The sequence below is a fragment of the Engystomops pustulosus genome, chromosome 3 (assembly GCF_040894005.1).
Source record: "Engystomops pustulosus chromosome 3, aEngPut4.maternal, whole genome shotgun sequence".
NCBI lineage: Eukaryota > Metazoa > Chordata > Amphibia > Anura > Leptodactylidae > Engystomops > Engystomops pustulosus.
In genome coordinates this window covers 187011905-187083993 of record NC_092413.1, presented here as the reverse complement: position 1 = coordinate 187083993, position 72089 = coordinate 187011905, and the positions used below count along the sequence as shown (strand labels likewise).

Below are 72089 nucleotides of genomic sequence, written 5' to 3'. Positions count from 1 at the left end.
TGAAGTTGGTCACAACCCCTTGAATTTTCTCCTTTACTTTATTATTTCGTTTGCCTAACACCGCAATAAAAACTGATATATACAATATAAAGAATATTTACTGTATACACGCAGTCCGGAAGGTTATGTGCAGGATAGGTTTTTTAGGTTTATTCTTAGGTTGAATTTGTATGTAAGTCTGAACAGGTATATTGTATAAGTGTAACTCCAGACAAAATACGTCTATTGTCCCCGTGACAATTGGATTTTAAAAATTTTGTGTTGTCATAGGAACAAGGATTATCAATAAAGCTTCATTACAGACACCTTACAGCTGATCATTGCAGCCTGGGACTAAAGAGACATACAGAGAGTTTCACCACAGGTCACAGAGTCACAGTGTGCACGGAGGTCTGTCTGTAACTAGGGGTCGTCTGTAAGTCAGGTGTCCTTAAATGGGTAATCCCACAAATACACATTTCTTAAATGTACTCATCATAGCAAAATAACACAGTCAATGTTATTAGCAAAAATACAGCATTTCACAGATATAATACCAACCTGTGTGTCCTGGTGTGCACAATTTTGGATCCCCTGACCCAACCCTGTATCTTGTAACTTTAGGTTTAGGTAGACATCTTGCTCTTCTGTCTAACACCGAGTTGTTCCCTGCTCTCTCCCTCTCGTCCCCACCCTTGCATTCCAGGACATGCTCACACAGACACAAACTAGCTTGCTGCCGGCAGCTCGTGAGGAGAATGAAGGTACAGGTAAGATCTTTATCCAGGGGAGGCACAGCAGATCTGACAGTATGTGGGCGATATACCAGAGCACTGTAATTTATGGCTGCGATAGTAATCATGTGTAATATGCATCTCATGGATCTCATCATCTCTGATCTGTCTCATCTCTTTTTCAATGTATCAGATATTAATAGAATGTTCAGAAGCTAAATGAAAGTGTATATAAACCTGTACCCTAATAATCTAAGCACATTGTCAGCTCATAGCATCTCACAGCACTAGAAGAAACATGAAGCTTAGAGAGTTCCCACCCACACCATGGAATTTTGCACTGAGCAGCCTAGGGAGTGATAGGAGCTAAAACAGTAATAAAACTGAGTAAAATTGTAAAGTACGGGGTTAAAAATTATCTTTATTGTGTAAACATTACTAGGGGATTACAATTTGAGAATTTCATTTCATTGGTAAACCCCTGTAAGTGCAGGACTGCCTGTATATGTGTCACAGAAGATCAATCAATTTCCAAAACAAAAATACAATCTTTTTGTCTTGGTGGAAATATTTGATTTTGTTCACTTCTGTTATTCAAATATAGGATATATTCACACTGCATGCTTTTTATATACCACATTTTGAGACATATTTCATTTTTACAACTACAGCTAGTGACAGGTTCCGATAGAACCCTATTAACTAACTGACACCCTTCTTTTAGCTAAAAATTGTTGCCCTTACATCCACATAAATCATCTTTATAATTTTACCTGATAACCAGGGATATCTATAGCGAGTCAAGTGGGGTGTGGCCTCCTTGGGCTGACATCATAACAGGTCCTTTAACTCCCTAACATTAGCAAACTGTACACCATATATATATCTGATCAATGAAATCACAGCATACCTGCATGGGGCATGGAAAGGAGTAGATGGAGGCATGCTGTTATTTCATGTGATATAATATGCTGTGATTTAATGAGATATATGCATGGTGTACAGTTTGCTAATATTAGGAGGTTAAAGGACCCATTATGATGTCAGCCCAAGCCGACCTGAGATGATGTCACTCATGTCACATGACATTACTGCTGCATGCAGAGAAAGCATAGGGAGGAGCTGCTGGATTCAGCCATAGGAGGCCACGCCCACCTTGACTCACTATACACATCCCTGGATACCAGGTAAAATTATAAAGTTGATTATATTGGGATCTGAGGGAAACAATTTTTAGCTAAATGAAGGGTGTCAGTTAGTTAATGGGGCTCTTTGGGAACCTGTCATTGGCTGTATTTGTGAAAAATGAAAAAACATACCCTTAAAAAAGTAAAACACTTCTCTTGTCATTGTATTAAAAAAACAAAGAACTGCCCCATCTATACATCTTGGCTTTCAACATTTCTGTCCACTACAACACACAGGAGCAAAGCTACAACATCTACATGGAAAGACACTATGGGATGTCCATTACATATCTGGGATACTGCTGTTTCTATTGCTTTTGTCTCTGCTTGAGATGACATGACAGATGAGAACATTTTCCCTTTTCTCCCGTGTACAATCATTTCTATAGGCTGTATAGCCATTCTTCTAATGTACCGAGAAAACAAAAATATATATTAAAAAATGTCCAGAAGCAAGAAGAAATGGAAATCCTGTACCTCACAGATCTACCAGCAAATGATTACAGGCCTCTGGCTCCACCACAGTACATTGTAATATACTTCAAATACACTGTGTAATACGATGTGTTTGCTCCACACAGATACTTCCCAATGACAGAGCGCTCAGAAAATTACTCCCAGCAAGGGACTAGACAAGCTCTGTTTCTAGTCTGTAAATTGTCATAAACTAAAAACTAGAATTTCCCACTGAAATAAAGTACAAATTCTAGAGGATAGTTTTACTAAAAATAGTTGTTTTAAAAAAAATTATGATTATAACTGCTACCCCGATCCATTGCTAGAATAAGATAGGCGGTTTTTAATTTGCTTTATACTTCTGTTGGTAACATCACCGCTGCCTTAATCCAGAATACTAGTGACTGTCTCTCTGCTGTCTCTAACATCATGTCCTCTCTCTTCTTGAAAATTAATCATTCTTAGGCTGCATTCACACTGATGTAAGCCCGCACTGCTACCGCCAGATGTGCATACGGCCTCCTTGATTTTGCCCCTCTCATTTGAAATGCACGGTGTACGGGGCGTAACATGGGAAAAGATAGGACATGTCCTATCTTTTTCCCGTGTGTGGAGTGGCACTGTATCGCTCCGTGCGGCCATTGGTTGCATGAATGTGGGCTAAGAGCTTCTTATTGTTTCATGATCTACTAACCAACCCAACCCTGACCTCTCCACCTCGTTCTGTGGGATCACTATAGCACCGAGGCAGCCGTCTCCTTGTCTTGGGGATGTGCTGGACCTCTTTGGACCATATATTCAATCTCTTGCTCACCCTTGCTGCATGCATCTCAGAAACATCTCCAGAATCCACCCATATTTCACAATTGAAACCTCTAAAATGCTAATTGTCACGCTGAGTCACTCTCGTCTACATTGCGCCATACTTTTTTTTTTGCCACACTCTTACAATTGTAACTCAGACAGAACAGTGCAGGGGGCGCAAGATTAATGTGCCCGGTATAGCCTACTACCCGAGCCGCAAATTTTAGAGCAGGCCCTATTCCTAGCTGTGTTTATGGCAGTTTTTTCTACTGTCATTGTCAGTTGAGCAGAACTTGTACACTGATGACGGCAGCCAGCACTGGGCATACCGAGGTGCCGAGGCCCAAAGCTGATGGGGGGGCCCACATAAGCCTGTATCTAATAAATCCATAGTGGGTGAGGGGGGCTTTATATAAAATAACCATGAGGGGGAAATTTGCTATGATAAACTAGGGAATAATTTTGGAAACAGAGGGCTGTTTTAGTTTCTTAAATTTTAATTCCACCATATGAGTTTACTGCAAAGGGGCCCACTGAGGGTCTGTCACCCAGAGGTCTACTGATACCTGGAGCCGACCCTGAATGATGGTGTTAATTTGTAAATGTGATGTAGATAAATAAATAAATGAGAAGAAATATCTTCTATCAAGTTCTGATCCACACCTGCAATAAAAACCCTAAACATATGAACTCTCAAAAAATTGCTTGCCCTGATCTAAATTGAGAAAGGAATCCTTTCTTTTGCTGTTTAATTACAACCACTTGCAAGTCTCTTGCTCCATTGCTTGTATAAACACTATAATTCAACGCCTCTTCTAACTATCCCTGTAAGTGGCTCCTCTATTCAGAGCCGTCTACAAATGGCACATGTGTTACATTTTCTATAAGTTTAAATTAAAAAAAAAGAGAAAACAGCAAAATATAAAATTTTTAATGTCTGGTTTTTAGGTTTGTAGCCAGTACCATTTTCGTATAGTAAAACTGAGCAATACAGCAGTATATTCTACTACACGTGACAGATGCCACAACAAAGACTACCTGCCATTGTATGGTTTTTGCAGCGACTCTCTGGAAAGACTTGTAGCAGTTCTCTCCAGGTTTATAGCCCTGGGTGTATCAATAAATTACATGACATGATGTTTGCATGGCACATAATAATGCAGGATGTGTAGAAATGCTTTCACAGGCTCTAGGCCATTGTAGTAAAGCGCACATGTATATTTTTGATATTTTGTAACATTTTTCACATGTTAGTCTACATTCACACGCACGCTTCGGCGCTGTGGAGAGGAGGAAGTGGTGAGCCTTGCTCTCCATAGCAATGTATGGCGCACGGCACCGTATTCTGGAGAAAGATAGGGCATGTCCCATCTTTCTCCTGGCTACGGTACAGTGCCACACGTCCATTGCCATCTGTGGGGGATGTATATACAGCGTATACACGTCGTCCGTTCATACTTCCCCCATACGGTCGTATGAATATATCCTTAGAGAAGCAAACTGAAAGCACCGATCTCGGGTGTTAACTCTTTAAATGGCTAAACCACACGAGGCGGCAATAGAGGGCACTCAGCGCTATGGGCATGTTAGTCACCAGTGGTCATTAAACAGTTATTTAAAATCAATTGATCATGCACATCAACCTCTTCTTGTCTTGTTGCAAATTTTCCCTATATATCGAATCCCAGATCATGTACAAACAAATTTCAGTATCATTTTGCTCAAAGTTCACAAAAAATCCTGTATATAATGATTTCACCAATGAAAGGTGAGCTGCAGGAGCCAGAATCTTGTATTTGGACATCGACTTCCTGAAGTTACTAAACTTTGGGGAAGAGTCAGCATAGAGTTGCAGGGGGTTATTTATCATCGGTTTTCCTTATGCCTGTTTTGGCTTAAAAAAGTCTTAAAATAATCACAAGTCTTTGAGACTTTTCACTGCTAAAAAGTCTCATTTATCTGGCCTAAACATATAACTGCAACACCGTGCAAAGCACATTCATGACTTGAGACTTTTGCAAAAAGTCTCATAAAAGTCTTAAACTTACTCCAGTCCCCTGCTGGTCTATGTGATGAGACTTTTTATGCATTTTGACCCCTTGTTGGGACTTTTTTTTTAGAAATCCCAGACAGAAAATACACCATAAGAACATTTACTAAAGAGCCAAAGCCACTTTAATAAATCTGATGAGCAGCAGAGCTCCAAAAATAGACATAAAACTGTCCTAATGAGTCACCAAATGATAAATAACCTCCGCAATGCATATCCCTCCAGTGCATAGAGGGACCCAATGGGGCACATTTACTAACAACAGTGCAAATGTGCAAAAAGAAATTTTTTAGGTATATCAATGCAAAAAAAAATGGGTCAGAACAGGTTGGACCCCTTTATTCTGAAAATGGGGCATCGGTGACTAGAGACCAAGAGAAGGCGGAGATACTTAATAGGTTTTTTAGCTCCATTTATACGATAGAAGAAAGAACTTCTGATGTGGGTGGTGCCAGTGCGGGTCATGGATCCTGTGATATACTAGACTGGCTGAATGTAGACATGATCCAATCTAAGCTCAATAAAATCAATGTGTACAAAGCTCCTGGACCAGATGGGTTACACCCAAGAGTTCCTAAAGAACTCAGTTCTGTTATTGCTGTACCGCTGTCTAACATTTTCAGAGATTCCGTAATGTCTGGTGTGGTGCCAAGTGACTGGCGCAAGGCAAATGTGGTGCCAATATTATAAAAAGGGCTCTAGAACTTCGCCAGGCAATTACAGGCCTGTAAGCTTAACTTCCATTGTGGGGAAAATACTGGAAGGGTTAGTAAAAGACTATATACTGGAGTATGTGACATCAAATAGTATAATAAGTGACAGCCAGCATGGGTTTACTAAGAATAGAAGTTGTCAAACTAACCTTATCTGCTTCTATGAAGAGGTGAGCAGGTGCCTGGATGGAGGAGCAGCTGTGGATATTGTGTTCTTGGACTTTGCAAAGGCATTTGACACTGTCCCTCATAGATGCCCGATGGGTAAAATTAGGGCTATTGGTTTGGCAGAAATCATTTGCAATTGGATTGCAAACTGGCTAAAGGATCGTATCCAGAGAGTTGTGGTCAATGATTCCTACTCGGAATGGTCACCAGTTATGAGTGGTGTACCCCAGGGTTCTGTGCTTGGCCCACTACTATTTAATATATTTATTAATGATATAGAGGTAGGAATTAATAGCACTGTGTCTATTTTTGCAGATGACACCAAACTGTGTAGTGTAATACAGTCTATGGAGGATGTTCACAGGCTGCAGGGTGACTTGGACAAACTGAATGTTTGGTCATCCACTTGGCAAATGAGGTTTAATGTGGATAAATGTAAGGTTATGCACCGGGGGGCCAATAATCCAAAGGCAAAATATGTCCTTGGGGGAGTAAATCTGGGAGAGTCCCTTGTTGAGAAGGACCTGGGGCTACTAGTAGATCATAAATATAATAACAGCATGCAATGTCAATCAGCTGCCTCTAAAGCTAGTAGGATCTTGTCATGTATCAAAAGTGGTATGGACTCTCGTAATAGGGATGTAATATTACCACTATACAAGGCATTGGTTCGGCCTCACCTGAAATATGCTGTCCAGTTCTGGGCACCGGTCCATAAAAAGGATGCCCTGGAGCTGGAGAGGGTTCAACGTAGAGCCACAAAAATGATAAGGGGTATGGAGGGTCTTAGTTATGAGGAAAGATTAAAACAACTAGATTTATTTAGTCTGGAAAAGAGACGACTACGAGGGGACATGATTAATTTATATAAATATATGAATGGTCCATACAAAAAATATGGTGGTAAGTTGTTTCAGATTAAATCAAATCAAAAGACGAGGGGGCACTGTCTCCGTTTGGAGAAATAAAGGTTTAATCACCGGAGGCGACAGGGCTTCTTTACTATGAGAACGGTCAATCTGTGGAATAGCCTGCCTCAGGCGCTGGTCACAGCAGGGACAGTAGAGAGCTTCAAGAAAGGGTCTAGATGCCTTTTTAAACCTAAATAACATTGATGGTTATGTTATATAGAATTGTTTCCCCTAAATCCCTTCCTCATCCAATCCCTTTCCTTCCTTGGTTGAACTTGATGGACAAGTGTCTTTTTTCAACCGTATAAACTATGAAACTATGAAATGCGGTTTACCTGTGTAGTGTGCAGAGGGCGCCAGATTTAGGATTTGTGGCGCACCTTCTTCATGAATCTGGCACCACTTGAACGCCCCCTAATTTTTGTCGCATGTTGCCTTTTGCAGCTGTGCCTCAAAAAGGTCGCTCCCCATGTCTTTTTGTGTGTGCCTTCTTATTTAGATTTAAAATTTTTAAGGTTTCTTTTTTTTTCTGATTGGACAGAACATTGAAGTCGAACGCCCCCTCATAAAAGGATCTTTGATTGTTTGCTTCATTTATATGTACATTATGCATTGTTTATGGGACAATATTACCTTTTACCTTGTTAAAAGTTGAAATATTTTATAAAAACTAAGTTGAAACTAATTCTTCTGCAGTGCCTCCACAGGGAAAATGAAGTATTACATGATAAACACTGGGATAAATAAACGGTCTGCATAATGGCTCGATGTATTAGTCCTCCAGAATGATAGACAATATGGGGGACATTTATCAGGGCTTCTGCGCCACATCACTGAAATAATCGCAATGCTAGCTTAATGCTAGCACTTGTGATTATTCGCCCCAATCCGTAACCTTCATGCCAGGGGGCATAAAAGGGGGACGGAGCTGGCGGGGAGTGTGCATCGTTCCTGTCCGGGCGCCTGCGCACTCACCAATATATTTTCATAGGTGAAAATTTGCCGTTTGCGTTTATTTCTATGCCAAGCAGGGCCCGGTGTGGAGATAGACGCTGCGCAGGAGCCCGCCGGATACATCAAGAGGCCGGAGCCCGTGTATGATAAATAACCCCCAATCTTTCTAATAGTAATAAACAGACGAAAGAGGAGCTATGAAGCTTTTGTGAATTCAGCCAGACACTTTCTAAAAATTCCACCACATTTCATAGGTAATAAACCTGATCACAATCTTTTTTAACACTTGAATCAGACCCGGGAGCTTTCACATTTCTATGATATTCTGCTTATTATTCCCATCACAGACCTTCTGGAATTGACTTGTGTGACAGAAAATGTTAGTAAATCCGAGCACATTCAGCGAGATCATCTGCCGCCGCTCTGATCTGCATTAGATAAGGCTTAGAACAACGTTCGCTCTCTGCCCCACTTTCTGAGAACAAAGACATTAACGTGAGCCTTTAGCGCTCCTTCTAATAGGATCTTGCAGGTTGCTCCTCTGGTCCCCGCTGCCTCAGACGTTATCTCCTCTATATGATTGCTCTAATCTTTCAGATTTGTCACTTCCGTGTAAGCGCTGGATGCTTTCTGGATAAACCTGTATTTATAAATCAAAGCCGACCACTTACAGACAGAAACACGTATTTGACCTTGGTGTTTGGTTTAGTGTTATAGATAAACCAAGAGTGTTAACCTCTTCCATTCTGTGTGCCTTATGGCTGGTGGTTGGAGACATAGCTGTTGTGCATAACAAAAAAATTGGGGCTTATTTACTAAGGGTCCGTGGCCGCACTTTCATCGTTTTTTCTGACGTTTTCGGGATTTGCGCCGTTGTGACAGGTATATAACTGGGGGTTGTGTCACACGTGAACGATTAACTTTCAAATTGTGTCGCAAGATCAAGCAAGGAAAAAAGTATTTGCATAATTCCCAGCATCAATGGCTATAAACCTCCACATCCTTACATGGCAGCCTATTATAAGATACGTATATTACAAAATTTTCTATAATCCCCCATACTACTAAATTATGTCAAATTTGTTGTAAAATGAGTGGCCCTTCAAAAGATGCGTCTTAGGGTATTTGAGGAAAGCATCCTGAGAAGTCAGTGGGGCATATTTACTTACCTGTCCGAGTCGCGATCCTCGAGGTGCGTTCCCCGACCATGATGCACTGTGCCCCGATCCACGTAGATCCTGCACCCGATATATATTAGTAAATAAGCCCCAGTATCTCTGATAACCTGAAGTGAGCACAAGCCCCTTCTGCTTGGTTTTCCTTCTGTAGACGCTGTTCATTTTCATGTTATTACTGCACTTAACTCTTCCACCGGACAGAATGATAAATCTAACAAGTTTCCACAAAACTAGTCAGCACTCAATTGCCGCAAGAGCCCAGCCTCCAGGGTCAACATTTATTAGTTTGTAATTTACTAGCTTAATAAGTGAATTACTCACTGCCATGTTTATTTATTACACCTTGCACTTTATGGCAGGACGGTCATTATTTCTGATTTCGTTAGGTTAAACTGAAGAACAGTGGAAGGATTTGCTTTTGCTGAATGGTGGGTGGTAAAATGGTTTGTGCAGAAGACGACTTCTTCATGTATATTCACTTCTAGCAACGAATATCCTTCCGGGTGGTCTGTGGCTAGTAAATTGTTACATGGATTTCAGTTGGACATAGGCATAATGGGGCAGATTTACTTACCCGGTCCATAAGCGATCCAGCGGCGCGTTCTCTGCGGTGGATTCGGATCTGGCTGGGATTCATTAAGGTAGTTCCTCCGCCGTCCACCAGGTGGCGCTGCTGCGCTGAAGAGCATCGGAACGCACTGGAGTACACCGAGCCGGGCTGAGTGAAGGTAAGTGCAAGCTCCGCAACACATTGTTTTTTTTAAATGCGGCGGTTTTTCCGAATCCGTCGGGTTTTCGTTCGGCCACGTCCCCCGATTTCGCCCCCCCCCCGGCCATGCCAGCGCCAATGCGCCACAATCCGATCACGTGCGCCAAAATTCCGGGGCAATTCAGGGGAAATCGGCGCAAATCGGAAATATTTGGGTAACACGTCGGGAAAACACGAATCGGGCCCCCAATGTGGAAGATTTATCTCTTTTTTTTTTTTCTATATCAGTTTTTAGGCGTAGAAGCACTGAAACAAATGCAATTTCCTGCACACAGCATTATCATTCCAGTTACTACACCATCTCCACACCATGGAGGACGTGAAGGGGGTGTGGAGGGGCACAGCCACCGGCGGAGTGCCCCGTGCCTGTGCAATTTTTAAAAATCACCGAACATTCACCGGGGATTTCCTACTTAATATTCCACCCTTGGTGGTAACAAATAACACAATAATCTAATAATTACCATAAGTACTTTCTATCCTTCTGTGTAGAGCCTGTTTCAAACAGTACAATATACAGGAAGATGTAATGTCTGTGATGTCCGCATAGATAACAGAACCTGAGGTTGCCCACCTTCTTCTCTTATCTTATTCTACAGTCTATTTCAGATGCTTATCTGTGAATTGTAGGCTTTTTTGATGGTGGACTACATGGAAACTTGGATGGTCTGTGGTTGTGCAGCAAATTGTGTTATCCTGAATAATGCAATAGTAAATTATAATATAGGCCGTTTGGGCCAAAGTCTCTTGGGGTGCCATGGCCACCCAAACCACCACCAAAGTTTATACTGAGAAGAGCCGTCGCCCATGAATCCTTGTACATCTGTTTCTGTTATCAATACACATGTACACAAGAGCCATTTTAGGATCTTTGAAGGTACCCCAAAGGTCCAGATACAGCAGATTAAAAGCAGGGAGAAGCAGGGCCGCATCTGCCATGACGCGAGATGAAAATCTCGCCTCAGGCGGCAGAATGCGGGTCCCTGTAAAGGGCGGCGAAATTTGCTGCTCTAAAGTGGGCGATTCGGGCGTCCATTAACGCCCGAATCGCCCACCAGCTATAATAAATCGCGCCTGTCTCTTTAAGACACAGGCGCGATTTATATGCGGAGCGACGCAGCGCCTTTCCGGCAGCTGCGTCGCTCTGTTCTTAGTCATGACGTCACGCGCCTGTGTCACTGTGCGGAGCCGCGGTTCACAGGAGCCGGAGCCGCGCGCCGAGGGAGCAGCTGCCTGCAGGTGAGTATGATTTTCTTATTTTTCATGTACTTTAATTAAATATTTCATGTTATACTGGGAGGGGGGGTACTATATGGGGCTAGAAAACGTTTAATACTGGGGGGGGCGCTATAGATATCATATGGGGCTATAATTATTTTATACTTGGGGGGGGAGGTGCTATATATATTATTTGGGCCCATAATTATTTTATACTAGGGGGGGGATGCTATATGTATTATTTGGGGCCATAATTATTTTATGCTGGGGGGGGGGATGCTATATGTATTATTTGGGGCCATAATTATTTTATACTAGGGGGGGATGCTATATGTTTTATTTGGGGCCATAATTATTTTATACTAGGGGGGGGGGATGCTATATGTATTATTTGGGGCCATAATTATTTTATACTAGGGGGGGGATGCTATATGTATTATTTGGGGCCATAATTATTTTATGCTAGGGGGGGGATGCTATATGTATTATTTGGGCCATAATTATTTTATACTAGGGGGGGGGATGCTATATGTATTATTTGGGGCCATAATTATTTTATACTAGGGGGGGGGATGCTATATGTATTATTTGGGGCCATAATTATTTTATACTAGGGGGGGGTGCTATATGTATTATTTGGGGCCATAATTATTTTATACTAGGGGGGGGATGCTATATATATTATTTGGGGCCATAATTATTTTATACTGGGGGGGGGATGCTATATGTATTATTTGGGGCCATAATTATTTTATACTAGGGGGGGGGTGCCATATATATTATTTGGGGCCATAATTATTTTATACTGGGGGGGATGCTATATGTATTATTTGGGGCCATAATTATTTTATACTGGGGGGGGGGTGCTATATTTTATTTGGGGATTTGGGGCTATAATTATTTTATACTGGGGGGATGCTATATATATTATATGGAGCCATAATTATTTTATACTGGGGGGATGCTATATATTATATATCACTAAGCTGGGGGGAGGTATATGGGATACAGTATATTACTAAGCTGGGGGGCTGTATATGGGATACAGTATATTACTAAGCTGGGGGGATGTATATGGGATACAGTATATTACTAAGCTGGGGGGATGTATATGGGATACAGTATATTACTAAGCTGGGGGCTGTATATGGGGTACAGTATATTACTAAGCTGGGGGGCTGTATATGGGGTACAGAAAATTACTAAGCTGGGGGGCTGTATATGGGGTGCAGTATATTACTAAGCTGGGGGGCTGTATATGGGGTACAGTATATTACTAAGCTGGGGGGATGTATATGGGATACAGTATATTACTAAGCTGGGGGGCTGTATATGGGGTACAGTATATTACTAGGCTGGGGGGCTGTATATGGGGTACAGTATATTACTAGGCTGGGGGGATGTATATGGGATACAGTATATTACTAAGCTGGGGGGATGTATATGGGATACAGTATATTACTAAGCTGGGGGGCTGTATATGGGGTACAGTATATCACTAAGCTGGGGGGCTGTATATGGGGTACAGTATATTACTAAGCTGGAGGGCTGTATATGGGATACAGTATATTACTAAGCTGGGGGGCTGTATATGGGGTACAGTATATCACTAAGCTGGGGGGCTGTATATGGGGTACAGTATATTACTAAGCTGGGGTCTGTATATGGGGTACAGTATATTACTTAGCTGGGAGGCTGTATATGGGGTGCAGTATATTACTAAGCTGGGGGGCTGTATATGGGGTACAGTATAATACTAAGCTGGGGGGCTGTATATGGGGTACAGTATATTACTAGGCTGGGGGCTGTATATGGGGTACATTATATTACTAAGCTGGGGGGCTGTATATGGGATACAGTATATTACTAAGCTGGGAGGCTGTATATGGGGTACAGTATATTACTAAGCTGGGGTCTGTATATGGGGTACAGTATATTACTAAGCTGGGGGATGTATATGGGATACAGTATATTACTAAGCTGGGGGGCTGTATATGGGGTACAGTATAATACTAAGCTGGGGGATGTATATGGGATACAGTATATTACTAAGCTGGGGGGATGTATATGGGATACAGTATATTACTAAGCTGGGGGGGTGTATATGGGGTGCAGTATATTACTAAGCTGGGGGGCTGTATATGGGGTACAGTATATTACTAAGCTGGGGGGATGTATATGGGATACAGTATATTACTAAGCTGGGGGGGTGTATATGGGATACAGTATATTACTAAGCTGGAGTGATGTATATGGGATACAGTATATTACTAAGCTGGAGGGCTGTATATGGGATACAGTATATTACTAAGCTGGGAGGGGACTGTATATGGGGTACGGTATATTACTAAGCTGGGGGGATGTATATGGCATACAGTATATTACTAAGCTGGGGGGTGTATATGGGGTGCAGTATATTACTAAGCTGGGGGGCTGTATATGGGGTACAGTATATTACTAGGCTGGGGGGCTGTATATGGGGTACAGTATATTACTAGGCTGGGGGGATGTATATGGGATACAGTATATTACTAAGCTGGGGGGATGTATATGGGATACAGTATATTACTAAGCTGGAGGGCTGTATATGGGATACAGTATATTACTAAGCTGGGGCTGTATATGGGATACAGTATATTACTAAGCTGGGGGGCTGTATATGGGATACAGTATATTACTAAGCTGGGGGGATGTATATGGGATACAGTATATTACTAAGCTGGGGGGCTGTATATGGGATACAGTATATTACTAAGCTGGGGGGATGTATATGGGATACAGTATATTACTAAGCTGGGGGGCTGTATATGGGATACAGTATATTACTAAGCTGGGGGGCTGTATATGGGATACAGTATATTACTAAGCTGGGGGCTGTATATGGGGTACAGTATATCACTAAGCTGGGGGGCTGTATATGGGGTACAGTATATTACTAAGCTGGGGTCTGTATATGGGGTACAGTATATTACTTAGCTGGGAGGCTGTATATGGGGTGCAGTATATTACTAAGCTGGGGGGCTGTATATGGGGTACAGTATAATACTAAGCTGGGGGGCTGTATATGGGGTACAGTATATTACTAGGCTGGGGGGCTGTATATGGGGTACATTATATTACTAAGCTGGGGGGCTGTATATGGGATACAGTATATTACTAAGCTGGGAGGCTGTATATGGGGTACAGTATATTACTAAGCTGGGTCTGTATATGGGGTACAGTATATTACTAAGCTGGGGGATGTATATGGGATACAGTATATTACTAAGCTGGGGGGCTGTATATGGGGTACAGTATAATACTAAGCTGGGGGATGTATATGGGATACAGTATATTACTAAGCTGGGGGGCTGTATATGGGGTACAGTATATTACTAAGCTGGGGGGATGTATATGGGATACAGTATATTACTAAGCTGGGGGGCTGTATATGGGGTACAGTATATCACTAAGCTGGGGGGATGTATATGGGATACAGTATATTACTAAGCTGGGGGGGTGTATATGGGATACAGTATATTACTAAGCTGGAGTGATGTATATGGGATACAGTATATCACTGAGCTGGGGGGCTGTATATGGGGTACAGTATATTACTAAGCTGGGGGGATGTATATGGGGTACAGTATATTACTAAGCTGGGGGGGATGTATATGGGGTACAGTATATTACTAAGCTGGGGGGATGTATATGGGATACAGTATATTACTAAGCTGGGGGGATGTATATGGGGTACAGTATATTACTAAGCTGGGGGGGATGTATATGGGGTACAGTATATTACTAAGCTTGGGTCTGTATATGGGTACAGTATATTACTAAGCTGGGGGCTGTATATGGGGTACAGTATATTACTAAGCTGGGGGGCTGTATATGGGATACAGTATATTACTAAGCTGGGGGCTGTATATGGGATACAGTATATTACTAAGCTGGGGGGCTGTATATGGGATACAGTATATTACTAAGCTGGAGGGGGCTGTATATGGGATACAGTATATTACTAAGCTGGGAGGGGACTGTATATGGGGTACGGTATATTACTAAGCTGGGGGGATGTATATGGCATACAGTATATTACTAAGCTGGGGGGTGTATATGGGGTGCAGTATATTACTAAGCTGGGGGGCTGTATATGGGGTACAGTATATTACTAAGCTGGGGGGGTGTATATGGGGTGCAGTATATTACTAAGCTGGGGGGCTGTATATGGGATACAGTATATTACTAAGCTGGGGGCTGTATATGGGGTACAGTATATCACTAAGCTGGGGGGCTGTATATGGGGTACAGTATATTACTAAGCTGGGGGGATGTATATGGGGTACAGAATATTACTAAGCTGGGGGGCTGTATATGGGATACAGTATATTACTAAGCTGGGGGGCTGTATATGGGATACAGTATATTACTAAGCTGGGGGGCTGTATATGGGGTACAGTATATTACTAAGCTGGGGGGCTGTATATGGGGTACAGAATATTACTAAGCTGGGGGGCTGTATATGGGATACAGTATATTACTAAGCTGGGGAGCTGTATATGGGATACAGTATATTACTAGGCTGGGGGGCTGTATATGGGGTACAGTATATTACTAAGCTGGGGGATGTATATGGGATACAGTATATTACTAAGCTGGGGGGCTGTATATGGGGTACAGTATATTACTAAGCTGGGGGGATGTATATGGGGTACAGAATATTACTAAGCTGGGGGGGGGCTGTATATGTGGGGCAAGATTTTATTTAAGCTGTAGGGGATCTGTATATAATTTAATTGGGTGGTGAATAACGAGGCCTCATTAGGGGGTGCTATATATTATTATTATTTATAGGATACAGATTACTTTGCATCATGTAAACCAAATGTTGGGGGGGTCTGTAATAATAAATTGGGGGTGTTGTATATTGATTGGTGCTTAGCATGCTATAATTCCAGTAGACTAATGAAGGGGTGTGTTATATGTGGGGAGAGTGCGGTCAGTTGTGTTGTGAGGGGTATATATTATTTAGGAGCACAGTGTTGTTTTCCAGGAGACTTCATACCGTAAGTGACTGTGGTATTTTTAGGGACGCCGGGTGGAGATGCTGCACGGAGCTGAAGATATCAGAATTCAGCAGTGATACGTCATGGATTGGAGAACCCGGAATAAAGTCCTCCTGATGGAAGAGATTGTCATCTATAAGGTACTAGATGCCACTAATGCCTCTCAGATCCTGTAGTCAGTCACACAGTGTCAGGGAGCTGTCTGTAGGGCTGTTAATTGTTAGTAAAGTTTAAGGATTTAACAGGGAGCGGGGGGCAGCATTTTAATATTCGCCTCAGGCAGCAAATATGCTATCGGCCCTGGGAAGAAGGGACACCTCCTACATTCCCCAAGAAGCTTGATTCTATTATCATATGTAGGAAGTGATTCCAGACTTTTAGGGGATATAATATTCATACATCCCAGGGCCCATGGTGGTCTTAATCCACCCCTGATATACTGACCTTATGTAACATCCAGCTGTGATGACTTTTTCATTGATTTGAATTTCAATTGATCTTCTGTGCAATAAGAATTTGCTAAATCTAAAACACAAGTTGTGGTCTAATGCTGGACAATTGCCCTTTCAGCCCTTGACTAGGGGAAGAGAGTGGGGAAAAAATCTACCACTATAAAGTTAATTCCATGACAAAACATTTCCTGATCCTTCATTGCCATGAACTTTGCCATTGAAATCTGAGTTGAGACTTCCTACTACTCACATTCATGTTTGGGTCTGTCTTTTAACATAACTCTTGACCATTGGCTATACAATGGGAGTCATTTACTAAGGGCCCAAATCGCATTTTTATGTCGTTTACCCGAATTTTACCGTTTTGCGGCGATTTTCCCTGAATTGCCCCGGGATTTTGGCGCACGCGATCGGATTGTGGCGCATCGGCGCCGGCATGCATGCGGCGGAAATCGGGGGCGTGGCCATCAGAAAACCCGTCGGATTCAGAGAAACCGCCGTTTTCTTTTTTTTTAATCTGTTGCTTGACACGCACTTACTTGCACCCGGCCTGGCTTCGTGAACTTCAGTGCACCCCAACGAACTTAAGCGCAGCAGCGACACCTGGTGGACGGCGGAGGAACTACCTTAGTGAATCGCCGGAAGACCCAAATCCTCCGCAGAGAACACGCCGCTGGATTGTGAATGGACCGGGTAAGTAAATCTGCCCCATTAAGTCGCTCTGCAATACCAGACACAGCCCACAGACAAGAGTGGTGCCGCAGATGTTTTCTCATCTCACATATAAACTTTACACTATTTTTACTAAATCCCATTCATTCCCTTTAAAATGTAGTACTACAGGCTTCTACAGATATGGGTGCAATTCAGCAGTGGAATATTATGAGGTAGATTTACCAGAATATTACTGCACATTTCTGAGTGTAATATAAAATCTGCTGACAGTAATATATAGTGCAGTGCGCTCCTTATCTACCTTCCTCAAACATCATTTTCCTATAGTCACAGTTTACATAAAAGGAAAATGCTATTTATGTGGAAGATGCATTTCAATAGAATATACCCGGAGGAGAGCTCTATATATAAAGTGGATGTGAGGAATATGCAGCATCGGCTGCTGAACCTGGAAGCTGCTTGATATAAAATAGTCTACTGTAATAGTAAGAACAACCAGCTCTTAACCCCTTCACACTGAGGCCCTTTTTGGTTTTTGCATTTCCATGTTTTGCTCCCTACTTTTAAAAATCCATAACTTGTTTTATTTTTCCATGTCCAGAGCTGTATGAGGGTTTGTTTTCTGTGTAACAAATTGTACTTCCTAGTGACAGTGTTTAAAGGAAACCTACCACTTAAAAGTGGTAGGTTTATACACATATACATGGCACCAGCTCAGGGTGAGCTGGTGCCAGAGCATATTTTTGTTAGGGGAACAAAGCCCCTATCGCAGAATTATAAATTATATTAACTTTTAACTCGGCGCACCACACTTGGGCTCGGCGCACCATGCGCGCGCCCGTGCGTGCGCCGGATTCTGAAGTGCAGGAGAGCCAGTGACGTCACCGAGCTCTCCGGCACACGTGCGCCTGCACAACTTAGCAAGGCCTGTTTCCCCGTGTGTTCCCGCCATGTGATTGGCTGATTAGAAATTAAGTGTTAACGAGCAGTTGGACAGGTGTACCTAATAAAGTGGCCGGTGACTGTATATGTGTATAAACCTACCACTTTTAAGTGGTAGGTTTCCTTTAAAGGAAATCAACCATCAAAATCAAGCATGATAAACCAGGGATACTTACACGGGAGTGGGCCGGCGCGGGGCGTTATTGTCCCCGCGCCTGCGCACTCGCTGCTGCCGGCGGCTTTTCAAATGTGAAAAGTCGCCGGCTGCGTTCTTTTCTACGCCAGGCCCTGCCTGCCGTAGAAAATACCAATTAAATAAAAACAAGAGGAAAGGACAAGGCTTCAATACAACAACATAAAAGGGAAAATCTTTATTTAGTAAACAACAATGGGAATGCATAAAATAGACTGAGAAGCATCTCAGAAAAGATACAAAAAAGCACGCCAGGTAATATGTCCTAAAATACATAAACAAATGTAAAATGTACAATATAAGGGACCCAAACATGTAATGAACAGTAATGAACGACAATGGGTGTAAAGTAATAATGAGGTAGAGCCCTTATATAGCTAGCAGGTATACTGTAATAATAACAGAGGTCACAGACGCCAAATGATAAACATGGATAAACACATACAAATAGTGCAAAATGAGTGGAAGCTAGTGTGACCAAGAGGAGGACATGATATTACCTGGCGTGCACCCCGACGCGCGTTTCAATCGCAGCAGGTCTTTGTCAAGGGATGATCCTGCCTGGCGTAGGATAAACGCTGCGCTGCTGGCAGCCCGATACATCAAGAGGCAGAGGCCTCTTGATGTATCGGGTTGCGAATTTGCAGCCGCGGGGCGATCAGCGTATGATAAATATCCCCCTTTGTCTCTAAAAGGTTCCTGTCAGGGATGCCCCTGCGACCCTTGTAGGGTAGCACTCGTGTACCTCCGACTCTCACCGGGATGCAACGGCATCTCCCACGGCTCCCTGTGCGCCTCCTCTCCACATAGGGCGCGCGCACTGACTCTCCCAGATTTAATGGGCCAGCACGCCAATAATTGGCGCTGGCCAGATGCCCTTCGCTATATATTTCCTTACCCTTCCAGTCTTCCCTTCCGGATCTTTGTACCTTAGAGCCTTATAAAAGGCTCCCTAGGGATTCTCCTGCGTTCCTGTGTCTCCTGCGTTCCTATGTCTCTAGCGTTCCTGCTCCTGAGTTCCTGTGTTCTGTGTCCCATGTGCCTGTGTTACCGTTCCCATCTGCCTGGACCTCCCGTTGCTGACCCTAGATTAAACTTGATGTTGCATCTCTGCTGCCTGCCCTGACCTTGTGCTTGGACCTGACCACGAGACTGTCTTCCGTTAGGATACCTCGACCTCGGCTGCCATCGCGGGCTAGTCGCACCTGTGGAACGACCTGGTGGTATAGTGCCGCAGCAAGTCCAACCCGCTTTGCGGCGGGCTCTGGTGAAAACCAGGTGCCACTTAGACTCCGGTCCCAGGTGTTGGCTAGTACCACCTCCCATGGTGGTCCAGTGGATCCACGCATCCCGATTTGTGATCCAGGTAAAGTAATAGATAGAGATATACTTCAGAACACAAATAGGAATGTGTTTGCAGGGTATGATTTTTGTGACCAATTTGTTCTCTCTACTTTACAGGATTTCCGTAATAGTAACGAGGTTGACAACCAAGTAAAGTTTGTTCTTTATAATCCCGGCTTTTAAACCAGAGTATCAGTTTTAGATGCTTTCCAACATTTAGTTGAGGAAAATACACCGGTTATATAAAAGTCCGGTGTCAGAAACAATAAGAGAGGAGAGAAAAAATAATTTTGACAACTAATTAGAATAAAGTGATCTTTGACATTAGAAGGAATAATACTGTGTAAATACGAAAAGCGGACAAAGCGGGCATGATTACAGATTACACCTAGAAGAGACGTTGTTCTTCCATCACCATAGACAGGGGGCATCCTCTACACCTAGAGGAGAGGTGGTTCTACCATCACCATAGACAGGGGGCATCCTCTACACCTAGAGGAGAGGTGGTTCTACCATCACCATAGACAGGGTGCATCCTCTACACCTAGAGGAGAGGAGGTTCTACCATCACCATAGACAGGGGGCATCCTCTACGCCTAGAGGAGAGGAGGTTCCACCATCACCATAGACAGGGGGCATCCTCTACGCCTAGAGGAGAGGAGGTTCCACCATCACTATAGACAGGGGGCATCCTCTACACCTAGAGGAGCGGTGGTTCTACCATCACTATAGACAGGGGGCATCCTCTACACCTAGAGGAGAGGTGGTTCTACCATCACATAGACAGGGGACATCCTCTACACCTAGAGGAGAGTTGGCTCTACCATCACCATAGACAGGGGACATCCTCTACACCTAGAGGAGAGGTGGTTCTACCATCACCATAGACAGGGGACATCCTCTACACCTAGAGGAGAGGAGGTTCTACCATCACCATAGACAGGGGGCATCCTCCACACCTAGAGGAGAGAAGGTTCTACTATCACCATAGACAGGGGGTATCCTCTACATCTAGAGGAGGGGCGGTTCTATCATCACCATAGACAGGGGGCATCCTCTACACCTAGATGAGAGGCAGTTCTACCATCACCATAGACAGGGGACATCCTCTACACCTAGAGGAGAGGTGGTTCTACCATTACCATAGACAGGGGTTATCCTTTACACCTAGAGGAGAGGCGGTTCTGCCATCACCATAGACAGGGGACATCCTCTACACCTAGAGGAGGGGGGATTCTACCATCACCATAGACAGGGGGCATCCTCTACACCTAGAGGAGAGGAGGTTCTACCATCACCATAGACAGGGGACATCCTCTACACCTAGAGGAGAGGTGGTTCTACCATCACCATAGACAGGGGGCATCCTCTACACCTGGAGAAGAGGTGGTTCTACCATTACCATAGACAGGGGTTATCCTCTACACTTGGAGAAGAGGTGCCATAAGCTTCTTACCTTATTTACTATGATACTGTGGAAATCCTGAAAAGTCACAATGCCCTATTATGGTCCTTTTCCCTCTTTATGTAGTTACACGTCTGCTACAAGTTGCTATTGGACATGAATTTGCCATAGAATCTGGAAAGGTAATACTAATGTATGTTCTTTATACTCACATCTAGAGAGCATTATCCACAGAATATTGGAAACAGTTAACTTGCTAATGTTTAACAGTCTCCATGGTAATGTAATTCTTGGAAGATAATGATACATGTGAAATGAATAAATGATAGAGCTGTCATTGAGGAGGTTCAGTAAGGTGCACAGCTAGTATTCGGAGCGCTCCTCTCCCGATGTGACCCTGGCGCAGCCCCCTTGTAGTGTCTATGACAGAACATCCCTCCTACAGTCTGACTGAATGGAAAGCTTCTCTCACACATCCCACCCAGTGAATAAAATAATTGGGTCATGTTGATTTAATGTGGGTGGAAGAATTTCATGAAATAAAAAATGTATTTATTTGTAACCAGAAATTACTTCTTACACTGTCATCCAGTCTCAGCATTCTCAGACTAGAGTCCTTGGACCCACTAGATAAAATTATTCTGGGCCCCATTATCCAACAACCCCTAGTAAATAGACCTTAAAGGGGTTCGCCTATGAAAGAAAGTTCTCAAATTTTCATCCCCTAGTGATCTTTACGGAATAAAGATAATTTTTAACTCCTTACTTTACATGTTTACTCAGTTTTATTGCTGTTTTATCATTTATAACTCAGTGATGGTCAGTGTAAAATTTCAGAGTGTGAGGACGGGGACTCTCTAAGCAGACACTTCATGATTCCTCTAGTGCTATGAGATGCTGTGTGCTGACAATGTGCTTATATTATCAGGGTACAGGTTTATCTACGCTTTTATTTAGATTCTGATCAGTCCACTAGGATCTGACACAGAAAAAGAGCGATGAGGCAGATCAGAGATGATGAGATCCATGAGAAGGATGTAAAACACAATGGGGGACATTTATCTTAGTTTTTTTTTCCCTTTGGTGTACAATTGAGACATTTGAAAGGCCTTTTTTTGCGCCTCATGTATGATCCTGTCTTTTTTTCTTGTGATATATGTTCAGTTTTTCCTATTTTGACAGGCACAACTTTTGGCTTCCTTTTGAAACTTTTTGTTGCAAATGTCTCAAATCCACATGAACAGGAGCCACGTGAGGGAATTATATACAGGAGTGGACACTACTGTAAATTTTGGATTTGAGGCCTGCATTTTTTTAAGCACTGTAGTCACACCCCAGGGAGATGACATATGAGGCTGCGGTCACAGATGGTGTTAACATGTGCGTTTTCATACGCATGACAACAGCTACGAAGAGGAGACTTTCCAAATTCTATTTCTGTCAACATTGCGTTTACAAAATACATGTGTTAACAAGATATTAACATACACACTAACATAGCGTTAATAAAAGTGTTTGTTAACACAATGTTAACATTTGTGTAGGAATTGGGGCTCATTTACTAAGTGTCCGTCGGACGCATTTTCACCGGGTCTCCCGATCGGATTTTGGCACATCGGCGCTGGCTTGCAGGCAACAGAAATCCGTAGGTGTGGCCGTCGGACAACAACTCGCAGGATTTAACATTTAGAATTGTGTCGTAAGACATGCACTTACAAACACCGGGAAGAAGCAGGTGAACTCGGGCGGACCTCTGCACAGAAGAGACGGATGCAGGAACTCGGGCGCACAATCTTAGTGAATCGTGGCAGACCTGAATCCTCGTCAGATAACGCGCCGCAGGATCGCGACAGGACCGGGTGTTTACACATTCCCCATGGTGTTTACACATACCTTTTGTAAATGGCATGTTAGCAGCAGTCTAATTAGGCAAATCTGCTCTTCTCAACTGTTGTGATGCACTTGAAACCGCAGGTGCAAATGCCACATGTGACCTCACCAATATATACCACATGTGACCAATATAACCAATATATTTAAAAAAAATGTAAATGCAGAAATTAATGAAGGTAAGAAGCGGAAAAAAAAAGTCCAAAAGTTCAATTGCTCAACAGGTGCATGTGCACAATTTTAAACATTTGTAGCATGTGAAATAATTACAATTTACATTTTACAACAGGGTCCATGAAAAAAAAAAATACTTCTTTTGCAGCTTCCTTGGACCAGGTGCAGATATTCACCTAAAAAGTCGCAAAAATAAGCAAAAAAAGTGATACATAAGTGAAAAGTTGTACAGAACATCTGGCAAACAAAGTTACATAAGGCACTGCACAAGGTGCAGACCAAGGAGTACTTGAAAGGGACAGCAAGTCACAGTGAAAAATCGCAAAAATGAGATTATGCACTATCTACATAATGGGAACCCACACCATGGTAATAATGCCAGCCAATTTATTTCACCTGCACAGCAGTAACTTTTAGTTTCTTCCACCCAAGTGAATAACCTTATATTTATTTACATTAAAACTCTTCAGCCATTTGTCAGCTCAGGCCTCCAGTTTCTACAAATCCCTCTGAAATTTAATTCTTTGTATTAGTTACTTTACACAGCTTAGTATCATCTACAAATATTGAAACTTTACTGTGTAAACCCACTATGAGGTCGTTACTAAAAATATTAAAAGCTACTGACCCCCCCCCCCCCTTGTGGACCTCACTGGTAACTACAACCCAATCTGAGAATGTGCCATTAGTGATACCCCTCTTTAGACCACCACTTGACCATTTACTAACCCAAACACAAAGTTTTTTCCCATCTCATTCTATGTACCACCCTTTTATGTGACTCTGTATCAAATGCCTTGGAAAAGTCTATATGCACAACGTCCAAAACTGTTTGAATATTTGTGACATTTTAGTCTCCAACGCCAGCTTTAAAACTTGCATGTGGTTAGCCTATGTAGCCGAGTTTGAAATGAAGAGGGGATTTGACTAATTACATTGTTGTCAACATTATGTTTACAAAATGCACATGTTAACGTGATGTTAACACATGTGTTAACATTTTGTTTCCCAAACATTTGTTATTGCTTGCGTTATGTAAACACAATGTTGACAACAATGTAATTAGGCCAACCTCTTGTCAGCTGTTGTGATGAGTTTGAAAATACATGTGTTAAAAGCAAACAAAACGCAATGGTGAACACAGCCTTAAATCTTAGTTCTCTTCTTCTCCATTTGAGCAGACTGTACATTGGTATGAAGAGGGGGGGGGGGGGTTAGGAAGGTACGCGGAGTTGCGCGCCGAAGATGGTGAGTAGGAGGAGAAAAGAGGCTACCGGGGCGTGGAGTAGCCGCGCCATGTAACCTCAGATGTGGCTACTCCACACCCCAGTAGCCGCATCATAAAATTAGCATAAAAGTCTAATAAAAGTTACTAAAAAAGTGCGGGGACGTGAGGATTAGCCCTTAAAAGGGCTATCCTCACGTCCCATTGATCCACCTACCACCCGATCTACCTTTGTGGTGGTAGGTTCCCTTTAAGGATCTTCTGATAGGGAGTAGTCTTGTGCATAGCAAGCATAAATTCGGACAGATGAGGAGGCTAAAGATTAACTCTTTCCATATCTAGAGCATATTTGATGATTCAGCTCTGTGAGAAGATCAGCCTATCCAGGGACTGTCTGTAAAGATTGAAGTTATTAGACCTTTTATTAAGTTCCTTTATCTCTCAGCTGTCAGTGGAGAACAGGACACAAAGCTGATTTACAAAAACTGCTTAGATAAGGAAGAAAGGAAAAAGGACAGAAGAACAGATTTCTTTAATAAAGTATATTACAAAGTTTACTATTGTCAGCTGCACTAGTGATTTATGTTAATTTTGTTAAAAGTTTAGTTACATTAATTGCCAAATGTAGCAATAAGACTGTTTTCAGCGGACGTTGCGAAGGGAGATGCAGCTGCGAGGATCCAGTATTCTCTTAGGACATGTCTGTATGAGCTACACAAGTGATTGTATTCCATCCTCACCATTACAATCAGAGAAGACAACATTGGATACAGATTTTCTGTTGCCACTTCTCAATGTGTGTAACAGGTATCTAAACTGCCAGCTACCATACAAAGAGGAGAGCTGCTGTATCTAAGCTGCCATGTATTAGGGCAGCATGTGGCCTAGTGGTTATCATTACAGCCTTGCAGCGCTGGGGACCTTGGTTGAAGTCCCAGGGTCAACATCTGCAAAGAGTTTGTAATGTATATACTCAAGAATAAGCCGACTCAAGTATAAGCCGAGGCCCCTAAATTTACCACAAAAACCTGGGAAAACCTATTGACTTGAGTATAAGCCGAAGGAAATGTATTGGTCACAGCCTCCCCAGTATATAGCCTGACGGACCCTGCCCCATAGTATGTAGCAAACACCTGCCCCCCAGTATATAGCCTGCCACCCCATACCCCCCAGTATATAGCCAGCCCCCTGCCCCAGTATACAGCCAGCAGCAGGGGAAGCCGGAGAGGTGAGTTTTGATATCTTTTTTTTACTCCAGTAGAAGCCGAGTTTGGGTTTTCAGCAGATTTTTTGTGCTGAAAAACTAGGCTTATACTCGAGTATGTTCTCTCCGTGTTTGTGTGGGTTTCCTACAACACTCTAAAAACATACTGGCAGGTTGCTCATACTGTGAGCCCCATTGGGGACAGGGACTGCTCTGTGCAGTGCTGTGTAATCTGTGTGCGCTATATAAATAAAGGAATTATTATGTGTCCACCCTGTAATGCACTGGATGGAAAGCTTGTGTACATAGAATTGTATTGGCACAGTCACAGCCATGCCGTGCTTCTATTGCTCACATCATAGGAGATTTGGGAACTGCTCTCTGATGGATTTGGTATCATGCCTCTGTTTGTCTTATTATCTATAGGGTTATAACCACGGCACCAGTGAGTGACCCTCAGCCGCAGATACCAGGGGAAGGGGGGGGGGGGAGTGTGAACTCAGATTTGCTGAAGTTGTGTAATTCTGTCACCATGATAAATAATACCAGAGTAAATGAGATGCGGGAGCCCTGCTGATGTAAATGTCGCCTTTTGTTGTATTCGCTCTCTGCCGCTTCGACACCAACGTATCAGAATATTTGATAACATTGTGTGTGACTTTGGAGCACATATATTTTGGCTCTTTTTAGCATATCTGGAAATTCGCTGTGACATTTCTAGAACATACGGATCGCTGTCACTTTGGATTTTTTCTGGGGGGTTAGAAACAATGTCGCTAGTTCGCAGGCTACAATGATGAACTGTACAATTATCTGTTCCCTTGTAGCCATCTGTAACTCAAATGTAAATCCACTGGATTTAAATCCACGTACAGCACAGATTGCTTCCATTATATTCTGATGTGTTAACCAAACAAGTGCCATTAAAGGGGATGTCTGCATGAAATCCGGAGCTGTGCAAAATGTTTGTCATTCTATCGCCCTCGTGTGGCGGTGTCAAGGTTTGCAAGAGATTATGTTTGAGGTCATCAAATTGAAATATAGTTCTATGCATGCTAATTTGGCATTATTATTATCACATGCGGGTAGAAGAAGAACTATATTAAAACTGTGTTAATGACTTACAGCTTCAGTATGCGCATGGCAACATAACATATGCTAGATTAAAATAAATTGCTATATTATTACCTACAGAATCCAGATATGCTTAGAACATTAACTGTATTAAAGGGAACCTGTCACCAGGAGACCCATTTTTAGCACTCCCCCAGTCCCCACAGAGCATAGTACATACACTGCCAAAGTGCTTTTGTATAAAAAAATTGGTTTTACAGAAAAATGTTATATTGTACCTTTCATTAGCATGTGCTGTGTGACTAGGCAGTTGCCTAATGGGAGGGGCTGGAAAGGAGCAGTCACCCCCCCCCCTTGGGAAAGAGCTACTCCATGTGACCTTTTCAAATATATGAAAACACCCATCACTTGGCTTAGCAACGCCCCCTGCTCCTCTACAGCCAATCCCGAGTGTGGGGAGTTATTCATATATTTGAAAAGGTCACAGGTTTCCCAAGGGTGGGGGGGGCTGCTCCTTTCCAGCCCCTCCCAATTGGCAACTGCCTAGTCACACAGCAGATGCTAATGAAAGGTACAATATAACATATCTTTTTTTCTGTAAAACCTATTTTTTTTATACAAAAACACTTTGGCAGTGTATGTACTATGCTCTGTGGGGACTGGGGAAATGCTAAAAATGGGTCTCCTGGTGACAGGTTCCCTTTTAATAGTATTGCAGGCCCGGTGCCAGTACTGGGCATAACAGGGCAAGTGCTGGGGTCCATAGCTGCGAGGGGGCCCACACAAGGCCAATTATGAAAGGAATCCATTTGGTGTGTGGGGGCTTATATAAAATAACATTGTAATGATTGTTTGGTATCATAAACTAGGGAATTTTCAATGCCGCCACATGAGTTCACTGCAAAGGGGCCCACTGAGGCTCTGTCACTCCGGGGCCTTCTCAAACCAGGAGCTGACCCTGATTAAAAGGGTATTAAAAGAGAGAATTCCAATGGAACATCGATATATAAAGGAGCTTTGAAAAGCATAATAATTGTGAAGGACAGTAGTTTAGAAATAAATAGTCTTCATATGAAAGCATAAAATGATCCAGCTACAGTCTGAACATGTGCTCAGTTTACTATACATTCCTTATGTGATATCGCCGCCTAGTGGATATTAGTAGAAGGTTTTGCTGAAGTTTCTGAACTAGGAGATTTGTGACAAGAGTTGTAACAGATTCCATGTATACAGGGATGAGTAATACAGATACTCTATGTGCACATAGCAGTGGGCTGCACTACTACAGGCACCACATGTACAAGCTGCGAGCAGGACCAAACTCCTAACCAATTGTCAGTTGATGAATGTACGATTAGTGAACAAGGAGCGATCTATGACGAGTACCACATCTTCCACAATCTAATCATACACTCTGGCAGTGTCCATACATAAGCAGTGACTTTTTCTGCAGATTATAGATCTATTCTGCATATTTTAACTGTTATCTCCTAAACCGGTGTATTATCCTTTTACAAAGGCTGCTAATATAGGAACTGTTATTCCTCTGTTACAACAGCGGCTGGGGTTGCCATACTCTGGGTAGAGAGGTTCTCTACGCAGATCCCAAGGAATAAAAAGGCCAAATTTCCCTTCAAAGAGGACGTATCACCTCCCCATGTGGAGATTAGCATTTTACAAAGTGTTTGCATTGTGTTTACGTGGCGTTTGTGTCACATCTGCGTTTATGTGGCATTTGTTTTAACGTGGCATATGCGTCAGGTTTACACTTACACGCCTTTTGCATTTATGTGCAGATTGTGTTTATGTGGTGTTTGCATCATGTTTACGTGTAAGTTTATGTGGCATTTGTGTATACACTGCGTTTACAATTTTGTATCTTTTGCAGAGATTTTGAATTTACGTTGCATTTGCATTTCTTTTTCCATTTTACTTGGAGTTTGCATCGCGTTTACATTGCATTTGCGTTTATGTGACATTTGCGTTGCATTTGCGTTTACGTCTGCATTGCATTTGCATTTAAAGGGAACCTGTCACCAGGAGACCCATTTTTAGCACTCCCCCAGTCCCCACAGAGCATAGTACATACGCTGCCAAAGTGTTTTTGCATTAAAAATTGGTTTTACAGAAAAAAAGATATGTTATATTGTACCTTTCATTAGCATCTGTTGTGTGACTAGGCAGTTGCCAAATGGGAGGGGCTGGAAAGGAGCAGTCCACCCCACCCTTGGGGAACAGCTCCTCCATGTGTCCTTTTCAAATATATGAAAACACCCATCACTTGGCTTAGCGACGCCCCCTGCTCTTCTACAGCCAATCCCGAGTGTGGGGAGTTAATCATTTATTTGAAGAGGTCACATGTTTCCCAAGGGTGGGGGGGAACTGCTCCTTTCCAGCTCCTCCCAAAAGGCAACTGCCTAGTCACACAGCACATGCTAATGAAAGGTACAATATAACATATCTTTTTTCTGTAAAACCAATTTTTTATACAAAAACACTTTGGCAGTGTATGTACTATCCTCTGTGGGGACTGGGGGAGTGCTAAAAATGGGTCTCCTGGTGGCAGGTTCCCTTTAAGTGGTGTATGAATTGGGTTTACATTGCATTTGTATTTATGATACGTTAGCGTATACATGGAATTCACATTTCGTTTACATTACATTTGCGTTTACGTGACTGATAGGGATTTTTATGCAGGGCCCCAACAGCCCTCTTGACTTTTGTAAGGTGAGTCCTAATTAACCCTTTCATGATTGAACATAAAACCTAAGATGACATTTGCGTTTACGTCTGCATGACGTTTGCATTTACGTGGTGTTTGAATTGCGTTTACATGGCGTATTTATATGGCATTACATTGGGTTTGTGTGGCGTTTGCATGTTAGTTTACATTGCAATTACACTGACATTTGCGGCACATTTGCATTTACATTGCATTTGCATTTATGATACGTTACAGTATACATGGCATTTACATTGCGTTTCCATTGCATGTGTGTTTATCTTACACTGCGCTCATGTTTCCACAGCGCTTGCGGTTCTTTTGCGTTTCCATCATGTTTGCAGCACAATTTTTAACATTGCGTTTTTGTAAACATGGGCATGTTGCAGGGAGTGGAAAGAAATCATGTTAATCTCAAGGAATTGCTGTAGCTACTACTATTTTGCCAGTTTCATTGTAATCCATGTAAGGTCCCTGATATAGATCTTTAAAGGGTTGATCCTTATATTCACATTTCACAATGCTTCGTTTATGAGATGAAACAAAATTCAGTACAAACTCTAAAGTCTTCAGAATTATTGTGAAATATGAGATATAAATGTACAATGTGTCACTTTACAGTGACATCGTCCTGGGACCGAATTAATGTTGTTCCACCAATTTGATCTTTAAAGTGGAACTAACTACTAACCACTTTTCCAAATAATCTCTCTGTCCGTGGAATAATGGGGCACATTTACTAAGGACTTTGCGCTATTTTTCTGTTTCTGTATGCATGTTCTTTTAGGTGCAAACTGCTTGCACAGATATTTAAGAAGTGTCTGCACACAAATTAGGGGGCGTCCCGGTGCTCAATCGGACCGTGCGGCAGATTTAACATGCAAAGTCCGACAGAAGTGTGTCGCACACCCTATGTTAAAAGTGAACCAAAAAAATTTGTGCTCTCTGTGCACCAGAAATACTGAATCTGGCGCCCCCTCCGCTATACACAGGCAACTGCACATAGTACACACTGCACTGCTGTTAGTAAATGTGTCCTATAGCTATTTCTGACTGTCATCCCACTTTCTGCCTTAAACAGCCTTAACATTCTAACAGTTCCAGTTTCAGAAAACTGTTGTACAAGCCATGAAAACGTTGCAAATTGTGGTGCAGATTTCTTTATTCTTCATGTATTACTATTATACAACCAACACACAAATCAGTCCGTTATATACATTTTGCAATCTTTACTCAACTGCAAAAATCTAGAACCTAATTGGTTGTTGTGATCTATATTTCTGTACTACTTCTACATCTGTGGATCTTTAAAGGGGTATTTAATTTGTAACAATTTACACCATATTTATAGGACTTGTAAATAATGTATAAGATCAGAGCATACTGACTGCTTTGGGGCTATAATTAGCTCTCTTACTGCACTTTCCCAGGCTTCTTGATTTGGGGTGTATCATTTGGATGTCAGGGGTCATGCCCAGTGCAGACATACTATGAGGCTGCCCAATATCCTACACTATCAGCAATAGAATTCCAAATCCTGCAAAATTTCCATTATTTATTTTTTGGAAATTCCTATCTCAAACTTTTTCCTATTTTCAAGGAAACATTTAGCGATAGTTTGGAGGGAGTCGTATGAAACAAGTGACCACTGTGTAACCCCATGTAACACACAACTTCATTATCCCAACAAATTGTCTTCTTCTGCCACATCCACCGCAGTGACCTGGTGAGCCGTATATCAGTCCTTGCCCCATTGTGCTGCTCAACATGTTAAACTCTTGGCCCAAACACATATCAAAGAATGGCATGCTGTGGCATGGTGCGGAGATATAGGACTAATCTGTGGCCCTGCCTTCTTCACAGTTGCCGAATCCAGACAAAAGGACATCTCTGAGGGGGTTGCTCTGTGTATATGTAGCACAAAGAGTGCACCAGCAGGGGTGAATTCTGCATCATTAAGACTGTATCCAGAGTTACCACTTCTTATGGATTAATAAGGGTTACAGAAAAGCGTATTTATTAACTTTCAGAATTTGGAAAGAGGGACAGAATTTGTGATACAAGTGCGAATTAGTGTGTCACACTGTATAATCCCCACTTAATGGCCCCACCCTGTATACTGCCTCTTATAATGCCATCTGTGCCCCAACTTTCATTGTCCGTCAAAGGTTTTCCCTGCAGCTAAAAATCCCCCCCCCCCTTCCTGTATTGTAACCCCCCCCCCCCCCCCATTAGGGCCACTTGTAATGATTCCTTTTTTCTATAGGCCCACTTTGCTTTTTCACATAATGTCACCCTGAGGTTGGTCCCTATCTCTTTTTGGCTGTTAAATGAAAAAATAAAACTAAATACTACTCCTCACCTCTTCATTTACTGTCCCTGTCCTCAGCAACCATGTGCCTTGTAGGTGTGTGGAGACTTGTAGCCATGGTTCAGGCTCGGCTCCAGGTTTCAGAAGACCCCTGGGTGGCAGAGCCTCAGTGGGCCCCTTTGCAGTGAACTGATGTGGCATTAAAACATTCTAAAACTAAAACAGTCTCTTGTTCCCTAAAATATTCCCCAGTTTAACATACCAAACAGCCCCCTCATGGGATTTTATATGGATTTCCTATGGATTCATTAGGTACAGCCCTCCTCACTCCCATGCATTCCTTATGTACAACCTTATGTAGGCCACCCCTCGAGCAGCTCTGGGCCTCGGCACTTGCCGGGTAAGCCCAGTGCTCTACTAGGGGATTCTGCAATAAATGCAAATACATTTTACATGATGGGACAAGGAAAACATTGCCTCTTATCTACCTTGAAAGGCAGCCCCCTTAACATCAAGCAAGTGCTCAGAGCCAATGAGGGCAGTGACCGGTTGAGCAGTAAAGAAGGAAGCTAATGGCTCTCTGCTTCTCCATTATACACATCTCAGGGTAAAATTACCCATTTATAAACAACAATAACTACTATATAATGTATATTTTTCAAAACATCACCTCTCTTTTCCATGAGATGTGTTTTGTATTGCAACTATCATCCAAACCTTATTACACTACTGACGAATCAGACCGCCAGTCTGTGGCTGATTTGTATATGTGAATTTATTAAGCCACATAGAATCCAATGAGGTCATGTTTCTTTATGACATCACATTACCACTGACTTAATGAAAATACTGTAGAATGAAAAAGTCATTTGTGTTTCTTCACCAGGAACAGGTATTCTGTATACTTTTTCCTTTTAATAGCGAATATGAAACTGTGAGGTGAAAATGTGAGGTGCCGATCGGTTCCATAAAGATCAGACCCCCGAAGTGGAGAAGAGCACAAGGTCCATTATATGATGTGGGTGCCACTGTGCTGCATATTATACTATGATAAGGAGTGGGGCAAAGGGGCAGAGCGATAGGCATGGCTTGAAGTCAATTCCCTGATAAATGTCCCCCACAGCCTCAATGTCTGGAGATAGCACTTGGTTGTCCTGTAAGAACGGATCAGACATAGGTGGGTGAAGTTCAGCCATTACAGACTGGGGTGGAAAGGTTTAAGAAAGTGGGATTGGGGTTTATAGGACGATGTAGGTAGATGGATTCGGCATTGTGAGTCGTAGGCCTCCTCATTTGTTAGAGCATTGAGTGTTGAGTTTAATGGACGAGTGATGCCAAGTTTATTTTTTCTCTCCTCCCTCAGTACATGGTAAAAAATGGCGTAGTCTGGATTTTTGTCCACTCTTTTATACATTGGGCCGAAAAGAGGGGACAGTTGCATCTGGGCAGTAGGTGTAGAAGGCTAGATCCAGATTGGGTAAGGGTCTATTGAATGGGGTTTACTGGTTTGACATGGGACCATGTGAGGCCACAGCTACGGGATAGTTTTAGGAGGTGGGGGTTTCCTGACATCTTGATGATACACTCGGGATAAAACGATATTGAAAGTGCATAGTTGACTTTAAAATTCTGATGTTTGGTGTAAATGGTGTTATAAAGGCTTAGCCAAGAGGGACCCTAGTTAGCAGGATTTATCACATTGTTTACTGTTTATGATTGGGAGTCACACTTGGTGTTGCTACTAGCTAAGGCCCCTTACACACAAATATTTTTTTTCTATTGTATGCTATCCGTACCGCACCATATCAATAAAGGTAGCATACAGCCACATGCATTTCAATGGGCAATACATCCATCCATATTGTCACGGCGAGGACGCCGCCGCCTCGTCACGTGACGTGGGGTGCAACTGTACAGGTTAATTTAGCCTACTCAAACTTGCGCTCACCTTTCACTCAGGACACAAATTGAGCATAAATCACACCTCATACAGCTCCAGCACCAGACCAGACCCGCTGCCACCACTTATTGCATTTATACCGGGACCAATAAGTATCCCACTCTATTACAACTCTTGCTCTCAAGCAGTCACCTTGTCACACTCAGCACTTTAGTAGTAACACAGTTAACCACACTTCACAAGGCTATGAGTTCGCAGAGCATACAGGGACCAAAATTAAAGTGAAAAGCTTTAATTACAAAAAGTTGATCAGTGCATAAAAAGATATTAAAAACAAAAGAATTACAAAATAAAATGACACACAACACGGCAAAACAGTTATAAAATAAAAAGGGAGAAAATAACAGAAACTTACAACTTAAAGTAAATCCTGATCCCTGGAGGTGGGAGAAATAAGGGACACACTCAGCTTGTCAAGCAGCCTCCAAAATGTGAACACCAATTCTTGGATTTCATATTGTTTTATAACTTCTCAGTTTGGTTCAGATTTCAGAACCTCCCATTCATTAATTAGTCCAGAGGGTCATTCACGATTGGGCAAAGTGTTAATGAGGGGGGAGAGTCCAGGAATATTTAAACAGTCTTTTGTTTCCAAATCCTGATGCAGAAGAGGGGGGGGGGTAGGGAGACCAAATGTCCTTTGGGGTCTGAACAGACCAGTCTTCAGTTCAGAGGTTATCAGGCTGTAAAAGCTCCAGGATGTCATAAAAGCTGCCTGGACGCTTCAATAGATGCCAACTATTTAAACAAAGTTTGTAATTGCCCTAAAGTTAAACCAGTCTTATACATTCACAATTAATATCTCCTTGACACCTCCCCCTTTCAAGATTGGGCAAATTTGAAATGACCCACGCCATTTTAAATTTTCCCAAGCCAATTACCAATAATACATTGCAGAAGTTCAGTATCATAAAAATCATTGCCATAAGATGTGATTACCTGTGCACATCAATCATCTGGTCCTTTGTCCTGTGTATAAGGCCAAGTAATATCTCCCCTGGTCACTTGTACATTGCTGTGCTGGGACCCCCTGCTGACTTTATGGCTTTGTGCTGCAGAAACACTAAGTTCTGTGTCCCCTCTCCCAAGTGTGAAACGTTTAACCCTCTCCCTGCTGGATGAAATACCAATGTAGTTAGTTGTGGGACTACTGTACCCAATTACATTATGTTTTGGTTTTCCAGCTGTACAGCTATTAGAGTCCCTCTCTTTATCATTTATACTACAGGGCTTAGGTTGGACCACTGACTGAACGCTCTCCTGAGAGTCCCTATGCCCCTGCTCCCCTTTCTGATCGCTCCCCAAAACTGCACTGGCAACACTCATCACTGGGAACCCGACCTCACTGTGGACCCCAGTCTCCTCTCTCAGCACTGGTTCTAGTGTACACGCTGTCTTTGGCTCATAGACACACTGCATCTCCCCAGTCTGAGTAGAGGCATATTTGTGGCTCATGCTCTGAGCCTTACTCATCTTGACACCTCTTGTCTGCTCTAGGACCTCTCCTTGAGTAATGGCCTCCACCAGATCCACACTCAGGACCTTAGAGCTTTGAGGTGCAGATTCAGAGACTCCATCTTGGCAGCCTCTCACACCCTTCACCATATCTGCTGACTGCATGTTTATCTCTGGGGGCCCATTCACCACCCCCGTAGCTTCCTCATACTGGGACATCTCTGGTTCTGGAGCAGGCATAGCCTTGCTCTTGCTATCCTGTCCTCCCTCCCAGACCAGTCCCCTTGGGCTTCTGCCCATTTTCTCATATGATTGTTGTACATCAGGCACATACACAGTTGTCATTTTTCCCAAATCATTTCCCAACAATACATCCACAGGCAATTCTTGTGACACTCCCACTTGTCTGATACCTCTACCAGAACCCCAGTCCATAAAAACCTTGGCGACGGGCACTCCTGGATGGCACCCAGTTATCCCCTTTACAGGCAAAGTCTTTTCTGGAATGATGTCCTTAGGGTTTATAACCTCAGGGCGAACCAATGAATAACTTGCTCCTGAGTCTCTTAATCCCTGGGTGACTCTATCACCCACTATCACAGTCTGCATATGGTGCTGTAACTTGTCCATATCACCAGAAAGCAGCATGACTACTGGTACTGTAGAGTAGACAGTTGCCCCTCTCTCTGGGCACGCAGACCTCAGATGACCCACTTTGTTACAAATAAAACATTTGCGCATATCCCCCTGATTTATAGACTCCCTCAGTGTAATGTTCTCACCCACTTTGGAGACAGAAGGCTGTGATGTTGTCCTGGCTTGTTTCTCCTTCCAGCTGGTGGACCTTTGGGGGGATGTTTCCCTCTTGGCTTCAGGCATCCGGTTGGCGGTGTAGGAGTCTGCAATCTGCGCAGCCTCATCCGCAGTTTTAGGCTCCCTGTCACAAACAAACTGTCGTACATCCACAGGACAAATGTGCAGAAACTGATCTTTTATCATGAGATCCTCCAGGTCCTCACGGCTGTTGACAGAAAGTCCTCGGATCCACTGTAGAAAGGTAGTCCGTAAGTTGCCTACTGTATCAGCCTAGCTCTCAGTTGTTTCTCGCTTTACACTCCGGAATTTCTTGCGATACACCTCTGGAGTTAAGTTGTACTTTTAATCAAAGCAGCTTTTATAGCGTCATAGTCCTCATCAAGCTCAAGTGGAAGGTCAGCAAATACTTCCAGGGCTTTGCCTCTTAGCCCTGGGCTCAAATACTGTGCCCACTGCTCACGGGGCAGATGGTATTGTCTGCAGGTCTTCTCAAAAGATCGCAGAAAAATGTCCAAGTCCCCATCCTTGGTCTTTTGGGGTCTACATCTTGGGATTGGGGTTGCACAGAATTGATACCCCTTTCAATACGCGCCATTTCCAGCCTGAATTCTCTATCAGCCTGGCGCTCTGCGGCTGCTCTCTCCTCTCTCTCTGCGGCCGCTCTCTCCTCTCGCTCTGCGGCTGCTCTCTCCTTCTCTCGCTCTGCAGCTGCCTGATTAAACTGAAGGATAAGCTGCATACGCAGGCTAGGATCACATTCACCTAGCTGCTGTAGGGCCATTTGTAGAGACACATCCATGCCTACCTGAGGGCTCCTGCTGTGGGTAGCCTCAGGGGAAACTCTTCCAGGATTAATGTCCATATCTTGGCTCCCTTGAGCCGTGCCAGATCCTTGCTCGGCATCTTGCTCCATCAAAGCACAAACCAGCAGCTCTTTGGACTTGTCAGCCGGGTCGATACCTCTCTGCTCACAGAGGTGGACTAGAACCTCCTTGCTCTGTCTCTTGTAGATGGTTGCCATCACTGAGTGCAACCTTTGCCAAATAAAAGATAGAAAAGAAAAACGGGGAAGGGGAACTGTTTGCACGTGTGTCTTAGAACAGCACTGATTTGGTCCGTGTAAAACTAGGGTACTCCTCGCAAGGATTCCACTAGTCCTTAAGTGCAGGGGTTAGTTGCTTAATCCCAACACTTAATGCTCTGACAAAAAATGAATTTATCCCACCGCTGCCAACCAATTTGTCACGGCGAGGACGCCGCCGCCTCGTCACGTGACGTGGGGTGCAACTGTACAGGTTAATTTAGCCTACTCAAACTTGCGCTCACCTTTCACTCAGGACACAAATTGAGCATAAATCACACCTCATACAGCTCCAGCACCAGACCAGACCCGCTGCCACCACTTATTGCATTTATACCGGGACCAATAAGTATCCCACTCTATTACAACTCTTGCTCTCAAGCAGTCACCTTGTCACACTCAGCACTTTAGTAGTAACACAGTTAACCACACTTCACAAGGCTATGAGTTCGCAGAGCATACAGGGACCAAAATTAAAGTGAAAAGCTTTAATTACAAAAAGTTGATCAGTGCATAAAAAGATATTAAAAACAAAAGAATTACAAAATAAAATGACACACAACACGGCAAAACAGTTATAAAATAAAAAGGGAGAAAATAACAGAAACTTACAACTTAAAGTAAATCCTGATCCCTGGAGGTGGGAGAAATAAGGGACACACTCAGCTTGTCAAGCAGCCTCCAAAATGTGAACACCAATTCTTGGATTTCATATTGTTTTATAACTTCTCAGTTTGGTTCAGATTTCAGAACCTCCCATTCATTAATTAGTCCAGAGGGTCATTCACGATTGGGCAAAGTGTTAATGAGGGGGGAGAGTCCAGGAATATTTAAACAGTCTTTTGTTTCCAAATCCTGATGCAGAAGAGGGGGGGGGGGGGTAGGGAGACCAAATGTCCTTTGGGGTCTGAACAGACCAGTCTTCAGTTCAGAGGTTATCAGGCTGTAAAAGCTCCAGGATGTCATAAAAGCTGCCTGGACGCTTCAATAGATGCCAACTATTTAAACAAAGTTTGTAATTGCCCTAAAGTTAAACCAGTCTTATACATTCACAATTAATATCTCCTTGACACATATGAATGGACACATTGGCCAACATACTGTACCCTACACAGGAAAAAGATAGAGCTTGGTCTATCTTTCTCTGTACATACGGTTGTGACGCACTCTTCACTATGAAGAGGGGAGGGATTAGCAGCGCTCAGCCCTTCTCTCTCCAGTGCGTGGCTGTATGATTGCCCGGGCTACAGCCAGGAGAGCATACTGTCAGGGATAAAGGTAGTGGACCCTCTGAACCAACGCGAGCGAGTCTAGGTGACACCCGGTTTTCCCCAGAGCCCACCGCAAAATGGGTTGGATTTGCTGCAGCGGAATACCACCAGGTTGCTCCACAGGCGCGACTTTGCTCACAGTGGTGGCCAAAGTGAGGTACAGAATTGTCAGACAGAGACAGAGTCGTGGTCAGGCAAAAGGTCAGGACAGCTGGCACCGGATCGGAGTCGGGGGCACAAGGCACAAAGATTGTTCAGGGGACCAAGGAAGGGGCCAGTGTCAGGGTTCTGGGTTTGTGGACCCTCTAGACCAGTGATGGCAAACCTTTTAGAGACCGAGTGCCCAAACTACAACCAAAATCCACTTATTTACAGTGAAGTGCCAACATGGAATTTTATACAGTAACTTATTGCTCCCGGTTCTTCTACATCTTTCAATTGTAATGGCCCCCTAAGGCCAACAGTACAGTTGACAGAAGGAGGGCAAATTAAAGCTATCATTGTAGCTTCTCTCCATGGCCTCTCTGTACAGGAAGAACGGTGGGTCCAGCAGAAGGACCTCCAAAGATAATGCAATTCTGTCAACACCTTCTTACTTTCCCTGCAGTTCCAAACAGCCAAAGTGTTGCTTTAAAATAGCGCTGAGAGCAGTATCTCTTAAGTTGCCTGGGACTGTAGGAAGATTCATTGTTTGGTGAACTCGGATGGCCTGAGTGCCCGCAGAAAGGGCTCTGAGTGCCACCTCCGGCACCCGTGCCATAGGTTCGCCACCACTTCTCTAGACCACCCCGAGAGATGGTACTAGCTGACACCTAGGACTGGAGTCTAGGTGCCACCAAGTCGTTCCACTAGTGGCAGCCAAGGTAATAATGCAGGACACAGTCCGAGCCCGGGTGACAGTGGGAGAACAGTGCTGGAATGAACACTGGAACTCACAGCAGGAACACATGAGCAGGCACACGGAACAGGAACGCAGGAACAGAATGGAACACGAGAACAGGAACACAGGAGCAGGAACTGGAACGCAGAAACACAGGAACGGAACATGGGAACACTCAGGAGCACAGGAACACTGGAACGCAGGAGGGCTTTCACTTCACAGTTAATGGCTTGAAGATCCAGCAGAGAATGGTGTGAGCCATCGAATTATATAGCAGATCCTGAAGTGGCCAGTGGCAATCACCCTAGGAAGCGGGGACGCGCGGGGGCCTAGGCCGGATGGGAGTGGGAGCGTGGAGAGTTAAGTTAGAAGAGGGGCCCGGGGCAGTGTCACGGAGAGGGGCATGAGTGTGCCCGCGATCCATGTCACGGACCCGTGACAGCCGGCAATTTATCAGGACAGGAGGCCGGCCCTTTAAATCTTACAGAGCCAGCGCACGCATGCCCTAGGAGGTGGAGACGCCCGAGCACAGGACCGCTGCTGGAGTGAGGGAAAGTGAGTGAGGCTGTGGCCGGGCTCCAGTGGCACACAGAGGCACACGGGTACGCCTGTCCCACTTAACCCCCTCCCCAGTTGTGTAACCACACCCCCTTTAACCAGATAAATTCATATTAAAAGTGGTGTGGAAAGGGGCATATGACTGGTCATTTTATAGGGAGTCGTTCATGAGCCAGAAGAGCCAGCTCTTCTTAGTAAGTGGAGCCTAATGATCCAGCTCCCAAAAAAGAGCTGGACTTCCTATCACTAGACTCTCCATTTTTTTTTTCCTCCCCAATTATCCCCTTCTCAGACAATCAGTCCTGTCCTCTACAGCTTGTCCTCAAGGTGTCAGTGGCACAGAGAAGTGGCTAGTGCTGGGATATTAAGTCCAGTTTACTTTAGGAGAAAATGTGCTTGTGATTGCTGGTCTTAACCCCTGCTTCACATTATTTTCATTATTTAATGTATATTCTGTGCTTGCAGAAAGGGCTACACACAATTAAGCTACATGCTCCTATTCAGTTCTGCTCTAAGGGTCCTCTACGATGATTATATTATTTTCTCCCCCACTGCTCTGTGGAATAGCTGATTAACTCTTGTGCAGGCACACGTATCTCCAGCCGGCTGCGCAAGTAAAAAAAAATGTTACCGCCCATGTGTGATACTTGTAGACAATTGGGTGACATCACCGGCTATCTGCAGTGCTAGTGCTTGGGGCCTGGAGGCAGCGGGGGCCCAGAATACCGGAATGGCTGGCTATTGCTGCCTAGGGCGCATTGATGTCATGTTGCTTGGTATGAGGACCAGAGGGCTGTCCTACAGCCTGGAAGGTCTCCAGCAGGTGGTGTGTGCAAGAAATATGGAGGGAGAGGCTGATGGTTTCTCCCTGGGGCAACCCCTGAGTGTCTGTAATATGAGTCCCTCGGTAATGGATGGGGGAGCCCATGGTAGTAAGCAGCCGTATCCAGGGATCAGACAGAGGCAACATTGTGCAAATAAACTTACAGTTCTTTATTCAACAACAGGTAGCAGGCAATTGGCCTAAACGGTCAACAGCAGATTCTGGTACTGGAGTGGTCACTGTAGCAAGCCGACTCCTGTTGTTCACACGAAAGAGCCAGCTTGGTGTCAGCTTGTTCACAAACGATACATCATTAGGAGAGAGCACATGTGCAACAGAGAGAAGGACTGAACAATTACCCTTAGGTAACTGAAAGAGCCGCCCACGGCTTGGCTATGGACCGGATGGAAATGACAACCAGGGCTGGCCAGCAGCATATGGCCTCCAGATGGTCCCTGCACACTACAGCATGTAGGGGTCCAGGTGGTAAAGGGCACTTTAAGGTAAGTGCAAGGGATACACACTGTTGACGGTCCTGGCTACAGGCACCGGGCTTGGTGTCGGACTGGGTACATAAAAATGAGGACTGTACACTTGGTAGCTAACACCCTTAAACAAACTGTTTGTTACAGGAAAGGTGTGGTGTCATGTCCTGTAATCCACTCCTTGCACCAAGGCCTGAAAATCCGCAGACATGTCACCCAGGTGTCATCATTATAAACATAAATGGTACGTATAGTACATACGGTATACTTGCCGTCTGGTGGTCTTACCCTAGTGCAGTGATGGCTAACCTATGGCACTGGTGCCAGAGGTGGCACTCAGAGCCCTTTCTGTGGGCACCCAGGCCATCACCAGAGATGACTCTAGGTATATTCCTGCAGTCCCAGACAGCCCAGGACTTGCTGTGCACAGCTCTACTTGGGACTATTACTGCTTTATTGGTGTCCTCAGGGGCTGGTATCAATGAAAACTGTGACAGAGAAGGGAGTATAAATCACAAATTAAACTTCTGTGTTGGTACTTTGCGATAAATAAGCGGGTCTTTGTTGTAGTTTGGGCACTCGGTCTCTAAAAGGTTGGCCATCACTGCCCTAGTGTATGACGTCCAGGTGTCACTATTGAACCCCTATTGGTCCCCTAAAGACCTGCAGTTTACAGAGGCCACATAATTTCTGAGCTCAGGTTTTAGTCGTAAGCCTGCAGTCAGGATTTTGACAAAAGACGGTCCGACACTTGGCTACATACCTGCAAAGCCTAAAGAAAGAGGTTATGTGCAAACTGACTTATAATATTTATACTAAGGCCGTGAAAAAATCAATAATCGCATTGGCTTTAACAGCCGAATGGGTACTTAGCTTTAAACATTACTAACGTTACTAGAAGCATGGCTACCTTGGGTAGCGAAATAAGAATGTCCATTTCCTAGAAAGAAAAGGCATGAAATGCAAAACATAGGGGCAGATTTATCAAGCTGTCTGAAAGTCAGAATATTTCTAGTTGCCCATAGCAACCAATCACAGCTCAGCTTTCATTTCACCAGTGCTCATGAATATTTTAAAGGGGAGCTGTGATTGGTTGCCACAGGCAACTAGAAATATTCTGACTTTCAGACAGCTTGTTAAATCTCCCCCATAATGTCAATTTCCTAGAAAGAAAAGTATTAAGTGCAATCAAGATAGTAACTTTTTCCTTGAAGTAACCGACTAAAAGTCTCTCAAAGAGCTCTTGTGGGTAGAGTCCATTCTCTGGACACAGTCCTTGATGCAGGAAAAAGTATAGCAAACAATAAAGGGTCTCCTCTTCAGATGAGGGACACAGTCCTTTGGTGAGGTAGCTCTGTATCAGCAGAGATGGGTGCTATCATATCACAACTGTTTAAAAGTTCACGAAAGTTTCTGACTTTTGAATAAATAAGAGAGAGTCCCAGGAAAGTTTCTGGCTCTTAGGCAAGGGTTAATGGGCACAGCCCAATTGGGAGTAAAAGTAGCAAGAAAATTTGTACAATGCAGCAAAGTTCCTGATTGTGGGCTTCAGCCAATCAGGGGATTACTCACAGTTGCAGTCCAGAAAGCAATCAGGGTCCGTATCCAGTTCTGTATCCCGTGGTGAGACTGTAGCTGGCTGGGGACACCTGGTGGCAGTTCCAGGAACTGCAGGTTCCTCTGTGTCCTCACTGGTCTCCTGACATTCTGGGGCGGGACTGCTGGCCTCCGGAGTGTCGGCTTCTCCAGCCGGTTGTTCGGCAAGGCCTGAGAACTTAGCCGAGTCTAGAAACAAGTAAATGGGAGCCTGAAGCAGTGCCACAGCTCCCTCCTCCTCCAAGACTTCTGGGGCCAGGTCATCACCCCACTGGTAGACAGCTGCCAGATGAGGGTCTTTCATCGGAGCACCCGAGGGGGCTCATCCGCCCGACCATCTCCCGCTACGGAAGACCCCTGGGATCCGTTCCTGGAATCCTTTCGGCTGGAGAGACGGCCAGGGTACTCCCCTAGACCAGGCCTGGTCCATGGATGGTGATAGAACCTACACTGACAATCTCACAGAGGACGGAGCACTCACGTGGGTCACCGCCTGTGGAGTTGCAGCCCGGGAAGAAACAGAGGTTTCCAGCCAGAAGTCCTCCAGAGGATGGCTGTGGTAGAGGTGCTCCTCTGGGTCTGAAATCTATCAGCTCCTAACCTGGAGAGGGCGCTATTCACAAGTACCAGCCTGCCTATATATTGGCAGGGCTGTTGCATAAGTACAATGACATCACTTGGAAAACACCCTGGATAACGGCAGCAGCCAATCACTGGCTCGTGCTGATGTTGACTCCTCACCCCACATTCAGAGGTAAAGAGGAGGGACTGGAGAACGGACCTCAGTGTAAAGATACTTTGGCAATCCTCCCCACGTATCCTTAAAACATATGGCAATAAAGCCAAGTAAAAGATTAAAGGGGTTTTCCCTCAAACATAAGTTAGGCCCTATCCACAGGTCACGAAAACGAGGGGTCTGATAAGGTCCCACGTACCTCCGTCTGACTCCTCGTTGCTCTGTCAGAGTAATGGAGCAGACGGCTATGCATGAGCATTCTGCTCGATTAATTTCTAAGGAGCTGACGGAGATCAGTTGAGATTCCACCACCAATCCATTGGAAAATTGGACAAAAAAGCTCAAAATTACTGGGGTTGTCTCTGAAAATCCTGCAGATTCAGGACAATGGGGCACATTTACCTACCCGTCTAGAGGAGTTCACTGAAAGCACATTTTCCGACCGGAATGCTCTGTGCTGCGTTTCACTAAGATTGTGCATCCAATATCCTGCATGTGTCGCTTCATGTGTCGCTTCCCCGCTCAGGTTTGCCGGAGTCCACCTTCTTTTTCCCGATGCATGTAAGTGCTTGATCTTGCGACACAATTTGAAAGTTAAATTCCGCTCTCAGTCCGAATCAGTCGGATTGCCCAACGGCTCGCCCCCACCCCCAATTTGTGTTGCATGAAAGCCAGCGCTGCTACGCCACAATACCATCGCGTGCGACTTAATCCCCAGTTAAATACCTGTCAAAGCGACGCAAAACCAGAAAACGTCTGAAAATCCGGCAAATGTGCGATCTGCGACTCTTAATAAATAGGCCCCTGTATGTTAGTATGGTAGTGTATCCAGCAATATGCTAAGGAGAGTATGAAAATAAGTTCATTTTTATGCATTGAATTACTGAATGGAAGATGTAAGGAATCGATATCTCTCACACCGCACATGACATAAAGCTGAATCAATGCACAGTGATTTAGGGTGATGGCGCAGGTCATACAAGTGCCACTGGTATTAAAGGGTTTACAGCCATAAGGCAGCCACTAAGTGACTACACTTATCTGAATGTTACCACTTATACAGAGAATGGGATACAAAGCAGAGACCTATCAATTCAATAAAGCTGATAAATGCATGAATAAATTACATGTTAATGAAAGTCATAGACCCCTCATTGTTATCGCACATCTAACACCTTTTCCTCATTTTCTTTCATTAACCATTAACATCACACGCGGCTAAAGAAATAAAGGAATAACACAACAAAGTGTGTTACGTTAATATACTGTAGTCTACTGAAGAATATCTCAATAATGTAGATAACAAGATAGAAGATGCTATAATTGTGACCTCGCATATTCCAAGAATCTTCTGTGCAAACTCCAAGGCCCAGTCTGTGTCTTTGGCAGGTTAAAAGCAAAGTATTAAGTGCCTGTTCAGCCAGGACATGTGCATCCCCCCATGTCTGACGGCTTTCCGAATTCTCTTTGTGTGTTCAGAGCCGAGTATTGATGTTACTTGCCACTCCCTTGTGAATCACATTTTTGTTCAGTCTCCGTCTAATTGTAGTTGTGATCATTGATCTCAGTTGAGCCAAGAAAATCCAGAAGCCTTAGAATGTTCTTTGGGATGTTTTTCGAATTCCTCTCTGGATTTGCTGCTGAACCATTGCTATATTCACCAAGACTTCTCCTTTTTTGAGTGAAAACCGGTTATCCGACCTACTGATGGCACCCTATAAACAGGATGGGAGACAACTGTCTGATCTCTAGAGTCCAGAAACCCCAGAAATCACCCCAACAGGAGTCTGCAAATGCTCCATGTGAACATAGTGACAAAAGTATTAAAGTATAGCCAAATAATTATGAATCTTTATTATAACTAGATTGATTACAATTCATTAGAAATGGAGAACAGCAACAATGGAAAGCAAGACGTCTCACAGGTGTCACATACATGTCATAACTATAATAATAATACATTTATGCAGCGCAGCACAGAGCTTGCCAAATCAGTCCCTGTCCCCATGGAGCTCACAATCTAATCAGCCTACCAGTATGTGGAGTGTGGGAGGAAACCGGAGGACCCGGAGGAAACCCACACAAACATGGAGAGAACTTACAAACTCTTGCTACATGTGACTAGTATGTCTACAATGATATTGAATGTGCTGTGAGTTTTTAGTGGTGGTTCAGCGCATGGGGGGTGGTGGTAAATATGTTGCACAACTCATGCACTGACACTACGTTAACTGTTATACACAGGATCCTCCGGTCTCTTCGCTTAATGTGATTTACATAGTAACAATTGACCAGTAGAAGATAACACATGGAGAGACTGCACTATATGAATACATAGGCTAATAAATTGGAGCACTTGTGACATTACAGGGTCATAAATGCTTCCCCAGAGAGAAATAAATGGAGGAAACCTGTCAGAAATATCAATCCACTAACATCTGCTGTGTTATTGTATAGATAGTGATATATTCCAGAAATGAAAAATAATAGCAAGAATAAGGCAAAAGAATTTCAGCAAATTGAAAAATGCAAAAAAATGTTTTAGGATGCGTCTTTACAAACTGCTACAGTCACCAGTAACCTTCCCTAATATATAATCATTAGATTCACATGTATGTACGTAAGGCGGGCAGCACATGAGCTTGGTTGGTCCGTAAAAGGAGACCATACACGGACAGATTTCACAGACCAAACACAGTACAGAGGACAGCAGACTGGAGGGCATGCAACAGAACATCTTATGTGAACTATCTGTAAAGGCACTGTAATAAATTACCTGTAACTCAAATATCAGTAAACTTTAACCGTATAAGTAACTTACAAAATATGACAGACAATTCTTGCTGGGTGGAAACTAGGTCACAGCTTTATTTATTTTTATGTATTAATATATGTAATATCTTGGGATAAAATGTCACATTTTTGAGTCCTGGAAGCTATATGCCCAGCTGGACTCTCAGCTGGCAAGTCGGACAACCGAGAAACCACCAAGTCAAATCTTCCACCATCCCGCCTACTGTGATTTGAAATGAACTATAAAATACAAAGGAAAATATTGCAAAAAAAAACATAACATCTCACTAACATAGGGAGGGAGGGACAGCTTGAATGTCGCCTTAAAGAGGGACCAGCCTCTTTGAGTGATCAGCCATTTAAACTCCCACATCCTGTAGGAGGGGAGGACGTCATGAGGTAAGAAACAGGGGACAGGGGAGAAAACATTTTAAAGGAACAGATCAACAACCCTATTAAAGTGCAATACATAAAAATGAAACAAGATGCTTACTATTGGACAGTGTTTGTACAAACTCCACCCCTTCTGGTGTCAGGTCCATATATCCAAATTGTTACAGAAACTGTTCACATGCCTCAGAGCACTGCTACTCCTAGGAAAAATTACTTTAGTCCACTGAGGGTGCGGTCACATGTGGCGCTTGCATTGCATTTGAACAATGCAAGACACTGAGTGCTGGTTACCAACCACATGTGGTTCACATGAGCCCCCGGGTGCTTGCATTGCACTTGTAAACACAATGCAAGTGCCACGTCTGAACACACGGATTCTGTTCTAAGAGTGTGCCCACAAACTATGCATTAGTAACATCTGCAGAGCTTCTCCCACACTATAACTTGCTGGACAATCTGCTAAGCTCCTCCTGCTCTATAACATCCTGCATGTAGATAGGACACTATATACAATCTGCTCAGCTCCTCCTCTATACCTTTTTTCCTACAAATATGATACTATGTACATTCTGCTTAGCTCCTCCTGTGTGTAGGGTCAGGAGGGCCAAATCCCATCTTTAAAAAGTTATTAGCATCCTGTATAACACCATAGCTCCCAACCGTCCCGATTTTGCCGGGAAAGTCCCGTTTTTCTTACCTCTGCGTCGTGTCATGGGCAGCTATGAGATTGTCACGGATTTTCCCCCCAGGTCCCGCTGTGTCCCGGCGCTGTGTCCACATAGTAAATACTTTGAAAGCCTGAACTCACAGTACAGAATGGCTTCTACAGACATTGGGAGGGAATCCTTTTCAGAGAAGTGTCGGGCTTAGCGGAGAGAGCAGGGACCACGTCATCAGCTTCATATCACCATCTGTCCATATATGGTCACTGCATCTCCTAGGGTTCCCCAGAGCAGACCTCGGGCAGGGAATCCTTTTCAGAGAAGTGTCGGGCTTAGCGGAGAGAGCAGGGACCACGTCATCAGGTTCAGATCTCTATCCATATATGGTCACTGCATCTCCTAGGGTTCCCCAGAGCAGGCATCAGGCAGGGAATCCTTTTCAGAGAAGTGTCAGGCTTAGCGGAGAGCAGGGACCACGTCATCAGCTTCATATCACCATCTGTCCATATATGGTCACTGCATCTCCTAGGGTTCCCCAGAGCAGACCTCGGGCAGGGAATCCTTTTCAGAGAAGTGTCGGGCTTAGCGGAGAGAGCAGGGACCACGTCATCAGGTTCAGATCTCTATCCATATATGGTCACTGCATCTCCTAGGGTTCCCCAGAGCAGGCATCAGGCAGGGAATCCTTTTCAGAGAAGTGTCGGCTTAGCGGAGAGAGCAGGGACCACGTCATCAGCTCAGATCACCATCTGTCCATATATGGTCTCCAGGGCTTCCCCAGACACAAGCTCTTTATATAATTAAATTAAATAAAATTTTGCCCAGGCTGAGATTCGAACCTGGGACCCTCTGCACTAGAGACAGGAGCGTTAACTAACTGAGCTATAAGCCCAGTGATACAGAGTTGAGGATTTCTGGTAACTAAGAAGTGTTATCTGCCACTGTTACATTGTGACACAGACTAATGCACTGATATATAGAGAGTGATCTTCACAGAGATTATTTATGTTAATTATTGAAACTATTATTATTATTATAAATGTTATTATTTTTATTATTATGGAGACGATTATTAATAATAGTAAAAATAATAATAATCATCTCAATAATAATAATAATAGTCTCAATAATTACAATAATCTCTGAGAAGATCCCTCCCTATATACCAAGGCATTAAATCTGTGTAACAGTGTAACAGTAGTCATAGTTCTTAGTTACCAAAATTCTACACCTACCTGTCATTATTGTACATGGACACTGCAGGTTCTGGGTTCAAATCCCAATGAGGATCTTTTTTTTTTTTTTTTTTTTTTTATTGAGATGATTTTTATTATTATAATATGGCTAAAATTTGGGGCATGACCAGGGAGTAATTGGGGGTGTGGCTTAGGGGGATCGGCACGGCAATGGCTACGCGTGCCACCATTTTGTCCCTCTTTCCCTTTCAGAAATGTTGGGAGGTATGTAACACTATGTCGGTAGTTTAAAGACTGTGGCCCACTATATGTAGTGTGCAGAGTGGGCCGGATCAGGATTTGGGGGGCATGTTCATCATGAATGTGGAGCTCCCTGCGCTCCTCCAACAGAGTGCACCAACTTTTTGTGGTGCACCTTGAACATGGGCCATGCGTACACTGCATAATAAATGTGGAGCTCGGTCTGCCTGAACGCCCCTTTATGTGCAGAAATTTGTGTAGTTTAGGATATAGTGCAGTTTCAACACAAATGAGTCTCATGTGACACATATATTTCTCTTAAATACATGTGCAAGCAGTTTGCACAAGAAAGAACATGCAAAGTCAGACAGAAAACTGGCGCAAGGACCTCAGTAAATGTGCTCCTGTATATTTTATGACAGATTTGCTTTAATCAAAAGTAGTGCAAAGGAAAAGTGGAACAGCTTCTGATCAGCACATAATCAGATTATGGCTCTCATTTTTCAGGCTCACATTTCACAGCAAGGATAAGTGGCTACACGTAAACTTGTAATTACATTATATAGAGCACCCACTGATAGCACAATATACAGTGATATGTATCCTACCAAGCCGTGTTATGTGGACTTTAATGCTTCTCTCTTATTCTCACTGGTAGTTATCATATCTCATTGTCATAGTCTCCTATCACTCCTAAAACCTAAAACACAGATTTATTTGCAATGCAGGTCTTTATTACTGTGTGTAGATAAGAATAGTTGTTTCAGTATATCCCAGTACATTGACTGAGTAGCTACAGATTCAGATTTTTTAATTCATTCATTTAAACCTTTGCTGATTTTGGTCTTAGGAGTCCAATTGGTGGATCTACTTTAATAGAAATCTGTCCATCAAAGTTCTTCACTGAACTCCTAAACCCAGAATCAGCAGAGGTGTAAATAAATGAAATACAGGCAGTCCCCAGGTTACATACAAGATAGGGTCCATAGGTTTGTTCTTAAGTTGAATTTGTATGTAAGTCGAAACTGTATATTTTATAATTGTAGCTCCAGACAAAAAATGTTTTGCCCCAGTGACAATTGGAGTTTTAAAATTTTTTGCTGTAATTGGACCAAGAATTATCAATAAAGCTTCATTACAGACACCTTACAGTTGATCATTGCAGCCTGGGACTATAGTAAGGGCGCATTCACACGTTTAGGGCGCATTCACATGCGTAGCGTCGCATTGTGCGTCACATTTTTTATGCATTCCACTGGCTTCAGCCTTGATCACATGTTGAGGTTACACTGCGTTTCCACTGCATCTGCTAAAACGCAATGTAACCTTAGCATGTAATGAAGGCTGAAGCCAGTGGAATACGTCAAAAACGTAACGCACAACGTGATGCAACGCATGTGAATGCGCCTTAAACGTGTAAATGTGCCTTAAAGCATCCAGAGACTTCACCAGAGGTCACAGTGGGCAGAGGGTTCCGTCTATAACTAGGGGTCGTCGTAATTCGGGTGTCCTTAAGTAGAGGACTGTCTGTACAAGTTATATTAAATTTATATTAAATAGATTGTTGCAAATGATGTATCTGTTACTTGTTATTTTTTATAAAAAAATCAATAAAAAGAAAGATCCAAAAAACAATAAATAAATGTTCGCCTCTGTTTCTTATGTTTTCTGCTCATGTGTCTTGGCATCAGTAGAAGGAGTGGGCTAGCACATCATGTAACAGGCTAATAGTGTGCAGAGCCCAGGCATGTGTGCACATTGTGAGATGTCCAGCGGGTGGGAGGTAACTTCTTGCATTGTGATAGAATTAGGAGGGGCTCAGTTAACAGCAGGATTGGAGTCACCAGAGCTCCCAGTGCCTCCAGAGCCAGAACACACTAGCCCTCCAGCCTCAGCAGCCAGGACCCCGCTATTCCCCAGCAATCATGCCCATCGACTTCAATGGCTACTGGAAAATGCAAAGCAATGAGAATTTTGAGGATTATCTGAAGGCGCTTGGTGAGTCAGGTTTGACGTCAGGTGTCTTGTTTTTGGCAGAATCGCCTGCTCTCTGCAGTCAGGAATGTGATGAGAGGTTTTGTTTGACTTTCTATAGATCAATGTGCAGCCCCATTAACTAGTGAAAGTCTGAGATCCTGTATAGATACAAATATATACTATCATTGATACAGCGCTCGAGATCCATTACACAAACAGGAATGTTTCTCCCTAATCTGAAAATTCCAACTTTTCGTTCCCCCCACTCCAGATCTCATATTACAGCACTGGGATGATCACTCCGGTTTTCACTTCCCTTTCCTATGATTTTGGCCTCATTAGACATTTTATGTAATACGTAGATTGTAGAGAATTTTGCATTGTTTATTGCATTCTATATTGTATTGTTTGTTTGTTTTGAGCTCTTGTTTTATGTCACGTAAGATGTTTTTGCATGTGAGATGTTAAGGGATATAACAACAAAGAACTGATGACGGATGGAAACTGTAGAGGGTTTTCATCTTGCAGATTTTTGGGGAGAAGTGGAACAGATCAAAATGTTCATTTAACTCTTAAGGGCTTTATAATTTGTTTACGGAAATGACCTAATGTGGGTAAGACTGTTATAAAGGGGGCCCTACAGTAGGACCTCTATTAGGGCCACAATACTTTGAACTTATGACCTAACTCAGCCACCGTAATCACCTATGGATGTCTATGTTTGGTTTAGTAGAAGCGACAAGTTTTGGTTTTATGGTCATAATATAGATGCTAAAATGTGACTACATCAGCTTCTTGTGATCCGTTTATATTATACAGAACATATTACAGCTACAAATCTTCAGAGTTTATTGACCCGTACTAGCAGCATCATAGATCCCTATGATAGTGATTGTTTGGGTTATTGGATACGCCGTCAGGACAGAATTTGTGGCTGTAATATAGTACAAATGTGAATTCAGCCTTACAGCCAACTAAATCTGACCACAGGATAGTGGATTTAGCTGCAGTCCCATGTAAGACAACCGACTTCAAAATTGAGTTCTGGCAAATGACACACTTGGCACTGATGCTATATAGAGAATAGCCATCAAGTGTGTTACGTTAATGTATTGTTTACTAAATTTGCATATTCTAATGTATAGCACATATACAGCACAAAATGATATGTAAGATTTATTCTACTTTTAGTCATCTGGTTACTGCAGTACTAAACTGTACATCAACTAACGCCCAATGTTCCCACTTGTACCAAATGGACTCAAACAAAGGCACTTAGTGACGTCACTTCCCAGCTCTGCAATGTATAGCAAAGTGCTCTAATAATGGTCCATAGTATTCACAATTTAAAATTTACTTCCTGAATTTGACCAATATTGAACTGAAATATACAATATGAATGCTTGAGTAGTATTTTTAGCATTTTAATTCATGGGCGTAAGTAAGTGGTCTTTGTTCACCTAGACGCAGCATCAGTCATACTGTCCTGTGTGTACAAGCCACAATGCAGTTGCACGTGTATTACTGGATGTGTATTGATACTATAGGGGACCCCGGGTTACATACAAAATTTTGTCTGGAGTGATAATTATAAAATATACAGTTCCGAATGACATACAAATTCAACTTAAGTACAAACCTATGGAACCATAGGTTGTACTTAAGTTGAATTTGTATGTAATTCGGATCTGTATATAATTGTAGATCCAGACAAAAAAATTTTTTGTCCCAGGGACAATTGGATTTTTAAAATTTTTGGCTGTAATGGGACCAAGGATTATCAAAACAAACTTAATTACAGACACCTTACAGCTGATCATTGCAGCCGGGGACTGTAGTAACATCCAGGGAGCTTCACCAGAGGTCACATCGACCAGAGATGTCGGTCTGTAACTAGGGGTCAGGTGTCCTTAAGTAGGGGACTCCCTATAATAGGTTTGTATTCACACAAAGCATTTCTGCAGCTTTTTTTTGCTGGTGTTTTAATGGTTTTATTATGTTAAAAAAAAACGGCACCGCCAAACTTACAATAAGGCCCCGAGTAAATTATATGTTTTAATACTGCATTAAAAAATCTGCGTTCATCAGAATTTCTGTTTTTAATGCTTCTGTGACTTGTTGGTCATTCATGGTAGTTTTTCTCTTACAGAGAATATATCTAAATGAGGTTTCATAAACCAAGCTCACATATAAATCCAGGCACTATGACTGTGGTAATATTTTTTTTTTGTTATCCATGGCCTTCTTTCTAAAACCAACTTTTAAAATGATGCTACCAGAGCCCCCTCCGTGCTGCAGCTTCACAGGCTGTTACACTTGTAAGGAGCACTTCACCCCCTCCCTCTGTATGCTGAAAATTCCTCTGCTGCCATGAAATTACAGCAGAATGAGTGGAGAAGTGCTGAGCGAGCAGGGGCGGATGGGGAGTGTAAGAGCCTGTGAAGATACAGCACGGAGGGGCTCCGGTAACACCCCCCCAGGGCCCTGTTGGCATATTAGCATAATTGTAAAAGTTTATTTTAGAAGGAGGCCATGAATTACAAATATAAGAAGATTACCACAGTCACACTGCCTGGATCTATGAGTAAGTGCCCCTGGTTTATCATGATGGATTTTGATGGTAGATTTTCTTAGAATTTTCTCCATAGGTTTTGCATCAGAACAAATGTTACACTACTAAAGAAAATGCCACTAAAAATCCTTATTCCCCTCAATCAGGTATTTTTTTTTTTTCATACACTGTAATGCGACCATTTTACATACATGTATTTTACATCCGCATTATAAAAAAAATTGTGTATCCCAAAAAATTGTGTATCAAAAAAGTCAATACTGCTACGGTCAGCAACTATCTTATCCATCTCCCCTAAAATATTCCCCTGGATCAGCCAAGTGTACATGTTCATTTCATTAGGGAGAATGGGGTAATCTCATTAACTTAGGTAACAGAGGATCAGGTACGTTTAAATCCAACATGCCTGATCAACAAGGCCGTCCTTTGTAAAGCTTCATTCATAGGCTGCAGCCATGTGTTGAAGTGATTGGGGGTTTTCTAGAATCCTATTCACATGCTGCAGTAATTACATAAATTCAGTTCTACTTAAAGCTTAATTATCGTGTAATGAAAAGCTACAACCTCTTTGGTAAAGTTTCAAGTTTCTTTTTATTTACTTACTAAAGGAAATTCTTGGTGCACAACCAATTGCTGTAGCATTGAGTAAGGATGATAGCATGTAAATAAAATGTGATTACAGTTCCCACAATGCACTTCACATAGATTTTCTGTGAACTGAGTTGTCAAAGGGGTCAGATCCCACATATTATATAGTTATGGCCTACCCCAAGGATAATCTCAACAGCTATTATATGACCATCACATGGATCTCAAGGGTTTGCTCCCCACCAATCTGGTAGTCATGGCTTATCCTGGATAGACTAATTCTTCTGTGTAGATATCTAAGCATCTTGTGGGGTGTTCCTGGGATGCAGCGCTTAGTATCCACCAAAAGTGGTCTGATGATGGACAACCAACCACAGGATCCCAACCACTGGAGACCCATGGATGTGCATGTATAGTTAAGGCTAATCTGCCTGTCTTGTCCAATCGCATAGAAAATTCTGTAGCACAAATTACTTACAAAGTAGGGGCTTATTCCCTCTCCATATTGCCGTGGCCAGCGCCGGCGTTAGGGGGTGGCAAACTGGGCACTTGCCCAGGGCCCCCTGTCCTAAAGGGCCCCCCTGTATGTGGATTTTTATGGGCAAAGGATGTATTTCTCCTTTAATACCGCTTGGTTGAATGCCCAGGTGGAGATCCTTATCATCTATCTCATATATATCTATATATATATATCTTTTTGTCTATTTATCTATATATCTTCCATCTACTTGTCTATCTCTTATCTATCCATCTATCAATTAATTGTTCTGTCTCTCATATCTATCTCTTATATCATGTATCCATCTACAACCTACTGTATATTCATGCACCTATAAATCTATCTATAAATCTATTCATCTTTCATATTTATCTTATGTCATCCATCTACCAATCATCTGTCTATATTTGAATCCCCTATAACACACTACCTTACCATGCTACTGTGTGTAACTACAAAGTGTTATTATTGTGCAGGGCTATAGGAGCCTCTTACTGACTGTGACTTTTCATAAAATAGTTTTATTTTGGGGCCCCACTTTTAGTTGTACCCAGAGCCCAACTTTGTCTAAATCCGGTCCTGATCGTGGTTCATAGAGTTATAATAAAAGAAGTCCTGAGAAGAGCAATACCTTATGAACTGGTTAGTAGGACTAGTCTACCGTGAGTAAAACTGTTGGTAGATGCTACTTAAGGCTATGTTCACTTGAAGATTTTCCATGTACAGTAATTGTGTGCAGAAAATTCACATAAACTCTTACATCTATTTAAATGTCGCGGGCTCTTACCAGCTGTGGCACATGCACAACCCCAAATTGGGGGAGGATTGGCACTCCCCTGTGACATCACGAGGTGCGATGATCGTCACCAAAATGTAGGCATGTAGCTGGTTAAAGTCAGCGCATGCACTCCACCAAGCTATCGGTGCCAACACTGATTGTGGGTGTTACTGTTTATGATAAACACAATTTTTAAAAACAGGTTTTTAAACTTTTAAGATTTTAACAAGGTCCACTCATCCCTACTGTATAGAGAGGTGTAACTTACAGAGCTGCTGAATCCCAATGCAAAATTATAGGCCTATTACAGTAATGGTCTCTTCATATGATTCCTGGGCCAAGTACCAAAACCTCTGCCCCCTTCCACGTTACATATAAGTTGTAAGAAGTAATAGTCAGGTATGTGGATGGTGCAGGGCATTACTTTAGCACTTAGCTATTTCCATCTGGTCATGAGGTTACATTGCTTTTTATTAACCCTTTTGTACTCAAAGAAGTAACATGTTACAATTCTGTGTTCTATGATTGAGAAGAAAGTGCATTCTAAGTACTGTTGTTTTCCACATTACATTGGGCTAGAGAATGTACTCCACTTACATACCGAGAAAGACATTAGTGGTTGCATTTTTTGTCCTCTTCATGTACGCTTCAACATGGCTTTACAGCCCGGCTTTCAGTCAGATCTCCACTATTTTATATCACTGGGTTATACATGTCAAAAAAAGTTAATATGAGTCCTTCTGTCACAACTGTTTATCTGTCACTTAGAATCACAGCCCTTTTACCAAAATAAATGGAGATTTTTCCTTTACTTAGTGTCAGGCTTCTGAGGTAGTGGACCCCCTGGACCAGCACGGACGATGACACAAGCCGACACCTGGGACGGGAGTCTAAGTGGCACCCGGTTTTCACCAGAGCTCTCTGCAAAACGAGTTGATCTTGTTGTGGCCTGGTGCCACCACGTCGTTCCGCAGGTGCGACTTGTCTGTGGTGGCAGCCAAGGTCAAGGTACAAAGTCGGCAGGCAATCTCGTGGTTGGGGCAGGCAGTAGTTCAATACAGGTTTCAACGGTTCAAGGTCAGGGATGGAGCAGGAGGGCAGGGCTGGCAGCGAAGGACCGGAATCGGGAACAGGTCCGGGTGCACAACGGGAGGTCAACATACGGGAATTAAACACAGGAGGCATATAACGGAAAGATCCAGCGGGGAATCCTGGGAGAAGCCAGCGTTTAAGGAATCCCGGGAAGTGGCCAGCGCCAATTAGTGGCACGCTGGCCCTTTAAATTTGCAAGTGGCGGCGCATGTGCGCCCTAGAGAACAGGGGCGCGCTGGGAAGCCGGGACAAGAGAAGGAGTGTGGAAAGGTAAGTGAGCCCGGACAGGGAAGCCTCCACAGAGAGGAGCACGGGTGCGCCTGCGACCCAAAACGTGGGTCGCAGGAGCACCCGTGACACTTAGTAAAAGGATTGTTGAACCTTCATAAATATGGCATTTAGGAAAAAATGCATAGCTCCATTGTTGTGATTATAGTTACTTAGTCTTTATCCTCTCTGATACTATGTAACACAACTAAGTGGACTTTGTCCATAAATCTCATGAATGAAAAATTATATAGGGCTTGAGTCAGTCTGATCTATTAGTGAAAGGTTTTATTCTGCTTCCTAGGGGCGCTCAGACTGGATCAACAATTATACAAGAAATCTATACATTTCCTTAAGTATAATCTGCTCTAAGAAATCGTCTAAGCCTTTCTTAAAACCATCGTGCTTTGACCTGCCCCTGAGGTCGCCTATTCCATGGTTTTACAATTCATCTGGAGAGTGAAACTTTATTTTCTCTACACAGCTTCTGTTTACAATATTATTTTATTATCCATTTTTATTGCCTCTTAAGAAACTAAGATACAACATGTGGGCTAAGTCATTGGAGTGCTACGGCAGTGTAGAATGATGTATTATAATTATAGGGATTGCTGTAAATCAATCCAGTCTCCCTTCCCTTTGAAGGTCTTTTTTAATCTTCCCTCATGAATGAGATCCTCCATACCCCTTCTAACTCCAAGACATCCTTTTTAATGAGCTGGGGCATATTCTAGATAATGATTCACTTATAAGTTGTGGAGCAGTAGTACTATATCCCCACCACTTTAACTTTGTTTTATACACTACAATACTCTGTACGCTGTTGAGGCAGCTGATAGACATTGCGTGCTGTTCCTTCATCTATACTCTACAACTACATCTAGATCTTTTTCAATGAATGTCTCTCAATTTTATTCCCTCTAGAAAATACATTCAGATTATCAGTACTTGTGTATAACTTTAGATTTCTCACATGGAACCTCATTAGTTCATTGGATGGTCAAATACTTGGTGTCAGCTTGTAATGTATGAACACCTTACATGGACTGCATTGTACTGTAGAGATTGTTGCCATTTGAAAAACCTGAGTCCTGGACCTTGTGTTACACCACATAAGCCCAGGGTCCAGTCTGAGTAGAAGTTGTTGACTGTTATCTTTTGGATACGATCCTTGAAACAGTTTGCAATTACAAATTATATAATCTAAACCCTAGACCTTATTTTACTTATTAGATGTCTACAAAGTACATTGTCAAACTCCAAAATCCAAAAAAACTGAATCAACAGCTCCCTATCCTATCCTATCTTTCCCTGCTTCTACTCATCTAATCTGAAAGATCCCGTTAGTCTGAGAACTCCAGTCTGAAACCACAGTAGCTATCACTTTTAATAACATTTTCCATTGATACTGTACTGTATATAACTCTCACAATGGGTATTAGGCTTACTGGTCTGTAATTACATGGTTAGAGCATATAACCATATATTCCACGTATATGTTTTCTATGGAGATCCCTTATTATACAATTAGCATATTCTTTATGGCCTCTTATTGTACATACCATACAATTTGAAAAGGTATAACAGGCGTGACTTAAAGCTTATGTAAATGATGTGGTAATAGATCTGAATTGTGGATGGTACCTAAGGTCAAGTTGGCTCTGTTTCCACTTTTACGTGGATATTATGAACTTATATAAAGATCTCTCATGGCTGTGTAATAGCAAACAAGGGGTCATGCTATGGGAGGTCACATCTGTAGGAGTATGAATCAGCACTAGTAGGAGAAGGGCTGGATAAACATTTTTATAATATCCTTCCCTATGTCATAATGCTAAGAATAAGGTAAATGTAAGCTTATTTGACCTAAGCCTCTTTCCTCCACAATACATTATAAGTTTCAGATCACATAAAATAAGTAAATTGGAATGTTTATTTGAGTAGGATACATCCCACAGATTAAGAACACGGAAGACATTCCTGAGGGCAATCGGGTTATGTCTCCCTGGAAAGGCAATAAGATCTCTTCTCTGTTCTTTCCTCTACAGATGTCAATGTAGCCATCAGGAAAATTGCCACTCTACTAAAACCAGACAAAGATATCACTCAGAACGGTGAGCACATGGTCATTAAAACTCTGAGCACTTTTAGAAACTACATCATGGAGTTCGATGTGGGAAAGGAGTTTGAAGAGGATTTGTCTGGAGTAGATGATCGCAAATGCATGGTAAGAATTAAGGCCAGATTAGCCCATTTATTTAACAATGGGTGCCTTATAGAGAAGATTAGTTCTGTATTCCCTTAGTGTACTAGTCCCTACCACCTCTGCTGGAAGGCGAATCCATGAACTTTGCACCATTGCATAAGAGATGTTCTTTCATATGTCCTCCTGTCCTACACGCTGTAACAATCTGTCTCCACTTCATGCTTGGTAGTGTGAATACAAATGTATATAGGACATGATGGAATTAGTGCCGCCATATCATTCCAAACTTTGGATGCCAGATGAGCCTTAACCAAAATTCCGTAGTGCTCATAGGGGACATATACAAATATAATATTACATTACAGAGTACAATAGGAGTTAGGGCCCTGCTCACAAGAGCTTACAGACTATGAGGATGAGGGGTGACACAAGAGCTTACATTCTATGAGGATGAGGGGTGACACAGGAGCTTACAGTCTATGAAGATGAGGGGGTGACACGAGCTTACAGTCTATGAGGATGAGGGGTGACACAAGAGCTTACAGTCTATGAGGATGAGGCGATTACACAAGAGCTTACAGTCTATGAGGATGAGGGGTGACACAAGAACTTACAGACTATGAGGATGAGGGGCGATACAAGAGCTTACATTCTATGAGGATGAGGGGTGACACAAGAGCTTACATTCTATGAGGATGAGGGGTGACACAAGAGCTTACATTCTATGAGGATGAGGGGTGACACAAGAGCTTACAGTCTATGAGGATGAGGGGTGATACAAGAGCTTACAGTCTATGAGGATGAGGGGGTGACACAAGAGCTTACAGTCTATGAGGATGAGGGGGTGACACAAGAGCTTACAGTCTATGAGGATGAGGGGGTGACACAAGAGCTTACAGTCTATGAGGATGAGGCGATTACACAAGAGCTTACAGTCTATGAGGATGAGGGGTGACACAAGAACTTACAGACTATGAGGATGAGGGGTGATACAAGAGCTTACAGTCTATGAGGATGAGGGGGTGACACAAGAGCTTACAGTCTATGAGGATGAGGCGATTATACAAGAGCTTACAGTCTATGAGGATGAGGGGGTGACACAAGAGCTTACAGTCTATGAGGATGAGGGGGTGACACAAGAACTTACAGACTATGAGGATGAGGGGTGATACAAGAGCTTACAGTCTATGAGGATGAGGCGATTATACAAGAGCTTACAGTCTATGAGGATGAGGGGGTGACACAAGAGCTTACAGTCTATGAGGATGAGGGGGTGACACAAGAGCTTACAGTCTATGAGGATGAGTGGGTGACACAAGAGCTTACAGTCTATAAGGATGAGGGGGTGACACAAGAACTTACAGACTATGAGGATGAGGGGTGATACAAGAGCTTACAGTCTATGAGGATGAGGCGATTATACAAGAGCTTACAGTCTATGAGGATGAGGGGGTGACACAAGAGCTTACAGTCTATGAGGATGAGGGGGTGACACAAGAGCTTACAGTCTATGAGGATGAGTGGGTGACACAAGAGCTTACAGTCTATAAGGATGAGGGGGTGACACAAGAGCTTACAGTCTATGAGGATGAGGGGTGACACAAGAACTTACAGACTATGAGGATGAGGGGTGATACAAGAGCTTACAGTCTATGAGGATGAGGGGGTGACACAAGAGCTTACAGTCTATGAGGATGAGGGGGTGACACAAGAGCTTACAGTCTATGAGGATGAGGCGATTATACAAGAGCTTACAGTCTATGAGGATGAGGGGGTGACACAAGAGCTTACAGTCTATGAGGATGAGGGGTGACACAAGAACTTACAGACTATGAGGATGAGGGGTGATACAAGAGCTTACAGTCTATGAGGATGAGGCGATTATACAAGAGCTTACAGTCTATGAGGATGAGGGGGTGACACAAGAGCTTACAGTCTATGAGGATGAGGGGGTGACACAAGAGCTTACAGTCTATGAGGATGAGTGGGTGACACAAGAGCTTACAGTCTATAAGGATGAGGGGGTGACACAAGAGCTTACAGTCTATGAGGATGAGGGGTGACACAAGAACTTACAGACTATGAGGATGAGGGGTGATACAAGAGCTTACAGTCTATGAGGATGAGGGGGTGACACAAGAGCTTACAGTCTATGAGGATGAGGCGATTATACAAGAGCTTACAGTCTATGAGGATGAGGGGGTGACACAAGAGCTTACAGTCTATGAGGATGAGGGGTGACACAAGAACTTACAGACTATGAGGATGAGGGGTGATACAAGAGCTTACAGTCTATGAGGATGAGGCGATTATACAAGAGCTTACAGTCTATGAGGATGAGGGGGTGACACAAGAGCTTACAGTCTATGAGGATGAGGGGGTGACACAAGAGCTTACAGTCTATGAGGATGAGTGGGTGACACAAGAGCTTACAGTCTATGAGGATGAGGGGGTGACACAAGAACTTACAGACTATGAGGATGAGGGGTGATACAAGAGCTTACAGTCTATGAGGATGAGGCGATTATACAAGAGCTTACAGTCTATGAGGATGAGGGGGTGACACAAGAGCTTACAGTCTATGAGGATGAGGGGGTGACACGAGCTTACAGTCTATGAGGATGAGTGGGTGACACAAGAGCTTACAGTCTATAAGGATGAGGGGGTGACACAAGAGCTTACAGTCTATGAGGATGAGGCAATTATACAAGAGCTTACAGTCTATGAGGATGAGGGGGTGACACAAGAGCTTACAGTCTATGAGGATGAGGAGGTGACACAAGAGCTTACAGTCTATGAGGATGAGGGGGTGACACAAGAGCTTACAGTCTATGAGGATGAGGGGTTGATACAAGAGCTTACAGTCTATAAAAGTATTATACACATTTTGGATATTTTAACTGGATGCACAGTTGGTGGGGCACATTTCTATAATGTTTATCAATGGTGGCAGAAAAGGCTCTAAATGTTAATATTTCTCTTACCTGGCTTGGTAGGCAAACCAAATCCAGTCTTGTTTTTATGCAAACTAATATATCTTTAGTGTATGTTTGTTTTCTAAAATCCTTCTTTCAGTATTCATGATGTTCAGATTAATTCATACCTGAATAGTCTTACTGATTTATACTTACTAAAGTTATTGTTCTCCTTTATCAATGATGTTGTCCAAATGTAGGTCAGCAAGGGCTAAATTGTGTCCTACTACAGAGGCCTCATGGTTTAGCTGGTGCAGCCCTGCCTGGCTTTTAAGGAAATCTACCATGATAAAGCTGGAAACTTGCTCATAGATCCAGGCACCATGACTGTGGTAATCTTCTCATATTTGTTATCCATGGCCAGCTTACTTCTTGAAATTCTGCAGATTAGACTGAAGGGCTCCTGGGGGCATTACCAGAGCCCCTCCATGCTGTAGCTTCACAGGCTTAGGCTACTTTCACACAAACGTGTGCTATGACCCAGGATTCCTGGATTTATGTGTAAGTGTCCCTGGATTATCATGCTTGATTTGGATGTTAGATATTTTTAAGTGCATCACATGATGGGACAATTGAGACTTGTAAGACACTGGCTACTAGCGGAAACACAGGAGCACATCAGATGCATTACCTGGGTAACCTTGCATTATTAGGCAGATGTTGTGGTTCCCATGCCAGTACTCCCTTCCTCCTGCCTCTCTAAAAGGTGAGGATCCAGGGGTGAAAATTGATCAAGCAAATGCTAGGGTATCATGAGATACCAATGAAATCTCTCTTGGGGAATAAGGCTGCATTCATACTGCCGTTGCCCGCCGTACCATACCGGGCAACGGCAGCGCACGGGGAGAGGAGGAGGAGGAGGCGAGCGCAGCTCACCCCGCCCCTCTCCATAGGAAGATATGGCGCGCGTCGCCGTACTACGGAGAAAGATAGGATATCTTTTTCCGGGGTACAGAGCGGTACGGTGCCGCACATGTGCTGCACCGTACTGCTCCCGTAGGGCGCCGTGCGGCCACTGTCGTCTATGGGGAAGGAATATCGGCCGTATATACGTTGGCCGTATATACGTCCCCCATACGGCAGTGTGAATGTAGCCTAAGGTCCATGACTAAGGACATGTGCCAGTGTCTGAAACTGGTCAGTTTTGCCAACATGTCAGAGATGTAAGCATGTGTATTTTATCAAAGGAGGGTTTACTAGTCACCCAAGGTCCGAAGTAGTTGGCATCTCTCCAGTATGTAAATCTTATTTGGTTCAAACATGCAAATGTTTGGCAGGGGTCTCATTCCATCCATTGATGAGGAGGAGTGGGAAGACGCTATGGAGTCTCACCAACATGTCTCTCCGGCAGCAACCAACAAGCTCATTCAGTTTTATATAACCGTATGGATATTTACATTTTATTTTTGGATTATTTTTATTTACCTAATTTTATTGAAAGATAAAACATTTACGATGCAGCTAGGAAAGTATAATTGCTACAAGAAAATGAGGAAGAGAAATGAAACCACCATGTCTACATTTTATTTGGCTTTGCCCAAAGAAAAAGAAGAGGACACAAATCTGAGCTCTTTCCCTCATTGCTCCTTTTTTTAAAGATATATGTTGTGTATACAGTGTGAGGGTACAATGGGAGGTCATCCTTGAGTTTAGGTAATTATAATTAACTACCGTAGGCAGAAAAATGTTCCAGGGTCATTATGTGTCCTTTAAGTAATTACTGTGCAGTCATTTTTGATGATAACAGAATATACAAGACATGACCTCAATGATGTATGTGCTCAGAACATCCAGATGTCTTCTGCCAAGTGCACAGGGTCCGGCCTCCCACTCCTCTATTGTAAACACTCATTTCCCTTAGTTTGTTCACCCCGGGTCAAGTTATCTCTGTTTGGGAAGTCCTAGTCATGCTGCTAATGATACGCATCTGCCAAACAAACAGAGTGAAAAAAAATACATCTTGTACAGATTTCAGTTGACATAAAAATCTTCAATAGATCTTAGCCAAAAGATAGACCATAACTTTCTGACTGTTGGGGGTGGTCACTGGGACTCCTAGAAATCACTAGAATTGGGGCCCACAAGTATTCCCGCTAACTCCATTCACTTCTGTAGGACTTCTAGTAGAGTTATCTTCTGAGGTCCCATAGATGTGATGGAGTACTGTTCAAGCATGTGCACCACCACTCCATTTAAATCAGACTTTGACAGACCCCCTTATACTTGATCAGTGAGGGATTGCGGTGGACAGCAGACGAATATGTGATCCCTGGGGTCCCACCACCTAGATCCTAATAAGGCACGAAAATAGGGATCTCATGTTCTTTGCTTGAATGGAGCAATGGTTGCACAGTTTCTATGGGATTGATAGAGAAAACCAAGTACAAAGTAGATAACCCTGTGTAGGTATGATAAATTAGGGTCTCGAAGACCCCTAACAACTATGCACTTCTGTCTTTATGTTGTTACACTGGGACAATAACTTTTATGCAAAGTATTTTTTGACATTGGGGCCAATTTTTAAACTTAAGACCCTCTGGCACAAAAAGCTCCAGAATTAGTACAACCATTGCACCAGATTTGAAATCGAAACCAATTATGAATAGCTGCCTTATGATTGATTTCAATGTATAGATGAATCTTCATCACCCAGAACCTCCACATATCCCCTCTTCTCAGCAGCTGCTAAAAAGACATTTAAAAATAAAGCAGACAGCTCCATACTCAATGTAGTGGCTGGACCGAGTCACTGCAGCTTGGCTCTCATTCAAATGACTGGGAACTGGCTGGCAGGTATCTGCTGTGACTAAAACACTGTATTCTTGCTTCTGTTTCCTTCTCTGTGGAGATGCTGGGTGCCAGACCCTCACCAATATGATATTACTGACCTATTCTACGGATATGGTATCAATATTTTTAGTCCAGAAAAACTTTAATATACATGGGCCAGCAGTGTATGTATAGTACTCGCAGAACAGTTACTAGTGATCTCCTACATAATATTTTAGCACTTAAGTTAATATTCCAAAGGTCACTCCACGTACACCAGAGGGGAAAGGACAAAGGTGATGACAAGTCTGAGATAATCCTTAATCGAGCTGTGTAAGTCTGTGCAGGGTAGGGATCTATCCAGACACTACAGCTATACCCTGCTTACATGGAAATATACATACAGAGGCTTCCCAAGGCTTGGTATAAATTATAAAGTAACCTACAAAATTGGACATCCTGGATAAAAAAAGATGCTGTTGGGGCAATTCAAGGAAGTTGTAAAATGGTATAACATAGAAACCATGCAAGTGTATTAACAATAACATAACGTCAGGTGATACAAAGTCCTCCATTGTCTGAGTCCCATTCAGTGTCCCACCATGGACATCAGACCTATATACTGTCTGTATGCCCATCTAGGACAAGTGGATAGGGAATTGTGTTACAAGACACTTTAATTCATGTGGTTGATTGGTCTATTAGAATTTTATACATACAGCTATTAGGATTATATACATACAGCTATACAAACATGGCCACTTACTCAACCAGTACATAATTCAAGAGGTTTAGGTTCAAATATGACAGTGTAAATCATTCAAGCATGTATAGCCAGGGATGGACAGATGAATATCTATTTGGCACGACTGCTTGGATTTCTTGCTGTGGTTTGATGTTACATGAGTATAAAATATGTAGCAGGCCATATGCTTTTAATCAAAGTATATGAGTCATAGACGACTCAACTATAAAGCATCGTATGCTATAATGTCAATGTGGAGCCCTGATGATGTGCAAAACAATATAGTTATGTTATTCTGTCTTATTTTATCCATTTTCTTTAGACAACGGTGAAATGGGAAGGTGACAAGCTGGTATGTGAGCAGAAAGGCGAAAAAGAAGGCCGTGGCTGGACACAGTGGGTGGAAGGAAATGAATTACACCTGGTACAGAACCTTTCGCTTTGTTTTGTATAGTTGACTTAAAATTATTAATATATAAATGAGATAAGAATATCGAAAAGTGATCCATATGATGGACGCTAAAAATTAGATTGGGGGCCCTACACTTAGCCACCCCCAAAGATCAGATGATAAACAGAGAGTGGAACAAAAAGCAGACACTCTCCATCCGGTGGATGAGCCGAGTCACAGCTATGCTCCTATTCAATTGAATGGGAGTTAATCTGCAGTAACCTGGTCTGACCACCACATTGTGAACGGAGCTGTTTGTTTTTTGCTCCATTTTATGTGAATTAGATGCTATGTAAGCTGACCTGTGGGAGTCCTGCCATTCTGATATTCATGAGCTATCCTTAATATAGGTCAATCAATCTGACCATCAATATATATGACCATTTAAGGCTGCTTTCCAAGCCATATTCTATGCAGGAAACAAATAAATATAGAATCTATAGGAAGCTTCTATGTTTAGTTGCAGTGGACAGAAGTCTGACCATGGTCACACAGGTGCACAACTCGTTAGTAGCACAGAGGGTAATCAGCACTTTGTGATATAACGAGCCGTGCACCTGTGTGACCATGGTCAGATTTCTGTCCTCTTGAAGTAAACTTAGAAGCTTTCTATAGAATGACAGCAAGTAGAGGTCTAGAAAACCATGAGGAATTGATACAGAAAGTATATTGGAAAATTGTATAACTTTTTATAACACAAACAATAATGTTAATTTGCTAAAATGGGAATACCCTTTTAAGGCTGGATGCCTTGTAAACCAAAAGGATCACTAGTCTCCAAAGGTATATTCAATTATACTACCAGCTTTTTATTACTGCCCCAAAATGAAACATTATAATAAAGCAACTCTAGTTCTAGAAGTTTAATATGCCAGTCTTTATATATTGTGCAGTCAAGTGAGATGCACAGAAACAGGTATGCTGTGCGCTAGAATATTGAATCCATGCCAGCCAGAGCCTTTGTTGGTTACTATAATGTAACTGGTTGTCACGGGCGCCCCAGCGATCCCCATCTTGGATTGCAGGCGCACCCATTCCCCTCTCTGTTGCGCCAGCCCTTCCCTCTCTCCCGGACCTTACTTACTTACCTCTCCACGATCCTGCTCTCATCACGGATAAAGCCCGGCATCTCCCAGCATTCCCTGCCGGATCTTCGTGCTATTGCCGATGAGAAAACTGTTCCCTGTGTCATGTGATTTCTAATCTAATGACCAATTGCCCTTCCAGGACCTTACTCTTTTATATTCATGAATACTATCTAAAGGTCCTGGCAAAAAAGCATATCAAGAAAGCGGAGCAGAACTTTTAATAGATGTATATTGGTTAATTGCCTAATTACCTTTCCCCCCACACTAACACACACACATTACAAAAAACATGAAGTAAGTGGCCAACCCCTTTAAATGTATAGGAGTTCAGTTGCAGTTCCTGTGGCTGTCCACTACACATAGAATGGAGCCAGACTGCTGTCTCTCTTATGTTATTCTGGGACTGATTTGGGGGGGTCCATCAAACTGATTTTGATGACTTTTCCTTTGGATATATAATTAATCATTATCCCTGAAAACCCTTTTTCAGATGAACATGATCATTCCATAAACTCTGTGTGGTCACAGACTGAATACTGTTCCAGAGAAAGGAATTCCACCATCATATTTGTATATGATACAATGAGTCCCTGCTTCCCCTGGGGCCAACCCCACTGTACAGAGGCACCTTGCTCCATATATTGGTATGGTCCTTAGAGTCCTGTCTCCAGCACAGTGTTTAGGCCCCTTGCACCCCTTAGGCCTGGTACAGGAGGAAGGGGCCGCACTCCTTACCACTCCCCTCTCCATAGAAAGCCAATCATCCTATGGTGTAGCACATGTCCTATATTTTGCACTGCAACCACCCAGCTAGGTCCCGGTTTGGCCACAAATTTTTCCGCATGCAGTCTTTAGTCTGTGAAATCCGGTATGCAGTACAGCTTTATCAAGCCTCTATGGTAAGGGCTGAGGGTTTTTGCACCCTGTAAGTTTTCACAATTGTGTTTCTTAATCTTGGAGGCAGGGTCGAATAGGAAAGTAGAAAAAATGAAATATAGTGCAATCGAGGTCGGTTCCAGGTTTCAGGAGGCCGCTGGGCGACAGGCCCCTTTCCCTTTGCAGTGAGCTTACATGGTGGCATTAAAAATTCTGAAACTAAAACATTCTCCTGTTCCCTAGTTTATCATGCCAAACAGCTGCCTCATGGTTGTTTTATATACTTCCCTCCTCACCCCCTATGGATATATAAGATACAGCCCCCTTAACCCCCCATGGAGTCCTTATGTACAGCCTGATGTGGGCCCCCCAGGAGTGCCCGGGTATGCCCAGTACTGGGCGGACCTGAGTGCAATACAGTAGTATCAAAATTTTTTAGCAAAATTGATAAATAGCATTTTTTTAAAAATATACTAAAATAAAAGACAAATTACAAATGTCTGAGGTGCCACTCTTTTTGCTATTGCACCATCAAAAGCTGAATTTATAAGTTATCCATATGTCCTATAGTTTCACTGAAAACATTAGTCGATCCTGCAAAGAAGGACACCGTACCTAGCTCCATAACCCGAAATAAAAATGTTATTGCTTTCAGAATATGGTGATGCTGAGAGTTTTTGTTTTTAAGATTTTTAATTTTTTAAAGGTATTGAAAAACATCAATAATTATATAAATTTGGTATCTCTGTGATCATACTCGTCCAAAGAATAAAGGGGCAGCGTCATCTGGAGCCCCCAGTGAGAGCCAAAAAAAAACAAAGCCAGTAACAAAACGGCAATTTAACATTATTTTTTCCAGTTTCCAAAAACATTGTATGCAATATTAAATGGTGCCACCAGGAAGTACAATTTATCCTGAAGAAACAAGTCCTCATACAGTATATACAATATAATAATGAAATAATAAAAAAGTGGTGAGTGAAAACCTGAAGTCTTCTGTGGGTTTCAGTCAGTTAAGAAAAATTGATTTAAAAAAAATTGCTGCATTTTTTCCCATAAAATGTTGTTCCCTGTATTTGCTACTAATAAGTGCATTTCTGCAGCTAATGGTTCCATTTAGTCTTCATCCAAAAGATTTTTCCTTCTAATTATGTCCCATATTAGGGGAAGGTTATACATTCAGGAACGTTAAAGGTCTTGCTTTGCGTATTCAATACATGCTAGACCCTCGAGATGAAAGCTTTTGGTTGGACAAGAGCAGTGTTTAACCAACAGACTTCACACACAAAGACCCCATTGTCCCCTTTCCTCGGCTGAGGCCGCGTCTATTACGAAATATCTTCTTTCATGTTCCTCTCATCTTTAGAATTCTTTAACGAAAGCACAAACTGTAGATTTCTGAAGCAAAAATACGTGTTTATAAAGAGCAGTGGTAGAATGAGTCATTCCTTTGTCAATCCCGGCAGAAGTCAATTTTTTTTTAGTTTAAAATAAATCATAATACAGATTCATGTGTAGGAAGACAAATACAGCCCTTTAGTGATATTCTCATAGAGACTTGCCAGTTGTATACTTAAAGGACGTCTACCACCAGATTCCTAATGAGGTTGCTCGTTCTGTCTAGGGGATGGAGGGACTGTTTTCTACAAGTTTTCTGGTATGTTTTATAACATTATAATATTAACTTTGTATACCAGCAGGAGACGTTCAGGCTGACAGTGCCCAAGCGCTTCTCGGCTTTTAATTTATGCACCCCTCGCTGCAAGCCGCCTCCGGCCGGGGAGCTAGGTGTGGGCTCGCGCCCCGATATCGCCACGCCCTGGCTCTGATGTCACTGGCCGGATCCTAATTCCCCAGCCGGATGCAGGAGGGGGCTTGCAGCAGGGGTGTGCGTAAATTAAAAGCCTGGGAAGCTGAGAGGCGCTTGGGGGCTGTCAACCTGAGGGCCTCAAGTTCATATTTCATTATTAAAGATGCCAGAAATCATGTAAAAAACAGTCGTTGTCCCCCCCCCCCCCCATCCCTTAGACGGAATGAGGAGCAGAATTAGGACACTCTACCACCAGTAATCTGATGGTAGATATCCTTTAAGATGCACAATGAAGTGGAGCATTGCACATAAGAGAGACCTTGAAGAATGCCATATCATGAACAAGTCAGTGCACATGGACATTTATCATCTATCATGGGGCAACTCTTTAAATCCCCCTTTGTACCCAGTCAAAAAGGAATAAAAAGATACACTGGGTACAGAGGGTAGGGGGTATAAAGGGATGAAAAAGTCATATGTCAGACATGCATGTTAGGGTTTTTTTGGTGTATAATTTACACTTTTTTGCGCCTTATGTATGATCATGTCTTTTTTTGTGATACATGTATAGTTTCTCCTGTCCTGTTAGGTGAAACTTTTGTCTTTTTTTTTAAAGACTTTTTGTTGCAAATGTCTCAAATGAAGCTGGACAAAGGTGAGGTGGTTATGTACAGGAGTACATACTTAGGCTACATTCACACTACAGTATGGGGGACGTATATACGGCCGACGTATATACGGCCGATGTACATCCCCCCATACACTTCTATGGGCTCACGGCCCTGTACGGGAGCGGTACGGTGCAGCACACGTGCGTACCGCTCCGTAGCCCGGGGAAAGATAGGACATGTCCTATCTTTCCCCGTATTACGGCACCTTGCGCCATTAATTCCTATGGAGAGGGACGGGGGTGAGCTGCGCTCACCTCCTCCTCCTCTCCCCCCAATGCCGTGTGCCCGCCGTGCTACTGTGCGGCGGGCTCACGGCAGTGTGAATTTAGCCATACACTGTAAATTTTGCATTTTAAGCACTTTAGGCACACCACAGGGAGATACGACGGTTCTGTCACATGTGACATTTGGGATGCGTTTTACATGTTTCCATGTGTTTAATTGGTTTGTTGTAAATGTAAGCAACACTTTCGCAGCTGCTTACACTTCCAGCAATGAAGAAAAAACACTTTCTAACCAACCAAACACATGGCAAAATGTAAAACGCATGCATTTCTCCAATGTGTTTAAAAAAGCAATGTAAACGCCAGGTGTGAACACAGCCTTAAAGCATGTCAACTCATTCCAATTTAAATGTTAAAACATGTTCAAGAAAAAAAAACTTTCCTTTTGCACCTAAAAAGTCGCAAAAAGAAACATAAAGGGTGATGCATAAGTGACAAGTTGCACAGAACTCCTGGAAAATAAAGATACACAAGGCACAGACAAAGGTGTACTTGAAGAACTACAGCAAACATTTCAAAAAAAGGAAAAAAATAAGCAAAAATATAGATAAAATAGTAAAAACTGTTGCATTCCCCACAAAATAAATGATCAAATAAAATAAAATTTACAGGTTTGAGAATTTGCTGTAACAAAAATGCATTTTTTTTCTCACACAGTTCCCCTATAACAGGGGAGCTTGTATACCAGTTTTTTATCCCGTGCTGGCGCACCATGCGCCATTGCATGATAAATGACCCCCCATATGTACAAATTACAAGCCCTGATTGAGCTATGTCTATAAAGAAATAAGAAAAGGAATGTGGGAATGGAGAAAAAAAAATTCCCAAACTAAACTGTCTCCTAACTAGGTAAATGGTAACCCAACATCTGGTACCCAGTTAAATTACAGATGGGTTCTCAAGTTTCTATAGTTTGCTGCTTTCTTCTCCAGTTGTGGATGTTGTGTGGCAGTTAATGATAAAAATAGGCAATGTCCATACAGATCTGATCATGTGATGAGGCTTTTGGCATAGAGTTTATTCCTAGTGATGTTTTAGCCATATTATAGCATACCTGGTGACATCAGTGCAAAAATATGTCTGGATCTGCAAACGGTCAGGAAGCCACATGTAAGGGCGCCAGTTCACCACTGGTGTGGGAAACTCTAAATTAGACCTTAATTCCATACGTTTGATCATTTTTCACCATCTTATTTACTACCCTAACATTTATGCTTGTGTTTTTTCTCCTAGGAGATGCGTGTGGGAGGTGTAGCCTGCAAACAAGTTTTTAAGAAGGTTCCACAGTGACGCCGACTATGACCAAGAAATTGTTACCATTGTAGACAAACCCAAAAAAATTTCCGTCCGCTTCCCATACATATTGGTCCCTAACACCATGTTATTGCTTTAGGGTTAGATTTTCTGTGATTTTCTTTTATGATGTGATGTTAGGTACTTTAATAAAACCTTAAACTAATTTTATATTGTGTCTGAGTCATTCATTTGGTTAAGGCCCATTTCTCACTAGCAAGTTTATTCTAAAACACTTGCCCTATACAAATGCCGGGCATACACACAGAACAAGTTTTGAAAACATTTGCATGTGGTCACCTATCCAAAAGGGACTCGCAGGCATAATGACCTAATGGGAAACTAAGAGCATCAGAAAAATGGCTCTCTATCAAAAAGAAACCACACGGCTCAATTTCACCTCTATCTGGTTATTGGGCAGAG

General features: G+C 42.9%; 1 protein-coding gene across 1 annotated transcript; it reads left to right on the top strand.

Moving 5' to 3' along the window:
• Window positions 1-50515: 50515 nt before the first annotated feature.
• Window positions 50516-71837, top strand: RBP1 (retinol binding protein 1). Its single transcript, XM_072143339.1, has 4 exons — window positions 50516-50723; window positions 58547-58725; window positions 65516-65617; window positions 71607-71837. Exons 1-4 carry the CDS (start codon window positions 50651-50653, stop codon window positions 71661-71663), a joined length of 411 nt encoding a protein of 136 aa, XP_071999440.1. The 5' UTR covers window positions 50516-50650; the 3' UTR covers window positions 71664-71837.
• Window positions 71838-72089: the final 252 nt, after the last annotated feature.

Excerpts from the sequence above, each read along its gene's own strand:
- RBP1 (XM_072143339.1), top strand. The coding sequence starts at position 50,651 with ATGCCCATCGACTTCAATGGCTACTGGAAAATGCAAAGCAATGAGAAT. Across the intron at positions 50,724-58,546 it reads GGATTATCTGAAGGCGCTTG|ATGTCAATGTAGCCATCAGG; the intron begins GTGAGTCAGGTT and ends TTTCCTCTACAG. Across the intron at positions 58,726-65,515 it reads TAGATGATCGCAAATGCATG|ACAACGGTGAAATGGGAAGG; the intron begins GTAAGAATTAAG and ends CATTTTCTTTAG.